This window comes from Eschscholzia californica, unplaced genomic scaffold (assembly GCF_041429995.1).
Source record: "Eschscholzia californica isolate CP2 unplaced genomic scaffold, dmEscCali1.0.p SCAF_4, whole genome shotgun sequence".
NCBI lineage: Eukaryota > Viridiplantae > Streptophyta > Magnoliopsida > Ranunculales > Papaveraceae > Eschscholzia > Eschscholzia californica.
In genome coordinates, this window is record NW_028238461.1 from 32,715,468 (window position 1) to 32,787,556 (window position 72,089).

General features: G+C 40.5%; 2 protein-coding genes across 2 annotated transcripts; both read right to left on the minus strand.

Moving 5' to 3' along the window:
* Nucleotides 1-7,028: 7,028 nt before the first annotated feature.
* LOC147544180 (uncharacterized) lies at nucleotides 7,029-11,663 on the minus strand. The gene is made up of 2 exons (XM_086634609.1): nucleotides 10,999-11,663; nucleotides 7,029-10,923 (listed from the first exon to the last, which is right to left on the minus strand). Exon 2 carries the CDS (start codon nucleotides 10,039-10,041, stop codon nucleotides 8,086-8,088), a length of 1,956 nt encoding a protein of 651 aa, XP_086490735.1. The 5' UTR covers nucleotides 10,042-10,923; nucleotides 10,999-11,663; the 3' UTR covers nucleotides 7,029-8,085.
* A 1,828-nt stretch (nucleotides 11,664-13,491) lies between these two features.
* Nucleotides 13,492-18,126, minus strand: LOC147544181 (uncharacterized). The gene is made up of 2 exons (XM_086634607.1): nucleotides 17,462-18,126; nucleotides 13,492-17,386 (listed from the first exon to the last, which is right to left on the minus strand). The coding sequence occupies exon 2, from the start codon at nucleotides 16,502-16,504 to the stop codon at nucleotides 14,549-14,551; it is 1,956 nt and encodes a 651-aa protein (XP_086490733.1). The 5' UTR covers nucleotides 16,505-17,386; nucleotides 17,462-18,126; the 3' UTR covers nucleotides 13,492-14,548.
* Between the last annotated feature and the right edge of the window lie 53,963 nt (nucleotides 18,127-72,089).

Consider the following 72,089-nt stretch of genomic DNA (forward strand, 5'->3'; position numbering starts at 1 on the left):
CCAGGGCTAGTATCCATTCTTCGGCGGATAAGGGTAAAGCTCCAGCTGCTATGGGTTTATCTGCTAAACTGGCTACTTGGCCCAAAGGTCTTCCTCGTCCTGTGATATCTTTGATCGATGATTTTTACCACTATTTCCAAAGCGAGGTATTTCGGCCTGCATTCTCCATTTTTTGGTTTTCTTCTTTCTTCCTTTCGCTGATGTGTTCTTCTTTTTCAGTACTCTCAATTTAATCCTGACGTTACGTCTTATGTGTCCACGATCGAAAAACTAAAGGCCTAGCTTTAGAAGGCTGAGCGAGAGGCTTTATCTTATAGAGCCGAGGCTGAGATTTTGACCAACGAATTGAAGGTAGCCTTTGCTGAGCAGGACTCCTGGAAGTTGGAAGCGGAGCAGTCTCGAGCCAGCGGTGCTCTTCAGTCTTCTCAATTTGATGCTCGTTTTTCTGCCTTGGAAAAGCAGTTTGAGGCTCTCAAGGAAAAAAGGTTGTTTTGGTTCTTCAGAGGGAGAAGGATAAATCTGCCCCTAAACTCTCGCGTCAAAATATTCTCGAGCTGGCTGAGGCGAATCGGAAAAAGGTGATATCTTCTTTCAGATGTGGAGATGAATTCTCGGCTCTCCAGAGGAAGCAACGCAAGTTGGGTTTTCAAGTGGGAAGCGGCTCGTCGCTACTATTCTCCCAAGGATTCCTCTCCTCTGCGCCACATTGATAAGGATCGGGTGGCCATGTTTGTTAATGCTGTATAGGTCGATCGAGGTTCCAAGGAGGATTTCCCTTTCAGTGACGACGAGTGGGATGTTGAGGCGGCCACCTCCATAGTTCCGGGGGATGATGATTCTGATGAAGGCTCTACTTTTTCGGTCCCTCAACCTAATTCCAGCGGCCAGCCTGATTCCTTTTCTCCTGAAGCTCAGCCATGACTCTTCTTGGTTTCTGTTCTGTGTATTTCGTCTTCCTTGTTATTTTTCTCTGCTATCTCGAACAATATCCCAACTTTGCTTTGATTTTTGTAATAGGATGGTTTTATGCTTTTGCTTCTATCTTGACTTACATTCAGCAGCTGCATGATCTTACAAACAAGACATTTGTTATAGGTAATTCACCCTTATCTTACTAATGCATTCCTACACTTACTACGCATGCTCCGAATGATCACTGCTGCAAAACTAAAGAAAGTTAGTCTTAATCTATCATGGCTAAAAGGGAGGCCCGGGAGTGCCCACAAAGGGGCCGGCCATGTGATGGCCGACCTTAGAAAGGGGTCGGCCAGCACATGGCCGGCTAAACCCTTAAGTGGGCCGGCCACAAATCTCATAATGGGTTATAGTGGCCGGCCACACCATAAGCCCTAATTTGGTTTTATGTGGGACTTCTAAGGATATGTCTTAAGTGAGATATTTTAGGAATCCTAGTTTGGGACAAACTCCTACACTATGTTCCCTATAAATAGACCTCATTAGACATAATTATGTATGCAATCAAGAGCAAAGTTAAGAGAGCTTTTCAAGAGAGAAAAAGCAAGAAAGAGAAAAAGGAGTTTTCTCGGTTATCTAGTCAAGAAGAAAGTGTTCTTCATCTCAACCTTCAAGAAGGTCCTAGCTGACTCGAAGGAGGGAGTTCAAGTCATACACTCGGTGTCTCAAGTAGAGGAACTACAGTTGGAGTTCTTGATCTTCCGAGTCTAGTCGGAATTTTGTTCGTGAGAAAGAGATTAAGGTAATCTTCTTTCCATTCTAGTTAATTGATTAGTCATGTAAATATCGATCCTGGATGTCTAGTGTTAACATATAGATGTTTGAGATTTCGCAATAAACACTAGATAGTGTGTTAGACACATACGTAAGCCTACACGGTCACCTTTGCCAGGGTTGTAGGTTAACTAGGATTTCTCCCTACGACCCTCAGTGTGGATCGCGTTTCTCTCGAGTAAAGTCTTCTGTTTAACTAGGATTGCTCCTTGTAAGGTTCTCTGGTCGTTGCCTTAGCTACCAGAGCTACCTAGTTTTGCCGGCTTGAGCACGGTAAGTTTAACTAGGACTCCTCCTTCGGACCTTGGTGAAGGGTCCGTTTTACTCGAGTGAAGTTCAGTTTAACTAGGAACTGCTCCTTAACGTTTCCGGTCGCCGCCTTAGCTACCAGGACTACCTGTTTTTGCCAGAGTAAGGCGAGTTTGACTAGGACTCCTCCTTAATAGTGCCGCCTTCTTTGCTAAAATATTTTGTTTATTAGTAAAATATGTAGCTTGTAGCGTTACTTCTCTCGCCTAACGGCTTTATTCGTAAAATAATTTTTGGGATAAGAAGCTAAAAGGGAGATGAGATGGTAACCTGAGCGATTTTATTCTTGCATGTCTGTCGCATGTTTGCGATCGGCGACGTCTTTTCCGTCGGTGGGGGCCGAAATTGCCGCCCTTCTCCTGCAATGTCGGGCCGAGACTGCGTAGCATTCTCAAGTCGTTGTCTGGTCTCCTTTCACCGTGCCTACGTGGTTTGTTCCCGGTATTGGGAATTTTATCATGAGATGATTCATCGATATTATAGCTCCCGACATCCTCAAGAAATTTCTACCCAAGATGACGTTGTATGCGTACAGCTCGTCGATGATCACGAAGTCCAGCATTACTGCTCTGTTTGTTGTTCCTTCCCCGATAAGTACGGGCAAGGTGATAACCCCGCCAGCCTTTACTCGGTCCTGTCCAAAATCCGTTAGGTAGTGTTCATAGATCACAATGTAGTGTGGCCTTACCTGAAGTTTCTGGAGACACGTTCTTATGACTTCGGTGGAGCTGCCGGTGTCGATTAAGATGCGCCCTATTCTCCAGTTTGCCACTAGTGTTGTTATCACTAGGGGATCTGCGTGCAGGGTGATTACCTCTCTTAGGTCTTCTTCAGTAAAAATCACGGGGGAAGTTTTTTCTTCGCGCATTGTCATGACTTTGGAATTTTTCTGGCGCTTTTTATTACCTCTGTTTATTTCGCGGGTTGGTCCTCCAGCTATGACATTGATGTCTCTCTCGCTCTCGGGCTCCCACTCTGCTTTCCTACATGTGACCTCCTTAACCAGAGCTTTAGTTACACTATTAAACTCTTGTGCCAATTTGCCAGGCGCCTGATCGTTGCTGTGGTGAGCGTCGCTTCTTGTTGGTTGAGGTGAAGAGTTCGATCGTCAGCCCGACTTTCACTGTTTAGGAAGACAGTCTGCTTTCTGTTTGGTTCCTAATGATGTCAAACATTGGCTCCCGGTTAAATCAGCATGAAAAAAGGAGTTGATGCATGACAACCTCCGTTATGATGGTATATTCTGTTTGGAGAGGAGAGATTCCTCTGTTCAGCTCTGCTTATCTGTTCTGCTCTGCTTCTTTGCTCTTCATCTCTGCTCTGCTTCTTTGCTCCAGTTCCTCGCTCCTTGTTCCTTGCTCCTGTTCGTCTGTTCCCGAGGGGGGAAAACCTGCAAAGGGTTCGAAAACCACTCTGACGCTCAAGACAGTCAGGGTGCTCTTTGCAGTAAAAGAATGAATATTGATCGATCCTTTTGGGGGGCGAGTTGTGAGAACTCTGAGTATTGGGTGATCTTTTCGGGGTAAATAGATCGTGTCCTGTGAAGGACAAAGTGGGGGGCCTTTTATAGGCGAAGTTAAACCGACTGTGATTAGTGGCGGTGGTGAGGCGGCAGTCGTCAAACCGTAAGCGAAGTTACCTCTTTTGCGTATCTAGGGTTTTTTTTCAAGTCTATCCCGGATCTTTGATAAGTGAAAGTTCCTAAGTTCAAGGATACTTTGTATATATCTTATCGGAGTGATAGACTTTAAGGGAGAAGTTTCCTCTTCTAGATACGTGGAGTCCAATCGGGCTTAAACACTTTCAGATGTGAGGCCGACTGAGATCTTTCTAGAAAGTCCGAGATTAAGTCATTAGGTCGCGCAGCGCTGATATCTCCCTAGTTCTGGGCGTAAGATATGGGCCGAATGATGCACCCGAAAAGGTTGCACACCCAAGCGGAGGTATCAAGTAGTAATCCGGCCAAAGCCGGGATCGATCCAAGGATAGGAAGGTAGTTTGGATATCGAAGGGTCTTATCCCTCGGTCTAGATATTAAAGGCTTACTTAAACAAAAGCGGAAATAAAAGAAAGTAATGTGAGGTTTATAATCGAATAAGCAACAAAGAAGAAAGCAAGTAAAACAAACTAAAATATCAATGTAAGAGGGCGAGAGAGATTTGAGAGAAGAGTTCGGAGAAACAAGAGTCGGGAAGCAACAAAAGTCGAAAGACAAATAAGTGAGCGAGGTGTCGAAGTCCGGGAATCCATGATAATAAACCTATAACTATGTACGGTCCAATCGAATGGATTGATGTAAATCTAGTCTCGATTCCTAAGGTGGACGTTCATAAGCACTACGTATGTCCGGAGATAATACTTAGTCAAACAAACTTCCTAAACGATTAAAACCGAATCATCGAATGTGTCGTCTAGTCGCCTAACTATGTGAAGTGCATGACAAGACACATGAAATTTGAATCTAGACTACGATCGATATCGATCACTTTGCCTAATCGATTAACTATGTGAAGTACTTGATAAGACACATGAAAAACGATTGAAACAAGTAATCAAAAGAAGAGAACATCAATTTATTATCAAAACATTAAATCATATCAAACATAATCACAAATTCATCGCATTTCATCCATATAATCGACACACTTGATTTAGCTAAACATGGTGATAAGTAATAAATGAAAAGAAGATGATGAGAAATCCCCCTTTTTCGATGTAGTTCGAGGCTAGGTTCGTCGGAAAATATGAGTAGTTAAGGTTCAGCCGATCTCCCCTTAGCAAATTTCTGGATTTCCCCTTAACAGTGCATAATGGGCCTCCCCGAGCAAAAATCAGATCTCCCCTTAGCAACCAGACTCATCTTCTTCATTTAAAACCCACCACCATTAAAGCTTCACCAAGCTTTCTCTCTCTAATCACTTTTAATCAAAAACCAAATCAAACAACATGGGTAGCTAGCCAATGGTGTGGGAAACAAAAGCCCTAAGTTTTCCAGCCCAAATGATAGCCGGAAAACTTAGAAAAGTCCGGCCAAAAGCATGAGGATTCCGGCTAACCCTAAGAACCATGGAATCCGACCAAGATGAAGGTTCGGCCAGCTCCAAGCAGCCGTCCCGTGCATGTCCTTAAGCGTCCCGTGCATCTCGTGCTGCTGTCCCGTGCGATCCGAGCTTGTTTCCTAGTGATCCGAGCTTCCCGGGCTGCTGTCCGAGCATAGAAGATGAGCAACACAGCAGCCCGAGCTGCTGCCTTTGTGTTCCCGTGCAGATCCGGCCGGTACAGCTGCTGTTCCGAGCTCTAATGGCTGCTAGTTCCGAGTTGTTGCTGCCGCGATTTTGCCCCAACCGAGCTGCTCCAATGTCGGCCAAAGCTTGGCCGGCCTTAGTGTTGGCCGGCCAAGCTTTGGCCGGATCTCCCCTCTCTAGCTTCTCTAACCCAAACCCTAGCTTTTGATGATAAAGAACCCCCAAAACCCTAGCCTCCTTCTCTCCCTTCCTTGGTTGTTCAATTCATGAAGAAGATGAATAGTGTCTTGACCCTCTCTTTTTACTCAAACCCTAGACTTAGTCAAGACTTGACTTTGACTCAAACTTGAGTCCATAAAGAGGGTGCCTCCAAAATCTCTTCCTTCTTTCATCTTCTTTGGACTTGGGTTTTGTTCCTTCATATCTAGGCTCTTGGGTTTTAGACTTGGGCTTTGATCTTCACTTGGAAATCAAGGGGGGTGCCTTCATAGAATCTTTGTTTTAAGACCGAACCTCGACTTCTTTCTTCCACAACTTCCTCGTCCGAACTCCGAATCAACTTCCGTTTTCACCGTCGGACTCGTCATTGACTTCACTTGTTGTTTGACTTCTGATTTTGACCAAAATGACCCTGGTGCTCTTTTCTTCTCTTTTGCCGGATAAGATGAAAATGTGAGAATTCGCTCTCTTTATTCCGAATTACACGCCAAACCACAAATAAACTACCTAGCAATAAAAACACATAAATAATTAGAAATAAGACTCGAAAAGAACTAACTCATCAAAGTTAAGTGACCTAAATGTGGCATTTTCACGCCACATCAACATCCCTAAACTTAGAATTTGCTAGTCCTCGAGCAAACAAACAAAACAAGACAATAAAGTAAACCTAGCTCACTTTCGGAGGACTCCCGGTTGCATTTAGCGTTTGCAACAAGCCTTTAAACCCTTAGGTTACCCCTAAAGGACGAGTTTTGTCTCGTAAGGGTTTCCAGTGAATACACCCACAAAGTTCTAGATTTCCCAGAGACATAAGGGTTCAACTATCGATGCAAATAAAGTGATGATCAACAAGTGAGAGACTTAAGTATGTCAAACATATGAACCAAACTAATAAACACAAAAGCATGCTAAGAGTCTCCTCACTAATAGTTTTATACTCACATGTAAGTATCCCATCATCATGAGTATCATCCAAGGCTAAAGTAACAAAACCTTGTTTCCTATCATAGCACATTTCGCCTCGACTTTAGCCTCACAGTCATACGCTCTTAAACATGAAATCACTCAAAATCGAATCGTAATGGTTCACTTTCAGGTGTGAGCATGGAATAAACTAAACTCAACACAACAAAATTAAATGAGGATAACAAGTTATAAAACGAAATGATCTCTTAAGAATGGAAATAACCACTAACGGAATGGGGAAGCTCACTCACTCTTCTCACCCACTCTACCCTCTAATAATGTCTCCTAAAGGTCAACGGATACAAGTGATGGAATGGAAGATGATGAAATCCCGAGAATGTCGACGCCTTCAACGATAAAAGAACACTCAAACAACCTTTAAACTTAACTTCTTGCATTGAATACTTTATTTTCATAACACTTACACAACAAAATAACACATAACCAAACTTTCTTTTTTTTCTTTCTTTTTTCTTCTTTTCACTTTTCTCTTTTTCTTTTTTTCGTTTTTTTCCTTTTTCACTTTCTTTCCCTTCCTTTTCTTTTTTACACACATACCCAAACACCAAAACAAAAGTACAACTAGTATTCTCAACAAATCACCTTTACTTTCACATTTTGCTTTCACATCCTTTTTTCTTTACTTTTCATGCCTTCATTCCCGAGAGTAGTAAGATGAATGGATGGTGGAGTATCCGTTTTCCTAAAGTTGACACCATTATCGGGTTTCATGGACTACAAGAGTAAGGTTTATTCGTTATCCTGATGTCACTCCTAGTGGCTAAGGAAGTTGAGCTCATGAGATTGTCTAAGCTCTATTGAAAGTTGCGAAGTTGAGTAGCTCTTCATTCTACTCGGAGTTAGCGCGGAAGAGTACACTCAAAGGCAATAAAAAGGCTCAGATATCTCACATGGGTTTAAGTCTCCACTAATGACTATTTTAGGTCACTTAGAAGTGTTCCTTCTTCCTTAAGATGATACTCACATGATAGCACACGAACACTAAAGGACTCAACATTCATGAAAAGACTAAGAGCATTCATAAGATTTATTGAGAAAGAGCCATATGCATCAACATACTTAAGAATACCACTAGAATCATACCAAATCTACCCAAAAAAATTTCAAATTTGGTCAATTTGTTGAACCCTCTTGTCTTTTGAAATCTAAGGTCATGATGTCATGCGACTAAATGGTCGTATCCCCATCCCCAAACTTAAAACTAACATTGTCCTCAATGTACTAAGCATATACTCACCAAAAGATAAGAGGTACAATAAGTTAAAGAGAAGAGTGGAAGGATATTACCATAGCCGACGGAGATGAAAATTGATACTACCAAGACTTATGTATTCGAGTTCCAAGTTGATGATAAGCCCATCGCCATCCCCAAACTTGGAACGAACCACGTCCCAAAAGTATACAAAGTGAGAAACACTCCTAACACATCAATATATAACATAAGAATGAAGCATAAGCATGACAACATAAAAATGACCACTCACGCAGGATCACTCGATTGCATCGAACCATGCAATTAGTCATTGATTCTCTTGCTTTCACAAGAGCACGAGTTAGGTCTCGTGGAGGGTTTTCAGAGATGATACCCACAAACATCAAACCCATCTAAATAGACCAACCAATCATATAACAAAAGACGAAATATTTGGGGGTCTACCCATACGAAAGTTTTAACTGGTAAAAATCGTCTCACAACAATGTAATGGTATGGGTTTATACGTGAGATGGCAAAAAGTAAAAGGTAATCCCCAAAATTGGATGACGACAAGGCCACAAAGTTTGACATAATAACAGAGAGGACATGCATTTCACTAAAGGGATCTACGTATGTATGAGATATTGGTTTAGATGTCGAACTACAACTTAAGGATTTGCCCATAAGGCTCGGGACTAAGTCAGAAGTTTCCTTAAGTGAAGGTTTAACCAATCGTTTAAATATTAATCTCGTCTCGATATCATACGTGTCCTTAGAGAAATCTATAGCTCCGCTTAAGAAGGCATCCACATCTAGTCCATCTTTACTAGCTACAAAGATCTCAGGTAACAAACTAGTCATGTCGTTATGGTTCTCCTGAGCACTAGTAGTATTGTCCCTCTTAACTATCAATGCAAGCATATTCATATCACGAGTAGGGAACAGTTGTTTATGAAAAGCTGAATGAGGTTCATCAACTAGTTCAGACTCAGATTTCGACTTTAAAACCTCGTTATGTCCATCTCCTCTCTCAGAATTTGTAAGATCCTCGGGTATGTCTACCTTCATAGGAGTATCCAAGCTAATCATTTCATCACTTCCAAGAATGAAGTTGGACTTAACATTAGCACTAGGTGTATTACCCTCACCTGTACCCTTGAGATTTGTTGGAGTTTGGGGTTGTGAGACCCTTTTCTCGATGTCTTTCAATTCTTCCTCCATCTCTTTAAGGGCGTGTAAGGTGTTTTGGCTAATCTGAGTTTCTGCCTCATAAAATGATTTCGAAACATCTTCAAGAGTCCTCTCATGATGAGACGCATAAGAACCAACTAAGGGCTCTTGAAGATTCTCATAATCATTGGTAAAGACATCACTCCTCGAACCTACGGGCTTCATATGAGTGTTTACGACATTTGTGCATCCTAGTGAGACATCTTGACAAGGAGAAATAGTAGGGCATTCACCCGATAGGTGTTCTCGACTTGCACAACTGCTACAGACACTATTAATCACCAAATCACCATCATGTATACCTATAAATTCTTTCCGAGCCATGTAGGCAATTTTATCTTCTACTTCTCCGTTCTCCTTTAAAAGGCATATGCCTCCTTTTGAGTAATGGTTTCCTTCGGCTATATCTCCGTCACTCTTAACGGGTGTGTCCCAATCTTGGACTTTCTCCGCTAAGAGGTCGAGATACTCCCAAGCCTCATTAGGATTTTTACTCATAAACTCTCTGTTGCACATCACTTCCACGAAGTGTTTCATTTTAGAGGTCAGGCCATCGTAAAAGAAACCGATGACCCTCCATATTTCATAGTTATGATGTGGACATGCGAGAAGGAGGTCTTTAAATCTCTCCCAACACCCAAATAAGGTCTCCTCTTTGTGTTGCTCAAAGTTCATAATTTCTCTTCTTAAGGTGTTGGTTCGATGAGTAGGGAAGAACTTTTTCAAAAACACCCTAGTCATCTCATCCCAACTTCTTATAGTCCTAGGCCTTAAAGAATGAAACCATATCTTCGACTTTTCTTTTAATGAAAACGGAAATAATTTGAGCTTAGCGATTCCCTCAAGTTCTCCATTGATTGGGAGTATCGAGCAAATCTCATCGAACTCTCTCAAATGAAAATATGGATCTTCATTCTCTAGACCTCGAAATATAGGAAGTAATGGAATAATCTCAGGGTCTATGTCTAAATTACACTCATTACTCGGAAATATGATGCATGAAGGTATGCTAGCCATATTAGGTTCAAGGTAGTCTCTAAGACTTTTAAGTGGTCGATGAACCTTATACCCATCATTCAAACTATCATTCCCATAAGCATCCATTGAAGCACAATTAAAGCAAAATGCAAGCAATCACAAGTGTTCAATTCAACTACTACTATCAATAATAGACAAGATACAAATGCACTTAAGCCGCTCAAATAGGTAAAGGTTAGGGAACGATACTAGAGGTGGTGTTCGTTACCACACTTTGATCCTCTTCCCTTTTCTTGTCTCTCCCTTTATATCCCAAACTTGTTAGCTTTCGTCCTTTAGAGCTCTTTGGATGAGTACCTTCGAGAAAACCACAAAAAAATGAAAAGGAACTGCGAAAAATAAACAAAGAAAACGTCTAAGTAAATAAGTAACACTAAACTAATGAACAAAACGACAAACGATCTCCAAACTACTAGACCTATCCCCGGCAGCGGCGCCAAAAACTTGATGCACCCGAAAAGGTTGCACACCCAAGCGGAGGTATCAAGTAGTAATCCGGCCAAAGCCGGGATCGATCCAAGGATAGGAAGGTAATTTGGATATCGAAGGGTCTTATCCCTCGGTCTAGATATTAAAGGCTTACTTAAACAAAAGCGGAAATAAAAGAAAGTAATGTGAGGTTTATAATCGAATAAGCAACAAAGAAGAAAGCAAGTAAAACAAACTAAAATATCAATGTAAGAGGGCGAGAGAGATTTGAGAGAAGAGTTCGGAGAAACAAGAGTCGGGAAGCAACAAAAGTCGAAAGACAAATAAGTGAGCGAGGTGTGGAAGTCCGGGAATCCATGATAATAAACCTATAACTATGTACGGTCCAATCGAATGGATTGATGTAAATCTAGTCTCGATTCCTAAGGTGGACGTTCATAAGCACTACGTATGTCCGGAGATAATACTTAGTCAAACAAACTTCCTAAACGATTAAAACCGAATCATCGAATGTGTCGTCTAGTCGCCTAACTATGTGAAGTGAATGACAAGACACATGAAATTTGAATCTAGACTACGATCGATATCGATCACTTTGCCTAATCGATTAACTATGTGAAGTACTTGATAAGACACATGAAAAACGATTGAAACAAGTAATCAAAAGAAGAGAACATCAATTTATTATCAAAACATTAAATCATATCAAACATAATCACAAATTCATCGCATTTCATCCATATAATCGACACACTTGATTTAGCTAAACATGGTGATAAGTAATAAATGAAAAGAAGATGATGAGAAATCCCCCTTTTTCGATGTAGTTCGAGGCTAGGTTCGTCGGAAAATATGAGTAGTTAAGGTTCAGCCGATCTCCCCTTAGCAAATTTCTGGATTTCCCCTTAACAGTGCATAATGGGCCTCCCCGAGCAAAAATCAGATCTCCCCTTAGCAACCAGACTCATCTTCTTCATTTAAAACCCACCACCATTAAAGCTTCACCAAGCTTTCTCTCTCTAATCACTTTTAATCAAAAACCAAATCAAACAACATGGGTAGCTAGCCAATGGTGTGGGAAACAAAAGCCCTAAGTTTTCCGGCCCAAATGATGGCCGGAAAACTTAGAAAAGTCCGGCCAAAAGCATGAGGATTCCGGCTAACCCTAAGAACCATGGAATCCGACCAAGATGAAGGTTCGGCCAGCTCCAAGCAGCCGTCCCGTGCACGTCCTTAAGCGTCCCGTGCATCTCGTGCTGCTGTCCCGTGCGATCCGAGCTTGTTTCCTAGCGATCCGAGCTTCCCGGGCTGCTGTCCGAGCATAGAAGATGAGCAACACAGCAGCCCGAGCTGCTGCCTTTGTGTTCCCGTGCAGATCCGGCCGGTACAGCTGCTGTTCCGAGCTCTAATGGCTGCTAGTTCCGAGTTGTTGCTGCCGCGATTTTGCCCCAACCGAGCTGCTCCAATGTCGGCCAAAGCTTGGCCGGCCTTAGTGTTGGCCGGCCAAGCTTTGGCCGGATCTCCCCTCTCTAGCTTCTCTAACCCAAACCCTAGCTTTTGATGATGAAGAACCCCCAAAACCCTAGCCTCATTCTCTCCCTTCCTTGGTTGTTCAATTCATGAAGAAGATGAATAGTGTCTTGACCCTCTCTTTTTACTCAAACCCTAGACTTAGTCAAGACTTGACTTTGACTCAAACTTGAGTCCATAAAGAGGGTGCCTCCAAAATCTCTTCCTTCTTTCATCTTCTTTGGACTTGGGTTTTGTTCCTTCATATCTAGGCTCTTGGGTTTTAGACTTGGGCTTTGATCTTCACTTGGAAATCAAGGGGGGTGCCTTCATAGAATCTTTGTTTTAAGACCGAACCTCGACTTCTTTCTTCCACAACTTCCCCGTCCGAACTCCGAATCAACTTCCGTTTTCACCGTCGGACTCGTCATTGACTTAACTTGTTGTTTGACTTCTGATTTTGACCAAAATGACCAAAATACCCCTGGTGCTCTTTTCTTCCCTTTTGCCGGATAAGATGAAAATGTGAGAATTCGCTCTCTTTATTCCGAATTACACGCCAAACCACAAATAAACTACCTAGCAATAAAAACACATAAATAATTAGAAATAAGACTCGAAAAGAACTAACTCATCAAAGTTAAGTGACCTAAATGTGGCATTTTCACGCCACATCAACATCCCCAAACTTAGAATTTGCTAGTCCTCGAGCAAACAAACAAAACAAGACAATAAAGTAAACCTAGCTCACTTTCGGAGGACTCCCGGTTGCATTTAGCGTTTGCAACAAGCCTTTAAACCCTTAGGTTACCCCTAAAGGACGAGTTTTGTCTCGTAAGGGTTTCCAGTGAATACACCCACAAAGTTCTAGATTTCCCAGAGACATAAGGGTTCAACTATCGATGCAAATAAAGTGATGATCAACAAGTGAGAGACTTAAGTATGTCAAACATATGAACCAAACTAATAAACACAAAAGCATGCTAAGAGTCTCCTCACTAATAGTTTTATACTCACATGTAAGTATCCCATCATCATGAGTATCATCCAAGGCTAAAGTAACAAAACCTTGTTTCCTATCATAGCACATTTCGCCTCGACTTTAGCCTCACAGTCATACGCTCTTAAACATGAAATCACTCAAAATCGAATCGTAATGGTTCACTTTCAAGTGTGAGCATGGAATAAACTAAACTCAACACAACAAAATTAAATGAGGATAACAAGTTATAAAACGAAATGATCTCTTAAGAATGGAAATAACCACTAACGGAATGGGGAAGCTCACTCACTCTTCTCACCCACTCTACCCTCTAATAATGTCTCCTAAAGGTCAACGGATACAAGTGATGGAATGGAAGATGATGAAATCCCGAGAATGTCGACGCCTTCAACGATAAAAGAACACTCAAACAACCTTTAAACTTAACTTCTTGCATTGAATACTTTATTTTCATAACACTTACACAACAAAATAACACATAACCAAACTTTCTTTTTTTTCTTTCTTTTTTCTTCTTTTCACTTTTCTCTTTTTCTTTTTTTCGTTTTTTTCCTTTTTCACTTTCTTTCCCTTCCTTTTCTTTTTTACACACATACCCAAACACCAAAACAAAAGTACAACTAGTATTCTCAACAAATCACCTTTACTTTCACATTTTGCTTTCACATCCTTTTTTCTTTACTTTTCATGCCTTCATTCCCGAGAGTAGTAAGATGAATGGATGGTGGAGTATCCGTTTTCCTAAAGTTGACACCATTATCGGGTTTCATGGACTACAAGAGTAAGGTTTATTCGTTATCCTGATGTCACTCCTAGTGGCTAAGGAAGTTGAGCTCATGAGATTGTCTAAGCTCTATTGAAAGTTGCGAAGTTGAGTAGCTCTTCATTCTACTCGGAGTTAGCGCGGAAGAGTACACTCAAAGGCAATAAAAAGGCTCAGATATCTCACATGGGTTTAAGTCTCCACTAATGACTATTTTAGGTCACTTAGAAGTGTTCCTTCTTCCTTAAGATGATACTCACATGATAGCACACGAACACTAAAGGACTCAACATTCATGAAAAGACTAAGAGCATTCATAAGATTTATTGAGAAAGAGCCATATGCATCAACATACTTAAGAATACCACTAGAATCATACCAAATCTACCCAAAAAAATTTCAAATTTGGTCAATTTGTTGAACCCTCTTGTCTTTTGAAATCTAAGGTCATGATGTCATGCGACTAAATGGTCGTATCCCCATCCCCAAACTTAAAACTAACATTGTCCTCAATGTACTAAGCATATACTCACCAAAAGATAAGAGGTACAATAAGTTAAAGAGAAGAGTGGAAGGATATTACCATAGCCGACGGAGATGAAAATTGATACTACCAAGACTTATGTATTCGAGTTCCAAGTTGATGATAAGCCCATCGCCATCCCCAAACTTGGAACGAACCACGTCCCAAAAGTATACAAAGTGAGAAACACTCCTAACACATCAATATATAACATAAGAATGAAGCATAAGCATGACAACATAAAAATGACCACTCACGCAGGATCACTCGATTGCATCGAACCATGCAATTAGTCATTGATTCTCTTGCTTTCACAAGAGCACGAGTTAGGTCTCGTGGAGGGTTTTCAGAGATGATACCCACAAACATCAAACCCATCTAAATAGACCAACCAATCATATAACAAAAGACGAAATATTTGGGGGTCTACCCATACGAAAGTTTTAACTGGTAAAAATCGTCTCACAACAATGTAATGGTATGGGTTTATACGTGAGATGGCAAAAAGTAAAAGGTAATCCCCAAAATTGGATGACGACAAGGCCACAAAGTTTGACATAATAACAGAGAGGACATGCATTTCACTAAAGGGATCTACGTATGTATGAGATATTGGTTTAGATGTCGAACTACAACTTAAGGATTTGCCCATAAGGCTCGGGACTAAGTCAGAAGTTTCCTTAAGTGAAGGTTTAACCAATCGTTTAAATATTAATCTCGTCTCGATATCATACGTGTCCTTAGAGAAATCTATAGCTCCGCTTAAGAAGGCATCCACATCTAGTCCATCTTTACTAGCTACAAAGATCTCAGGTAACAAACTAGTCATGTCGTTATGGTTCTCCTGAGCACTAGTAGTATTGTCCCTCTTAACTATCAATGCAAGCATATTCATATCACGAGTAGGGAACAGTTGTTTATGAAAAGCTGAATGAGGTTCATCAACTAGTTCAGACTCAGATTTCGACTTTAAAACCTCGTTATGTCCATCTCCTCTCTCAGAATTTGTAAGATCCTCGGGTATGTCTACCTTCATAGGAGTATCCAAGCTAATCATTTCATCACTTCCAAGAATGAAGTTGGACTTAACATTAGCACTAGGTGTATTACCCTCACCTGTACCCTTGAGATTTGTTGGAGTTTGGGGTTGTGAGACCCTTTTCTCGATGTCTTTCAATTCTTCCTCCATCTCTTTAAGGGCGTGTAAGGTGTTTTGGCTAATCTGAGTTTCTGCCTCATAAAATGATTTCGAAACATCTTCAAGAGTCCTCTCATGATGAGACGCATAAGAACCAACTAAGGGCTCTTGAAGATTCTCATAATCATTGGTAAAGACATCACTCCTCGAACCTACGGGCTTCATATGAGTGTTTACGACATTTGTGCATCCTAGTGAGACATCTTGACAAGGAGAAATAGTAGGGCATTCACCCGATAGGTGTTCTCGACTTGCACAACTGCTACAGACACTATTAATCACCAAATCACCATCATGTATACCTATAAATTCTTTCCGAGCCATGTAGGCAATTTTATCTTCTACTTCTCCGTTCTCCTTTAAAAGGCATATGCCTCCTTTTGAGTAATGGTTTCCTTCGGCTATATCTCCGTCACTCTTAACGGGTGTGTCCCAATCTTGGACTTTCTCCGCTAAGAGGTCGAGATACTCCCAAGCCTCATTAGGATTTTTACTCATAAACTCTCTGTTGCACATCACTTCCACGAAGTGTTTCATTTTAGAGGTCAGGCCATCGTAAAAGAAACCGATGACCCTCCATATTTCATAGTTATGATGTGGACATGCGAGAAGGAGGTCTTTAAATCTCTCCCAACACCCAAATAAGGTCTCCTCTTTGTGTTGCTCAAAGTTCATAATTTCTCTTCTTAAGGTGTTGGTTCGATGAGTAGGGAAGAACTTTTTCAAAAACACCCTAGTCATCTCATCCCAACTTCTTATAGTCCTAGGCCTTAAAGAATGAAACCATATCTTCGACTTTTCTTTTAATGAAAACGGAAATAATTTGAGCTTAGCGATTCCCTCAAGTTCTCCATTGATTGGGAGTATCGAGCAAATCTCATCGAACTCTCTCAAATGAAAATATGGATCTTCATTCTCTAGACCTCGAAATATAGGAAGTAATGGAATAATCTCAGGGTCTATGTCTAAATTACACTCATTACTCGGAAATATGATGCATGAAGGTATGCTAGCCATATTAGGTTCAAGGTAGTCTCTAAGACTTTTAAGTGGTCGATGAACCTTATACCCATCATTCAAACTATCATTCCCATAAGCATCCATTGAAGCACAATTAAAGCAAAATGCAAGCAATCACAAGTGTTCAATTCAACTACTACTATCAATAATAGACAAGATACAAATGCACTTAAGCCGCTCAAATAGGTAAAGGTTAGGGAACGATACTAGAGGTGGTGTTCGTTACCACACTTTGATCCTCTTCCCTTTTCTTGTCTCTCCCTTTATATCCCAAACTTGTTAGCTTTCGTCCTTTAGAGCTCTTTGGATGAGTACCTTCGAGAAAACCACAAAAAAATGAAAAGGAACTGCGAAAAATAAACAAAGAAAACGTCTAAGTAAATAAGTAACACTAAACTAATGAACAAAACGACAAACGATCTCCAAACTACTAGACCTATCCCCGGCAGCGGCGCCAAAAACTTGATGCACCCGAAAAGGTTGCACACCCAAGCGGAGGTATCAAGTAGTAATCCGGCCAAAGCCGGGATCGATCCAAGGATAGGAAGGTAATTTGGATATCGAAGGGTCTTATCCCTCGGTCTAGATATTAAAGGCTTACTTAAACAAAAGCGGAAATAAAAGAAAGTAATGTGAGGTTTATAATCGAATAAGCAACAAAGAAGAAAGCAAGTAAAACAAACTAAAATATCAATGTAAGAGGGCGAGAGAGATTTGAGAGAAGAGTTCGGAGAAACAAGAGTCGGGAAGCAACAAAAGTCGAAAGACAAATAAGTGAGCGAGGTGTGGAAGTCCGGGAATCCATGATAATAAACCTATAACTATGTACGGTCCAATCGAATGGATTGATGTAAATCTAGTCTCGATTCCTAAGGTGGACGTTCATAAGCACTACGTATGTCCGGAGATAATACTTAGTCAAACAAACTTCCTAAACGATTAAAACCGAATCATCGAATGTGTCGTCTAGTCGCCTAACTATGTGAAGTGAATGACAAGACACATGAAATTTGAATCTAGACTACGATCGATATCGATCACTTTGCCTAATCGATTAACTATGTGAAGTACTTGATAAGACACATGAAAAACGATTGAAACAAGTAATCAAAAGAAGAGAACATCAATTTATTATCAAAACATTAAATCATATCAAACATAATCACAAATTCATCGCATTTCATCCATATAATCGACACACTTGATTTAGCTAAACATGGTGATAAGTAATAAATGAAAAGAAGATGATGAGAAATCCCCCTTTTTCGATGTAGTTCGAGGCTAGGTTCGTCGGAAAATATGAGTAGTTAAGGTTCAGCCGATCTCCCCTTAGCAAATTTCTGGATTTCCCCTTAACAGTGCATAATGGGCCTCCCCGAGCAAAAATCAGATCTCCCCTTAGCAACCAGACTCATCTTCTTCATTTAAAACCCACCACCATTAAAGCTTCACCAAGCTTTCTCTCTCTAATCACTTTTAATCAAAAACCAAATCAAACAACATGGGTAGCTAGCCAATGGTGTGGGAAACAAAAGCCCTAAGTTTTCCGGCCCAAATGATGGCCGGAAAACTTAGAAAAGTCCGGCCAAAAGCATGAGGATTCCGGCTAACCCTAAGAACCATGGAATCCGACCAAGATGAAGGTTCGGCCAGCTCCAAGCAGCCGTCCCGTGCACGTCCTTAAGCGTCCCGTGCATCTCGTGCTGCTGTCCCGTGCGATCCGAGCTTGTTTCCTAGCGATCCGAGCTTCCCGGGCTGCTGTCCGAGCATAGAAGATGAGCAACACAGCAGCCCGAGCTGCTGCCTTTGTGTTCCCGTGCAGATCCGGCCGGTACAGCTGCTGTTCCGAGCTCTAATGGCTGCTAGTTCCGAGTTGTTGCTGCCGCGATTTTGCCCCAACCGAGCTGCTCCAATGTCGGCCAAAGCTTGGCCGGCCTTAGTGTTGGCCGGCCAAGCTTTGGCCGGATCTCCCCTCTCTAGCTTCTCTAACCCAAACCCTAGCTTTTGATGATGAAGAACCCCCAAAACCCTAGCCTCATTCTCTCCCTTCCTTGGTTGTTCAATTCATGAAGAAGATGAATAGTGTCTTGACCCTCTCTTTTTACTCAAACCCTAGACTTAGTCAAGACTTGACTTTGACTCAAACTTGAGTCCATAAAGAGGGTGCCTCCAAAATCTCTTCCTTCTTTCATCTTCTTTGGACTTGGGTTTTGTTCCTTCATATCTAGGCTCTTGGGTTTTAGACTTGGGCTTTGATCTTCACTTGGAAATCAAGGGGGGTGCCTTCATAGAATCTTTGTTTTAAGACCGAACCTCGACTTCTTTCTTCCACAACTTCCCCGTCCGAACTCCGAATCAACTTCCGTTTTCACCGTCGGACTCGTCATTGACTTAACTTGTTGTTTGACTTCTGATTTTGACCAAAATGACCAAAATACCCCTGGTGCTCTTTTCTTCCCTTTTGCCGGATAAGATGAAAATGTGAGAATTCGCTCTCTTTATTCCGAATTACACGCCAAACCACAAATAAACTACCTAGCAATAAAAACACATAAATAATTAGAAATAAGACTCGAAAAGAACTAACTCATCAAAGTTAAGTGACCTAAATGTGGCATTTTCACGCCACATCAACATCCCCAAACTTAGAATTTGCTAGTCCTCGAGCAAACAAACAAAACAAGACAATAAAGTAAACCTAGCTCACTTTCGGAGGACTCCCGGTTGCATTTAGCGTATGCAACAAGCCTTTAAACCCTTAGGTTACCCCTAAAGGACGAGTTTTGTCTCGTGAGGGTTTCCAGTGAATACACCCACAAAGTTCTAGATTTCCCAGAGACATTAGGGTTCAACTATCGATGCAAATAAAGTGATGATCAACAAGTGAGAGACTTAAGTATGTCAAACATATGAACCAAACTAATAAACACAAAAGCATGCTAAGAGTCTCCTCACTAATAGTTTTATACTCACATGTAAGTATCCCATCATCATGAGTATCATCCAAGGCTAAAGTAACAAAACCTTGTTTCCTATCATAGCACATTTCGCCTCGACTTTAGCCTCACAGTCATACGCTCTTAAACATGAAATCACTCAAAATCGAATCGTAATGGTTCACTTGCATAAGTCACACCAGGCATTGCACACCATGTCAGGTATATGCTAACGATTATCGTTTACATCCCACAGAGCTAACACCTATCGTTAGTCCCTGCCCCTTTGCACAATGGGGTATGGACTTGGTAGGGCCATTCCCGGCTGACACAGGAGGAAAGAAGATGTTGCTGGTCATGGTAGATTATTTCACCAAGTGGGCGGAAGCTGTAGCACTGACCCGAACCCGCACTAAGGAGATCGTCAGTATATTATGGACGAACATAATATCCCGATTCAGAGTCCCGAGGATCTTGGTCATGGACAACGGGCCACAGTTCGACAATGATGCTATGAAGGAGTTCCTCACAGAGTATGGGATCAAGCCGGCTTACGTGAGGCCAGCACACCCCGCCGGAAACGGACAAGTAGAGGTAACCAACAAAACTCTGGTTAAGTATATTAAAACTAAGTGCTATAGAAACAAAAACTGGGTGGACGAACTCCCCAACGTGCTGTGGACCTACCGCATCACACCGAGTCTAAGAGTAAGACACTTCGATCCTGAAACCAACAAACAACTAATGTTAGAACACTTAGACTTAGTCGACGAAGTTCGAGACCGGTCGGAGCTGCGAAATTTCGCTTTCAAAGACACTATGACTAAACAGCATAGATCTCACATGAAGATACGAAAGTTCGACGTCGGAGACATGGTATGGAGGAACTCTAAATTCACCCAGAAACCATTAGCGGCCAAACTGTTTCCCACATGGGAAGGGCCTTATAAGATAGTAGAAGTTGTTAGACCTGGAACCTATAGGTTAGAGAATACGTCAGGTCACATCCTTACACACCCCTGGAACGCGGAGCATCTCAGATTCGCATTCAAGAAGAAAGACACCGATACGTCCTAGAACACCGAATGATGAATCAGACTCAAGAAGATGAAGCATAGATCTACTTGTATGATAATGAGTCAAGAAAGAGAATTATAGAGGATTTTGGACATGTTTAGCGAACTTAGAAGCCTTTGCTAGTATAACACTGCCCATCATAGAACCTAAAGGAGGAGTCCTAATTAAACTCATCTCGCCCTGAATCGAGCGGGTAGCCCTCACAGCGAAAGCCACGACCAAGGAACCTAAAGGCAGCCTTGGTAGGTGAAAACAGCGACCAAGGGCCCTAATTTAAACAGGCCTGCTAAGCGAAAGCCACGATCAGGGACAGGATATATAGCCTCCATAGCTACGGCGACAACCGAGGGCCCTAAGGAGCAATCCTAGTTAAACTGAACTTTGCTCGAGTAAAAACCCCTCACCAAGGTCCCAAGGAGAAGTCCTAGTTACACTGATCGGCTCAAGCCGGCAAAGGAGGTCGCTACTCACAAGGAGGAGCCCTAACTAAACTCAACCCTTTACTCGAGCGAAACGTGGTCCCTGTGGATCCCCAAGGAGAAGCCCTAGTTAAACTACCGCCCCGATGAAGGTGAGCGGGGGTATAAGGAGAAGTCCTTGCGAAACTATTCATGCTTAAAATGAGTAAGACGGCCCTGGTAGCCCAAGCAACGACCAGGGGCACGGGAGGAGTCCCGGCAAAAACTAGTCGTGTTCACACCGACGTAACCAACTCTGGTAGCCCAAGCTACGACAAGAGATCTAAGGAGAAGTCTTAGTTAAACTAGTTGAGCTCAAGCCGAAGAAACCAGCTCTGGTAGCGAAAGCCACGACCAGAGGTCTAAGGAGAAGTCCTAGTTAAACTAGCCAAGCTCAAGCTGGCGAAACCAGCTCTGGTAGCGAAAGCCACGACCAGAGGTTTAAGGAGCAGTCCTAGTTAAACTAGCCAAGCTCAAGCTGGCGAAACCAGCTCTGGTAGCGAAAGCCACGACACGAGGTTTGAGGAGCAGTCCTAGTTAAACTAGCGAAACTCAAGCTGGCGAAACCAGCTCTGGTAGCGAAAGCCACAACTAGAGGCCTAAGGAGAAGTCCTAGTCAAACTAGCCAAACTCAAGCTGGCGAAACCAGCTCTGGTAGCGAAAGCCACAACCAGAGGTCTAAGGAGAAGTCTAGTCAAGCTAGCCAAGCTTAAGCTGGCGAAACCAGCTCTGGTAGCGAAAGCCACGACCAGAGGTCTAAGGAGAAGCCCCAGTTAAACCAGCCGAGCTCAAACCGGCGATATAAACTCTAGTAGCGAAAGCCACGACCGAAGGTCTAAGGAGGAGTCCTGGCGAAACTAGTTATGCAAAGACAACTCTGGAATAGACAACCAGAGGCAGAGCTAAAGAACTCTAACACTATTCAAAACTTTTTACAGGGCTAATTCGGGTTCTATTTTGCAAAAGGAAATAGTAAGCTTAAGGCATGCTAGATTAGGTCTGAAATTATTTCTCTTGCCGGTGCGATCATTCGGAGCATGCGTAGTAAGCCTAGGAAAATGCACTAGTGAGTTAGGATTTGTACTAACATCGATTTTGCAGAATCGGTACGCGATATCAGTGTCAGACTTCAACAAAGTGATCTAGAACAGGAAAAGAGGGTTTTTTATTCAAGACTATTACAGAAGAAATTACAATCAAACAACATGAAGAAATCAGCAGAGATTCGGTAATAATTGAGGCAGGGAAACCACTTGCCGAAGCTTGGACGGAGATCAACGCCTTGTTTCTTCTCCCGACTGATCGACATAGTGGCCACCCGAGGAAGAAAATCATGGGCAAGAGCTATCTTCTAAAGAATCGGAGCTTACAATTCCAAAAGAACTTCGGCCAAAGAGAAGAAGTATGGCAGACCGGGAGTGTACCGCCTCGAAAACAACCTCTCTTGGGAAAGACTCAAACCGACAACTGGGTAACCATCCCCATTGTCGGAAAAGTTTTCCCTAACAATCCCCATTGACGGAAAAAGATTCTTTCAGGCAGGCAATAGATACGAACTCAAACAGAGGCTTCATCTCAAATCCTCAGCGTGAAAAGGAAGAAACCACTAGGATCGTTTTCTCCAACCTCTGATGAAGGAGCAGGCTGAAGAATCAAAGCGGACATTTATAGCAGAAAAAAGTGGTCAAAGAAATGGATAAAAAGCGTTGAAAACAAAGACCGAACGCATCTTGGGAGCATGCGAGAAAATTAAAGTGCTGAGAAACACGCCTTATTTCCAATAACAGAGCTCTGCGTGTCCTTGCGTGACCAAGTGAGTTGTCGTGTGCAATAACCCAAAAGATCAGCGCCGAAAGCACATGATCAGAGAATCAAATCTATGACGTCATGAAATCACGCATAGAAAAGAATTAATTACTTGCGTAGAAGGAAAAACGTGTCTTGGAATAATAAACCACGCGTCAGAACACAGCCGGATCAGCCCTGGCAAAGATAACACTTGGTCAAAGAAAATCTCCAAATTCGCAAACATCAATCATCTCCGGAGTGCCAACAGTAAGACAGAACTCCACCCAACAGCTACAGTCCAGGTAAGGCCCGAAGAGCTTTACAATACAGCTCTGGGACAGGTAATACTTTCGACTTCTGGCCTTCAAAGTAAAACACACAAGTTACTTCTACTCCTTAGTCTCTCTACTTTCGACTAAGGAGTGGCGGGACTCATGATGATGCATAAAATGTCCACACATACCAACGTCTGAAGAGTCAAAGATCTGACCAGAAGTCTCTCGGAACAGCTCGGCTTAAGGCAGCAGGACAGCTAAAACCCCTGATGATCCACCACACATTCCCATAATCGGGAGGTCGGCCAGAAGAAACCAGCTCCACACAAAATGCCCTTGGCATGGATAGGTCAGCCCTGTGATCTCTAAAGGAACAAGGGGGGTCTCCATAAGTTCAGTCCATATCTTACGCCCAGAAATGGGAAGATATCAGCGCTGCGCAACCTAATGACTTAATCCCGGACTTTCCAGAAAGATCTCAGTCGGTTATACATCTTGAAGTGTTTAAGCCCGGTTGGACTCCACGTATCTAAGGGAGGAAATTTCTCCTTTAGAGTCTATCACTCTAGCAAGATATCAACGAAGTATCCTTGAACTTAGGAACTTTCACTTATCAAAGATCCGGGATAGACTCGAAGAGAACCCCTAGATACGCAAAAGAGGTAACTTCTATTTACGGTTTGACGGCCACCGCCTCACCACCGCCACTAAGGACAGTCGGCCTACCTTCGCCTATAAAAGGCCCCCCACATCGTCCTTCAAAGGACTCGATCTCTGGAGAACAAACACACCATCTCTCCTAAACATAAGATCTCTCCATACCAGAAGGATCACCCCCAAAATAGAGTTCTCATAACTCGCCCCCCAAAAGGATCAATTAACATTCATTCTTTTACTACAAAGAGCACCCTGATTGTCTTGAGCGTCGGAGCAGTTTTCGAACCCTTTGCAGGTTTTCCCCCCTCGGGAAGAGACGAACAGGAGCAAGGAATCAAGAGCTGGAGCAAGGAATCAAGAGCTGGAGCAAGGAATCAGGAGCTGAAGCAAGGAGCAGAGAAGCAGAGCGAAGGAGCGGAGCAGAGAAGCAGAGCTGAACAGAGGAATCTCACCCCTCCAAACAGAATATTTTTTCAAAACGGAGGTTGTCATGCATCAACTCCCTTTTTCATGCTGATTTAACCGGGAGCCATTTTCGACATCAGCAGTCTGGAATGTCTTTTCTTTCTCAGGGATGATCAGTACCGCCTCTGCTCCTTTCGTGGCTTCGCTTGAAGCTCCGTCTACAAAAAGAGTCCATATCTGTTCTGGCCCAAGACTGGTTGCCGCGATGGAACACTCTATCACAAAGTCTGCTAACGTTTAGCCCTTTATCGCGGTTCGAGGCTCGTACCTGATGTCAAATTCACTCAGTTCTACCGCCCACTTCGTTAATCGCCCTGAGAGATCCATTTTCTGTAATATGTTCCAGAGTGGTTGATCTGTCTGGACAGCCATGGTATGAGCCTGGAAATACGGACGCAGCTTTCTTGCAGCCAAAACAAGTGCGTAAACCAACTTTTCTACGGTCGGGTAATTCAGTTCTGCCCCGCTTAACACTTTGCTCACGAAGTATACAGGGTGCATTACTCCTTCTATTTTTTTGATCACTACTGTCGAGACTGCTTCTCCGGAGGTTGCGAGATAAAGGATGAGTTCGTCTCCCGGGCTTGGGCTGACCAGTAGTGGCAGCTTCATAAGATGTGCCTTCAGCTCCTGAAACGCCTTCTCTACTTCGTCTGTCCAGGCGAAATCGGGTACTTTTCGGAGAGTTTTGAAGAAAGGTAGGGCCTTGTCCCCCATCTTGCTGAAGAACCTGGAGAGTGATGCCAACCTTCCGGTTAGCCTCTGAACGTCTTTTCGACTTTGCGGACTAGGCATGTCTTTTAGGGTCGTGATCTTGGCGGGATTGGCTTCTATTCCTCTGTGGATTACCATGAACCCTAGGAACTTTCCCGACGTTACGCCGAACGCGTACTTTTCGGGGTTCTGTTTCATGTTGTAAGCTTGGAGTTTGTCAAAGGCGATCTTGAGACTGGATATCAAGTCTCTGCGAACTTTGCTCTTAACGATCATGTCATCTACATAGCACTCGACCATTTTCCCGAGCTGATCCCCAAATATCCCGTTGACTAAACGCTGGTATGTAGCTCCGGCGTTCTTGAGACCGAAAGGCATTTGTTGATAGTAGTACAACCCTCGATCTATTAGGAACGCAGTGTTCTCCTGGTCTGCCCAGTGCATGGCGATCTGATGGTATCCTGTAAAGGCGTCCATGAAGCTTAGCAGTTCATGTCCAGATGTGGAGTCCACCAATTGATCTATGGACGGCAGCGGGAAGCTATCTTTTAGGCAAGCCTTGTTCAGGTCGGTGAAGTCTATGCACATTCTCCACGTTTCATTCTTCTTTTTTACCAGAACCACGTTAGCCAGCCATTTCGGGTATCGAGCTTCCCTTATTACTCTTGATTCTAGGAGTTTTTTGACTAGTTCGGCTATCTCAGCCTGCTTGTTTGCTGAGAAATTCCTTTTCTTTTGTTTTACTGGCTTGCTACCTTCTCTGATGTTTAGTTTGTGGGTGATGATCCCGGGGTCTATCCTGGGCACTTCATCAGTTCTAAAGGCAAATATGTGGCGATGTGCCCTAAGGAAGGTGGTCAGCTCTGCTCTCTCGCTTTCGTTTAGGGTGCTTCCGACGTAGGTTACTTCGTTGGCCTTCTCTCCGATCTACACGGGCGCTGTGAGGTCTGCTGTTCTCTTTTCCTCCTTTTTGATTTGTTCTTCCACCGCTACTTCCCCCCTAGTTGTCTGTTTTTCCGGAAGAAGCTCCCCCGGTGTTGGGTCAGTGATCAATTCAGGTTCCGAGATCGTGCTTTCCTGTGTGATATGGTTAGTTCTAAAAAGGTAATGAGTAGGGTTCGGGTTACCGAATCTGATGATTTGCTGGAGAGACCCCCTCCTTCTAGCGCCAAATGCTGATGTCGAAAATTGGCTCCCGGTTAAATCAGCATGAAAAAGGGAGTTGATGCATGACAGCCTCCGTTATGATGGTATATTCTGTTTGGAGAGTAGAGATTCCTCTGTTCAGCTCTACTTCTCTGCTCTGCTCTGCTTCTTTGCTTTGCTTCTCTACTCTGCTTCTTTGCTCCAGCTCCTCGCTCCTTGCTCCTTGCTCCTGTTCGTCTGTTCCCGAGGGGGGAACCTGCAAAGGGTTCGAAAACAGCTCTGACGCTCAAGAAAGTCAGGGTGCTCTTTGCAGTAAAAGAATGAATATTGATCGATCCTTTTGGGAGGCGAGTTGTGAGAACTCTGAGTATTGGGTGATCTTTTCTGGGTGAAGAGATCGTATCCTGTGAAGGACGAAGTGGGGGGCCTTTTATAGCTGAAGTTAAACCGACTGTGATTAGTGGCAGTGGTGAGGCGGTGGCCATCAAACCGTAAGGAAGTTACCTCTTTTGCGTATCTAGGGTTTCTCTTCGAGTCTATCCCGGATCTTTGATAAGTGAAAGTTCTTAAGTTCAAGGATACTTTGTATATATCTTGTCGGAGTGATAGAATTTAAGGGAGAAGTTTCCTCTTCTAGATACGTGGAGTCCAATCGGACTTAAACACTTCAAGATGTGAGGCTGACTGAGATCTTTCTAGAAAGTCCGGGATTAAGTCATTAGGTCGCGCAGCGCTGATATCTCTCCAGTTCTGGGCGTAAGATATGGGCCGAACCCGTGGAGACCCCCCTTATTCCTTTTAAGATCCTGGGGTTGATCTATCCATGCCAAGGGCGTTTAGTGCAGAGCTCATTTCTTCTGGCCGACCTCCCAGTTAGGGGAACGTATGGTGGACCATCAGGTGTGTAGATGTCCTGCTGCCTTAAGCCGAGTCGTTCCAAGAGGCTTCAGGTCTGATCTTGACTCTTTAGTCGTCAGTCAACGGATGAACATTTTATGCATCATCAGTTCCCTTTCAAAAGCCTTAAGAAAAGTTTGAGCAAGTTCTCCGAAAGTCCTGGTAGGTTCTGGCGTCATTGTCCGGTACCAATCTCGAGCAAGTCCTTGTAGTAAGGCAATGAAATTCGGACGCAGATCATCTGTACTGGTCATGCCCATCATCGCTACATATTTTCCAAGGAATTCCCGTGGGTCTCCCAACCGGGAGTATGGTTCCAGATTCCCTGGGCTATCGGTTTCTGTGGGACTTTCCCAGAATAAGGATTCTAGTTTTTCTAATGCTGATGCTTCTAGCATGATTTCTGCTGCGCTGAGCTCCTTTCGCAATTGCATAATTATCTCTTCCTGTTGCCTTCTTTCGGCTTTCAGTCGTTTTAGGGCCACCGTGAATATCATGCGGTTGATAGATGTTTCTCGAACTTCGTCCTGTGTGTGGTCTTCTGTCGGCATTTCGTCTGAGGGACTCAGAGTAATAGTTAGTCTGAAAAGTTTTAGATAGGTTTCGGGTTACCGAAGTGATGATTTTGCTGGAGTCGCCCCTCCTTCTAACGCCAAATGTTGATGTCGAAAAATGGTTTTCCGTTCAATCAACATGAAATATGGAGTTGATGCATAACAACCTCCGTTATGTTTGATTATTCTGTGTAGTTGAACGTTGTTCAGCTAAAAGTTCCTGCTCCCTGCTCTGCTTCCTACTCTGCCTCCTGCTCTGCTCCTTTTTCCTGCTCCTTGCTCCTCGCTCCTTGCTCCTGTTCCTGTTCGTCTGCCCCCAAAGGGTTCGAAAACCGCTCCGACGCTCGAGCCAGTCAGGGTGCTCTTTGCAATAAAAGAATGAATATTGATTGATCCTTTTGGGGGCGAGTTATGGGAACTCTAAGTTTTGGGTGATCTTTTTGGGTAAAGAGATCGTGTCCTTTGAAGGACGAGGTGGGGGGTCTTTTATAGGCGATGTTAGGTCGACTATGACTAGTGGTCGTGGTGAGTCTATCTCGGATCTTTGATAAGTGGAAGTTCTTAAGTTTAAGGATCCTTCGTAGATATCTTGCCGATGTGATAGATCCTACAGGAGAAATTTCCTCCTTTAGTTACGTGGAGTCCAAGCGGGCTTCACACTTCGAGATGTGTGGCCGACTGAGATCCTTCAGGAAGATTCGGGATTAAGTCGGTAGATCGTCTGGCGCTGCTGCCTTCCCAGTTCTGGGTGTAAGACATTGGTCGGATCTATTTGGACCCCCCCTTACTCCTCTGAAGACCCCAGGGCTGATCTGTCCATGCCAAGGGTGTTTTGCAGGGCTAGTTTCTACTGGCCAACCTCCCAGTTAGGGGAATATTTGGTGGACCATCAGGGGCTCAGCGGTCCTGCTACCTTAAGTCGGGTTGACCCAGTAGACTTCAGGTTTGATCTTGACTCTTCAGACGTTAGTCAACGTCTGGACATTTTATGCATCTCATTCTTCATCACACACAAATTTGTAGAGAGAGAAAGTTGGGAAAACATTGTTGATCATGGCACCAGCAATATCTAAAAAAAATTGTTGTAGAAACTTCTTATCGAAATAGGATCCAAATTCAACTTATCTTCTCGTCGAAATATGTCGAACTCTGAAGGCTAAAAAAAAATAAAAATCGAAAAACAGAAGTCACAGGAGTACTTGGCACGAAATCTGGCATCGAGGCCAAATTGCCAGATTTCTTGGCAAAGTATAAGAAAACATCCAGAATTTTGTGGTAAAACCCCAAAAAAAGTATAAAATTTTCGTAGGTTTTCAACGAAAATAATTATCTCTTCACCTCGAATTTTGCTCATGAAATCGTTTTCGATTCTTCCAAACTACCAAAATGAAAATACAAAATAAAATAGTAAAAGTTATGATTTTATCTCATCAATATCACTAATTCCCATTATAGAAACGCCTGAAAAAACTTATTTGGGTTGAGACTGAAGAAGAAGAAGAAGAAGAAGAAGAAGAAGAAGAAGAAGAAGACGATGATGAATGTCAATTAGGTTTTCTATTTTTAACTATTGTATTTGTCAACAGTCCTTAGATTAATTAGTGTAAATATTCAAGTCGTTATAGAGTTGTCCCCTTATTAAATCAAAGTCAACTAAGTCAAAAATACTTGACTCGCATCGGGCCCGAGAATAGTTGTCCATATAAGAAAATTGGTTGTCCATGTATTGACCATCAACAAAAAGAGGTCACTATTATTATGTCCATAGTTTGAGCCCCACCAAGAATGGTTGTCACATAATTTCGGTCTTGCGTCATTTTTTGTCAAACGACCTAGCTTTTTGGTCAAACGAACACACGTGCTTTCTCGTCTCTTTTTTGGCCAAACAACCTAGCTTGTTGGCCAAACGAACACAAGTCCTTTCTCTAAAAAATTCACATTTTGATCTATGCTCACCTCTTGATCGTTCCGTTAAATTTGTTAACAAAATTTTTTTTTTTTGCCAAAATGTTATTTTGATCGAATATTTTTCACAAAGTATTTTCACCATGTTATTTTGTTACATTTGTTACGCATTCATTTTTATACTAAACTATATGATCATGTCATGGTCCTTCACCACTCATATACCACTAACGAACACACGTGCTTTCTCGTCTCTTTTTTGGCCAAACAACCTAGCTTGTTGGCCAAACGAACACAAGTCCTTTCTCTAAAAAATTCATATACCACTAACTTCCAGATTGGCCACCAATCTGCTATCGCCGGCCGGTAACTAAGAAAATCAAAGTTACTTCAGAATTTTTGCAGGAAGTGTCAGATCACTCTGAAACAGTTCTATCGCTCCTCGACTACTCTAGGAGACTCACAAAATGTGACACTTCTTGCTAGCACATCCCCACGGATCACGTACTGGGTTACAAACACTACATAACCAAACTCGGAATCAGTCTCTACGACTCTAAAAAATTACTTTCTAAGCCTCCGAACTTTGTCGACTTAGAGAGTTGGGGACAAATTGTATGGGTCAAAATCCGTCATCAAGAGCGCCCCTAGAAATCCACGATTAATGGGGCCACGGGAGGGTCAAGCCCATGAACCAAATGGGTCTGACCCATTCATCTTCAAGTGCCAGGAGCAGCGAGAAGATACACGTGCTTTAAACAAGAGAGTTAGCCCTAATTGAAGAAGTCAGCCTTGCACAAGAACGTTGGTCGTCATTTCCTAAGCGAACCTTCTTCCCATATATCTATTGGGTGCGTTACTTTTATTCAAGATAGCGGTTGACCAATGATATCACGAATATATCCGTTAGGTGGGAGTTACGATATCCTCATTCATGGTGACAGCTCCAGGCGTTACCACATTAAAGACACAGCTCACCGCCAGGCGACAGACGATGACAGACGCTATTTCGACCCCTCACACCCCCTATTTTCAATATTGTTTCGACTTATTTAGTTAAAATCTTTGTTACGTTAGAGCACAAAGAGACAAAATAACACATTTATTCATAAATATTCACTCAAACAAAATTCAAGTAACACCAACCAAGTGCAGTGCATGCAATTACATGTATTATAACAGAGATTACGGGTCTTACAAGCCCAATTATTATTTAACTGAATACACGAAAACAATCATCGACTAGACATAATCATCCTCAACAAAAGAAAAACGAAAATAACCACCACACACAACAATCATTTTAACAAGGGCACCAGAAGCCTGAGCGACCGGCCTTTTGTGCGAACACAAAATCTCCTGCACATCGTTCTACACAGTCCAGGTAAGAATCACATGGTATTGTCGAACAAACTTGTCCCTCCACAGCTATTCCCATCCCTACAATAATTAGATTTAGGCTATTAAGTTGATTAATCACAATTATACAAACATATCAGTATCTTTCAAAAACTTCATTACATCATTATATTAAAAGGATAGGACATTTACTCATTTAGTGTCAGACAACATTAATAACGGCGATGGTCGGTCTTTAAGTGCTATATTATTTAGCACCTACACATTATTACCTACAATAAATCTTAAACCAGATATCAAAATTTCAATTCAAATTCTTCTTGGTTGTGGTTTATAACAGGTTGGGTCGGCATCCAAACTCATGAATTGTTCTCAAATATAATATCGGACTAGTAAAACCGATGAAAAAAATCAATATTTAATTTATCTTAAGTTGGAATAAGAACTCAAGACAGATGTTGCCTCTATGTGATGAAATGAAAGAAAATATAAACTTCAAATACAAACGAGAAAAACCGTACTTACCTAAAACGAAAATGATGGCCAAAACAAAGAGAAAGCAAATAAGAGAAGCTTTTGCCATAATCTCAATTACTTAAAATTAATTAGCCTCTAATGATTGATTTGTGGAGATGCAATTGAATTATCCTCCATTTATAGCATGATTACTTCTTTTTTGTTGTTGAAATTATAGCATGATTACTTACCAGGAAACTATATTTTATCAAAAGAGTGGCATCCCATTTCCTCTTTACTAAGACGTGTATGTAGAATTGTATATGTGTATACCCACTTAATCTTTTTTTTTGGTGGATTGGTTGAGGCATCTTAAAAGATCTCCGAGTTAATGATATTTTATCATAGAGATCATACTCGGTATATTCTAAAATTCTTAACCCCTTTGTACTTTTGTCGCGACTAATAAATCAGAGCAAACAATTGATTAACATCATAGATCAACTTTCTTAATTGGATCATTTTGGTAAAAAAAATTCCCAAGATATATATATATATATATATATATATATATATATATATATATATACTAGGTATGACCTGTGCCTCCGGTACGGCTAAACTTGTTTGACACATTACTCGTTTGCAAGTACGAAAGTCTGGCACATTTATATGTTGCATTTGTTCTTTCAATAAACTCCACTTCTTATGAATGAAATCATTAATCATATTATGAAAAGAATAAAAGGACAGTTTGAATACTTTCATCAAAAAAATCCAATACAAACTCCTGTTGAAATATCTTTCTATATGATATAATAGATATTAGGAAATATCAAATATTAGAAACTAGATTGAAATTAGAAACTAGTAAATATATTAGTATAAACTATTAGAAACTACTAAAATATTAGGAACTAGCAAAATTAGAAACTAGTAGTATTTCTTTTGTAAACCATCAAGGAATAAAACAATTTCTTTGATCGATTTCAACTTGGTACCAGAGCCAGCAATCTTAAATTTGGGTTTGGGAATTTATATTGATTGAAAGAGAAAGAGCCTTCATCTTCATCTTGTTTTTCCGGTTTAGCTAAAGTAAAGGGCAACTGATGCTTCCGCAATAATGGCTAGCAATAAGGCAAATTCAAATTTTGCTAAAGTTGTTGGTCAATCTGACAAAACTATACTTATAAGTGTACTCACTGCAACAAAATTGGACATACCAAAAGTCATTGTTATGAATTATTAGGCTATCCAGAATGATGGGATCATAATCGAAAGAAAAACTTTAAAAAGACCCTTGTAGATCCAACTGTTAAGCAAGCTTCAACGACGTAGCCACTACAGGTACTGTAGGCAAGACTTTAAATATGTCTACACATGTTTCGAATAGTACTTGGATAATTGATTCTGGTGCTACAGATCATAAGACTTTTGAATGTAGACAGGTCTCAACCATTAACCAATCTTCACATAAATATGTCTCTACTGCCAATGGCACCTCAGCCCCTGTTGTAGGGAAGGACCTATAACTCTAACGAATACATCGAACTTAGACTCTGTTTTGGTTGTCCCATCTTTAGATCATAATTTATTATCAGTGTCTCAAATAACCACCACTCTATTTTGTGTTGTCATCTTTTGGCATGAATTTTGTGTATTTAAGGACATCCGGACAAGGCAAACAATTGGTTATGGTGTTAGGCGAGGAAAGTTGTATTACTTGGATTTAGTATCTGAAAGCTCTAATAAATTGCGTCAGGCATTAGTAGTGAACAATTCTGAAATACAAAATAAAGATGAAATATGGTTATGGCATCGTCGTCTGGGGAATGCCTCCTTCGGTTACCTTAAGAAATTATTTTCATCATTATTTATTAAATGCGATGTTTCAAGTTTTCAATGTGATGTTTGTGCACTTGCAAAAAGTCATCGTGCATCGTTTCCGTTAAATTTAAATAAAAGTCCAACTCCTTTTATGATCTTACAATCCGATGTCTGGGGTCCATCTAAAGTACCTACTTTGGGTGGGGCACGGTGGTTTGTTACCTTCATTGATGATTGTACTAGGATGACTTGGGTGTGTTTGATGAAATCTAAAAGTGAGGTAAAATTATTGTTTCAGAAGGTGCATAAATTGTTTAGTACTTAGTACAACGCAAATGTCCAAATACTTCGTAGTGACAACGGAGGTGAGTATATGGATCATGAACTTCAAACTTATTTGGTTTCTCATGGTATTGCTCATCAAACTACTTGTCCAAATACCCCTCAACAAAATGGGGTCGCTGAAAGAAAGAATCGTCACTTGTTAGAAGTTATCAGGGTTATGTTGATCGAGGCACATATGTCATTATCTTATTGGGGAGAAGCACTTCTTGCTGCAACCTATTTAATTAATAGAGTACCCTCTAGTACTATTGAGTTTAAGGCTTCGTTTCAAGCTCTATCGAATGTTACAACTTCTCCGACAGTTTCAAATTTACTTCCCCGTGTCTTTGGGTGTGTAGCATTTGTTCATCTTCATGAGTACCAACGTACAAAATTAACTACAAGGTCATTAAAATGTATTTGTAGGGTACGCTGCAAATCAGAAAGGGTACAGATGTTATCATCCTCTAACTAAACGAATGTTTGTTACATCGGATGTTATCTTTCATGAAGATTCTAAGTATTTTTCACCTAAGTCTGAACTTCAGGGGGAGAAAACTAAGCAGGAAGTTCTGACTCTTGATTATGAAGAAATGGATAATCATGTAGAAGAGAACAACACTGGATCTAATATTGAAGTAAATTTGATTCCTGAAGAAATAATTAGAGCTGAAATTGAAATTCCATAATTACCAACACCTGAATCAGTAATGGAAGAAAGTGTTAATGAAATCGTTGAACAAATTGTGGATTCACCTCCAATTGAAGTCGTTGAACCAAGGGTTAGTAATACACCAAACCAATCAGTTATCGAGGATGTTCCTGAAACACCTTCTGAACCACCTAGGAAAATATTACCGTCACGTCAAACCAGAGGTATTGCTAAACCGGCATATGAACCTGAGCTGTTTAGTAGAGTTAAATATCCTATGAATCAGTATGTGTCAGATCATCGGTTGTCAGAATCAAATAAGTCATTTGTAAATCAATTATCTACTGTATATATTCCTAACAATGTGCAGGAAGTCTTATCTGATTCAAAATGCAAAGCAGCTATGAATGAGGAGATGCAATCCTTACAAAAGACTGACACTTGGGAGCTAGTTGATCGTCCAGACGATAAAAATCTAGTGGGATGTCGGTGGATTTATTCAGTGAAGTATAAAGCAGATGGTACAATTGAACGTTACAAAGCGAGACTAGTGGCGAAAGGCTACACTCAAACTTATGGAGTCGATTACACAGACATTTGCTCTAGTTGCAAAATCAACATTGTTCGCGTCTTCTTATAGTTAGCAACAAATTAAGATTGGCCACTACAACAATTTGAGGTAAAGAATGCTTTTTTGCATGGGGAACTATTAGAAGACGTTTATATGGACCTTCCACCGGGATGCAAGATACCAGAAATACATAACCAGAAGGTATGTAGATTGAAAAAGTCATTGTATGGATTAAAACAATCACCAAGAGCGTGGTTTGGAAGGTTTACAAAGGCTATGAAGGAATTCGGTTATCGCCAAAGCAATTCTGACCATACCTTATTTATAAAAAGGCAGAAAGGAAAACTCATAGCACTTATTGTATATGTTGATGACATGGTGGTTACTGGGGATGATCCTGAAGAACGAAAGGCTTTACAGAATTACTTATCTAAAGAATTTGAGATGAAAGACCTTGGTCCGTTGAAATACTTTCTTGGAATTGAAGTACCTCGATCTAGTAATGAAATTTTCCTATCCCAAAGAAAGTATACTTTAGATTTGTTACATGAGGTGGTTATTGTAGGGTTACGTATGTGTCTAATACACTATCTAGTGTTTATTGCGGAATCTCAAACATCTATATGTTAACACTAGACATCCAGGATCGATATTTACATGACTAATCAATGAACTAGAATGGAAAGAAAATTACCTTAATCGCTTTCCACGAACACAATTCCGACTAGATTCGGAAGATCAAGAACTCCAACTGTAGTTTCTCTACTGGAGACACCGAGTGTATGACTTGAACTCCCTCCTTCGAGTCAGCTAGGACCTTCTTGAAGGTTGAGATGAAGAACACTTTCTTCTTGACTAGATAACCGAGAAAACTCATTTTTCTCTTTCTTGCTTTTTCTCTCTTGAAAAGCTCTCTTAACTGTAGTGGTCAAAAATCGTGTTGGGCCCACTTCGTCTAAAGGTCGCCTAGACCGAGCCTACTTCGAACAAATATCATTTGGGCCCGACCCACTTGCCTACTAGTTGGACACTCTCCAACGTGGAATTCGGCCAACTAAAGGTCCAAATGGCTCTAAGCCCTTGTGAACGTCCATCTAGACGAACAATAACCCATTAAAAGTTATAATGCTCCAAGCACCCCTTGGTCGCCCTCAACCGAGCCTGCCGGATACCGAGTCAACCTCAACTCCGGAGACCTCGCCACGTACTCATCTGACGAAGTCGCTCTAAAACCCCACGTCGCCTTAAGTACCGTTAGGCGATCTCCGACTACAAAGGGTTTAAAGTCGAGGCGGCGTAATCGTACGATCGAGTTACTCCAAGCGACAGATCGACGGTCAAGAACGAGTCTCCCTTAGGGTTTGGGGTCACCTTCGACCCCAATTATCTCGGATCTAACAGACTCCACGAGTCCATCAGTCGCCTATAAATAGAAGGAGACTCAGACTCCAAAGGCATCGAAGACCAGCTAGAAAACTACTGAAGACTCTTCTCTCTCTCCTTTATCATCTTCTGATCAGTACTCTAGACGACAATAACCAACCTTCGAATTCCAGAAGTCTTGAGGGATAATCTTCCAGGGGATCACTCTAGACGACGATATTACATCTTCAAGCTCCATCGCTCTGGAAGTCCTTCTAAAGTCTTTGTTACATCCTACTTCTCCAGTATCCAGAATCTCCGATCGAGACGACCTCTCGACCTGCTCCAGGAGATCAATCCGACCAACTATCTCGTAGAGTCGAAGCTCCGGCCACTCTACGAGTCTAGCCACCCTCCGACGATACAAAACGGTAACACCCTCAGCATTCAATCGATTAAGATTTATCTTTTATAGTTTGCTGACTTGACCGTCGGAGTGCCCTTGGCAAGACACCATCCCGGTGTCCCCAAGACTTCACGGTTTTACTCGTTTTTGTCTGTCTACAGGTCCAACCAGAACTTCATTCTTCTCGAGGTCTAGAGCCCAAGTTGTCGGTGGCCCACCAATCGACGATCTATTAATTGTGTGATATTCTACCGTCCACAGTTTGGCGCCCACCGTGGGGCCCCTTCAACTAACATCTCAAACGACCTCATCAATGGAAGAAGGAATGGTAGCCTCACCAAACGATGTCTCGACCCAGATCGCCGAACTCATTGCTCAGATGAAAGAAAATGCCCAAAAATTTAAGGCCTTGGAGGAGGAGAATGCTCTGGTTCGAGCAGAAAATCAACTACTTCAAGAAAAAGTTACTGAACTCGCCATGGTGTATCCAACAGGACCTAGGTTTCGAACTCCAGTCAACCCGATGCAATCCTTGGTGACCCCTGAAGCAGGAAACTCCTCTAGCCAACCAACCGTCCAGTCTGGCACCATTGGCGTCTCGATTTCGAATCCAGTGACTAATACTACGACTCCGACAACGACGTTATTACCATCTTTCCAAAGCTCAGCTCAAACCAATCAACAATCGCAGTCGATGACTGCCCCTCTTTTCTCATCCTCCCTTACTCCTCCTACTTTACTACCTACTAGTGTACCCTTTAGTCTGTTGACTGATGGTCTGAACTCTGGCTTTGCAGGAACCCCCTTGGAGCAGGCGATGGCTAAAAAATTGGCGGAGATGGAGGCTCTGACACTCGCATTCCAGGTGTCCCAACCCCCCTTAGAAAGAGTCTACCACAGAGTTATGCAGACTCCCCTTTCGTCGACGCCATCGCCTTAGTGGAGATGCCGAAGAAATTTTCATTCCCAAGTATGAGAATGTATGATGGCACCTCAGATCCAGACGACCATATTGCATCCTACAAGCAAAGGATGTTCACTGCAGCCATACCCAGGGACTTTAGAGAAGCTTGCATGTGCAAAAGCTTCGGGTCAAGCCTCATTGGTCCAGCTCTCAGTGGTACACCAACCTGCCGAACAACTCCATCGCCTCATTTGCCCAGCTGACAGACACGTTCGTTGAACAGTTCGCGAGTAGTAAGAAGTTAGAGAAGCTCTCTGGAGACCTTTACCGACTTAGCCAGAGGCGAGGTGAACCACTTAGAGATTATGTAGGGAGGTTCAACAGAGAGAAAGTCTCGATCCCCTATTGCAACCAAGAGACGGCAGTGGATGCGTTTCGAAAATGGTTACTTCCAGACAGTGAACTCTACAAAGAACTCACCAAGTTCAACTGCACCACCATGGAGGATGTCCTTGCTCGAGCTTGGGTAGAGATCCGTTGGGAAGAAGACGAGTACCATCGAAGCAGACACTACCTTAGCGATGAGCGATCCCGAGAACGTCGCTTGAGACGAACAGATCGTAGATCAGATGGTAGATACTCAGAGCCTTACACTACTTCAAGGAGACCTCAACCTCGAGACAACAGAAAACCACTTGACCCACCAGGTCGAACTGGCGAAAGGCCGCAAGGACCAATTCGCACCAGAATTCCAGAGTACAACTTGAACGTGGAACTAGCTGAAGTTGTAGCAATCTTGAAGGGCATGGGAAACAATGTTCGATGGCCAGGAAAGACAAAGACCCCAAGCGAGAAACGAGACAACTCTAAATGGTGTGAGTTCCATGGTGATCATGGACATACCACTGCTGAATGCATCGCCCTCAAACTCGAGGTGGCCGAGTTACTGAAGAGAGGTCATCTCACTGACTTGTTAACCGACAAGGGAAAGAACACATTAGCTCAAAGAGATGTGCTGCCTAGAGAACCAGAGGAACCTACACCCTCGAAAACATGCTTAGTTATAACAGGAGGATCAGAAGTGAGTGGAGTCAGTCACTCAGCCGCCAAAAGAAGTGCTCGAGCTGCAGTCAACCCAATCGTCAGCTCAACCACAGGGCCCTCCTATACTGAGCAAACTATTAGCTTCCTGGACAATGAAATTTCTACTCTCATTAACCCTCATCATGATGCCCTCGTTATTTCACTTACAATTGCTAACTGTTTAGTTAAACGTATACTTGTAGATAATGGGTCTTCGACTAACGTTTTGTTTCTACATGGCTTGAAAGGTATGGGTCTGGAGGAATCTAGCATCTGTCGTCGCTCAACCATCCTCATCGGCTTTAGTGGTGAACAGAAATACACACTTGGAGAGGTCACTTTACCAGTCTACGCAGGAGGAATCAATCTCAGCACGACATTTGTAGTGTTGGACCGCCCTTCAGCCTACAATTTGATTCTCGGAAGACCATGGATCCATGGCATGAGGGCTGTCCCTTCCACTTTCCACCAAGTAGTCAGATTTCCAACCCCTTGGGGAGTGCGAGATATCAGAGGGGAACAGAGCACCTCGAGGAATTGCTATAAAAACACTCTGAAGGCCCCGAAGTCTCCATTATAGCAATTACAGAACGAGAAGCCTCCTAACGACCCTGATCACCCGAGCATGGAAGCATTGGATGAAGTCCAGATACACCCTGACTTTCCAGACCACAAAGTGCAGATTGGGTCAAGGCTCAATCCTATATTGCGTAACAAACTCATAGAATTCTTATCTCTTAACCATAATTGTTTTGCTTGGTCGCATTCTGACATGACAGGTATCGATCCAGAGGTGATAGTTCATAAACTCCAAGTGGATCCTAACCACCCTCCAGTGAGACAGAAACGAAGAAAGTTCGCTCCAGAGCGCAATAGGGTGATTAATGAAGAAATCCAGAAGTTAATTGACATTGGGTCAGTTCGAGAAGTCAGTTATCCAGACTGGTTGGCCAACGTGGTAGTAGTAAGAAAGAAGAATGGGAAGTGGAGAGTCTGCATAGACTTTACTGACCTCAACAAAGCATGCCCTAAGGACTCGTTTCCATTACCTCACATCGACATGTTGGTTGATGCCACTGCTGGTCATGAGTTGTTGAGTTTTATGGACGCCTTCTCGGGATATAATCAGATATTGATGCACCCAGCCGACCAAGAGAAGACTGCATTTGTCACTGATAGAGGCATATTCTGCTACAAGGTTATGCCCTTCGGGCTCAAGAACGCTGGAGCGACCTACCAGAGGCTAGTCAACAAGATGTTCTCCAACATGTTAGGAGACACCATGGAGGTCTACATCGACGACATGTTGGTCAAGTCTTTGATCGCTGATCAACATCTCGAACACCTCCAGCAGGCTTTTGATGTCCTAAAAAGGTATAACATGAAACTCAACCCCACTAAATGTTCTTTCGGTGTGTCATCAGGAAAATTTCTAGGCTACATGGTTACCCAGAGAGGCATTGAAGCAAATCCTGACCAGATCCAGTCGGTCATCAATATCCCTTCTCCTTCCTGTGTCAAGGACGTCCAAAAACTGGCTGGCCGAGTGGCTGCTCTAAGTCGCTTTATCTCACGATCGTCAGAAAAGTGCCATCACTTCTTTTCCACCTTACGCAAGTCCAAAGAGTTCAACTGGACTCCAACTTGCGAAGAAGCACTTCAGGATTTGAAAAGGTATTTAACCACTCCACCTTTACTTTCGAAGCCTAAAGAAGGTGAAAATTTATATATATATCTAGCGGTCTCTGAGACTGCTGTAAGTGCTGTGCTAATCCGAGAAGAAGAAGGTAAGCAATTTCCTGTTTATTACGTTAGTAAAACTTTGCTCGACGCCGAGACTCGCTATAGTCAGCTTGAAAAGCTCGCATTGGCCTTAGTCATGGCAGCTAGGAAGTTGAGACCATACTTCCAGTGTCATTCAATAGTTGTAGTCACAACCTTTCCCTTGAAAAACATACTTCATAAACCAGAGTTGTCTGGGAGACTTACCAAATGGGCCGTAGAATTAAGCGAATATGATATAACCTATCGGCCTAGGACTGCCATCAAGTTCCAAGCATTAGCCGATTTTATCGTTGATTTTTCAGCTAACACTTTGCCACAGGCCGAGAAGGAACTTTTGTGTCTTACATATCGAAGCAAACAAAAGTGGATCTTGTCTGTAGACGGCTCAAGCAACATGAACGGGGTCGGTCTAGGCGTGGTCCTCCAATCTCCAGAAGGAGACCTGATCCAACGTGCCATTAGATGCAGCTTCAAAGCGACCAATAACGAAGCAGAGTACGAGGCCCTTATTGCTGGCCTAGCTCTTGCAAAAGACATGGGTATTCGACACCTTGAAATCAGGTCAGACTCCCAACTGGTGGTTAACCAGCTTCAAGGAACTTACCAAGCCCGAGACGCCAAAATGACAGCCTATCTGGCCCATGTAAAAGAAATGCAAGTCGAATTCGAAGAAATTTGTATAATCCAAGTCCCTCGACTTGACAATGAGCACGCCGATGCACTGGCCAACTTGGGATCCTCCATCCAGACTAAAGCAGTTCAGACTATCCCACTGGTCATCCTCGAGTGGCCAGCTGTATGGAAGTCTCCAACTTCCCAAGTGGCCAGTACAGATCTAGCTGATAATTGGACGACTCCAATACTCTGATACTTAACAAATGATGAGCTTCCAGAAGATAAAAATGAGGCAAGGAGACTTCGAGCCAAAGCTGCGCGGTTCACTATACTTGAAGGCCAGTTGCTAAAAAGATCATACTCTGGCCCATACCTCAAATGCGTCACTCCTAACGAAGCCAGGTACGTACTAGCAGAATTACATGAAGGTGAGTGTGGTAATCATGCAGGTGGTCGCAGTCTGGCTAACCGAGCCCTCACAACTGGTTATTACTGGCCAACCATGAGAACTGACGCTTCAAATTTCTCTAAATGGTGTGATAGTTGCCAACGATTTGCCCAATCCTCTCATTTGCCACCTGAACGCCTAAACTCCATTTTATCACCTTGGCCCTTCATGAAGTGGGGGATGGATATTGTAGGCAAACTTCCAACAGCCCCAGGGCAACGAGTATACATGCTAGTCGTTACTGACTATTTTACCAAATGGATCGAGGCCGAAGCCTATCACCAAGTTCGAGACCGAGAGGTAAAAACTTTTGTCTGGAAAAATATTATTTGCAGGTTCGGAGTCACGAAAGAGATTGTCACAGACAACGGGTCTCAGTTCATCAGTTTTGATTTTCAAGACTTCTGTCAAAATTGGGGGATCAAACTCAGCTTCTCTACCCCGAGGTACCCCCAATCGAATGGCCAAGCAGAAGCTTCGAACAAGACTATCATAAAAACTTTGAAGAAAAGGCTCAGAAAGGCTAAAGGAGCATGGGCAGACGAGCTACCTGGAGTCCTCTGGTCGTATCGAACCACTGCTCGAACTCCAACTGGTGAAACACCTTTCTCCCTTGCATATGGTTCAGAAGCTGTTCTGCCAGCCGAAGCAGGACTTCCATCAATTAGATCCCAGTGGACTAGTGAAGAAGGGAACTGGGAACAACTCAACCATAACTTAGACACTATCGACGAGTTACGAGACTTGGCAGTAATCAGAAATGCAGCCTACCAACAGAAGGCAGCTCGCCACTACAACAAAAATATCAGGGCTCGAACCTTCAAAGTGGGTGACTGGGTACTTCGAAAAGTATTCCAGAACACTAAAGAAATTGGGGCTGGAAAATTAGCACCAACTTGGGAAGGACCCTACCTAATAACTAGAATAGTAGGGCAAGGTGCATACAAACTACAAGCCAAAGATGGACTCAACATCAATAATAGCTGGAATGCAACACATCTTAAGTTGTATCATTTCTAAACTCTAAACTTTTTGTTTAAATTTTATCTCAGACACTTTACTGACTTAAGCATCGGAGAGTCGGTGGCTACGCCACCGACTAACCCTATAGCTCGACTTTTTGCAGGGTAGAGCATACAGCTGGAATGTAACACATCTTAAACTGATAGAGCATACGGCTGGAATGCGACACATCTTAAGTTAGAGCATCTTACCCACACAAACAGATGTCTCGCCAGAGGTGTATCTCTAACCTTCCGAAACTCCACCTCGAAAGTTTATATTTTAAAAAACTCTACTAAGTAACTTTTGTACTGGAGGGTCGATGGCGCCACCATCGACCTCCCACCCAATTGCAGAGCGACCACGAACGACAGGGGGACAAGCATGGGTGGAAAACCAAACCTCCATCATCCACCAGCTTCAGTCGACTCAAAAGATAACAGTCTGGAAAAGTTGATTCAACTTCTATACCAAAAGGCGTGAAACATTCCCCACCTTCAACCAGGGACACAAAAATTATCAATGATCCCTCGGAAGCACGAACGAACCAAACCATTCTCAAGTCTTGCACAATCCAAGACTCCATATAAGGTCAAACAGTGTTCATCTCAACTTCCATGAAGTACTGAATGTATTCACTACTTACTTCTATCCTTCCCTCTATTGATAGAATATTACTAACTTGAGCGTCGGAGGGTCGATGGCGCTGCCATCGACCATCGTTTTTGTGTGCGTACAGGTCGGCTCAGGGACAAGCAGGAGAAGCACAACCTTCACTCATCCACTGACGCTAACCGACCGGTAAACAACCTAAGTCCAGAAAAACTATTTTTCTACACTTAGGCTGGGGGGATAAACGGTGCCTCGGATTCCCTCAGAGCCAAAGCAAGACTAGAGCTTCGATCTTACACTTCAAACGAAAAACACAAGACTTCTACGGGAAATCAGTACTTCCTAGAAGCTTGTTGTCACTTCAACGAGGCAACAAGGTCCACGCTCGAACTCTAATAGGCCTAACAGGGACAACGTGACACCAAAATGCAAGCTCAACTTCCTACATAGCCGTGTTAGAGACCAGAGCAATCAACCTCAAACTTCTAGACGAAGAACATAAGACCTCGACGAAAGCACAATTATTTCTAGAGTCTTACTGACACTTCAACGAAGCGACGTGGTTCACACTCGATCTCCAGGTTGTCTAACAGGAAGTACTACTACATCATACACCTTCTTACAACCCCATTTCAGCCACACAATACACAAGACGCCACTTATCTCACTTCCTCTATTAATTGCTTTTATTTAACTCTCTTTACACATTGCAGTTCATGTGGGCCGAGACGTCTCCAAGACTCCACCCTGCCTAAGGAAGGTTCGAGATAAACACAACCCGAGGAATGTTAATGCCTCAGATGTTACCTAAAAACAACAAAAGAGCTCAGTCCATCGAAATCATCAAAGCAATAAAACGACTTGAAATGATACAATCTTCTTCCCGAAAGAACACGACCTCGAGCTCTACATGACAGAATTACGCCTCAAGGCTCGACTCCAACTACAAAGTCTCAGAATTCTACCATTCCAGAAGAGTGCATTCAAAGATGCTATCCCATGGACAGCCCTGTAGACAACAACGCAATCCCGAAGGTCAGGCTCAAAAAGAGCACCCTAAGAATTTTTTCTTGAAGGCTCGGGATTACAAACCTCAAGTCTAAATTACTTTGTAATACTTCTTACTCAACTCATTTTTGTTACATTTTCTTATGAGTACCTTTTTGTTTTTTGAGTGTTTGATTGAAGTGACTTGAGTCATAAAACTCATTGAAGAAATCATCACCCTTACAAATATTTGAATGTCAAGACTACAAATCTACTGATAAAAACCAAGTAAAGGAAAGTTAGAACAACAACAAGGTATCACAAAAAGCCCCATGGGCGTCTAAAGTTGCATATGCCTTGAGGGCGTTTAATACACGTCTGGAATACAAAAACAAAGCCCCATGGGCACCGAGACGACACGACTTGCCTCAAAGGCATCGAAAATACGTCTGAACAAAAAACTACCCAACATCAAAGACCTGATCAAGCATCTGGTCCATCTATAGTATCATCATGAGAGTCGTACCCGTTCTCCCTTCGCCATTCCCTCCAGTTCTCTAACTCGTCGTTTACGACCCAGGTTGTATGGAGACCGCTCTGGTACTCCTTCGCCATCTCGGCTCGAGCACGTAATGCCGCGGATTCTCCCATCTTGAGAATGTTTGTTGCACAGTCACTATGCTTCGCCTTGAATCCTTCGGAAGAAACTTTCAACTCCTCATGAGAAACCTTCAACCTCGACATTTCTTCCTCAAGCAAACTAATGCGAGCCTCAAGGGCACTCTCCTTGTCCTTCCCCTTCGAGCAGTCCTCCTTCAACTCAGCTACCTGCTTCACGTAAGAAGAAATGAGCCTCTGGGCATGAAAGATCCCAGACGCAGCCTGCAACAAACGTAAAAATACATCAACCACTCTATCACCCAAGGGGATAAGAGTTCGAAAGGCACAAAATATTACCTGCACGCCGCCGATGGCCACGCGCCTCATCGCCTCCTCAGCACCCAACTCGCCAAGGAAGTCGACATCACCATCCAAGTAGTATAGATCAGACAATCCTTGCACAAAGGAAGGGTCTTGAAACACTGATGCACCCTCGGGCACTTGAGTACGATAATTACCAACTCGAATCTGCATAAATGTCGTCTCGGGGCAAGCATGCTCAACTGAAGGGGCAGGCTCGACCGAGGTAGTCGAAGGACCGACTGGCTGAGATGGAGCAGAGCGAAGCTTCCTCTTCTTTGCGCCTTTAGCAGCAAGTTCCTTTGCCGAGGGCGGAAGAATGCTCCGCGGAGGCATATCGTCAGCTAAACAAGTCAAACAGAAAAAAGGTAAGTGAAACATAATGCAACTATAACTCGTTAGTTTAAGCAAACGATGTACCTATTGGAACGACAGAAAGAGGGCGAGTGATACGTTGGTGTCGAAGGTTTGTCGGACAAAGAAGGGTCGTCCAATCTCTCCTCTCGACCTCTAAGAAAGTGAAAGCCTCGAGTCTAGACTCGGCTTCCTCGAAAGTCAGACCGTGGCGGTTGCCCTTCTTCACACCTAAGCAGAAGATATTCAGGTGACAAAACTCTTTACTTAACAAAAATCAAACAAACAACGCATGCATAACTCACAAGGGCGACGCCAGCCAAGTGGAAAGTTCTGCTCAGTACTACAACCAAACATGCCGCGAACGAAGAAGTATCGGCATTGCCAATTCCTGTCATGTTTGGTCAAATTAAGGATGGGGTGGACCATACCGCTGCGAATCTTTAGCTGATACCGACCGCGGTCTAAGTGATTCTCTTTCAAGTAATAATACGCGCAAACGTCGACCTCGTCTACATCTTGCTCCTCCTTTTCCGCTAAGGCAGCTAGAGCCAACAACAATCTCCAAGTGTTCGGTATGAGCTGAGAAGGGGCTATTTTGTACCGAGATAGCACTCTGCAAACTAGGGAAGGCACGGGATACCTAAGGCCCGAACGAAAGCAATGCTCGTAGATAGCCGTCCAACCAGGGGCACTGCCCCAGCTGGCAAGCTCGTTAGGGCGAGCCGCCCTAATATCGACTTCGGGTGGAATATCATACTTATGTCGCAATCCACTAACATATTCGTCATCAAGTATCGAAAAACAACACCCCTCTGGCATATCCTCTACCTCGGCACTACGCGAGTCTGAGGCACCCTCGCCGTTTTCAGACAGTAAGGCACATGCTCGGGTCCTCCATCCTACAAGTCATCGACGGAAAAGGGTGAACAATTGCTTCCCACCTAATGCGTTGGCCTACAAACTTTTGTCTGGAGCAAATCCAACAAATATTTGCACGTATGACTCGCGAGCGAACCAATGCTTAGTCTAACCAGGCTATATTTTGTCTCTTTAGGACGACCAAAATCCCGCTAAATGGATTGAGCCAGCACTTAGTCCAGCTAGACTATATTTGGTCTCTCTAGGGCAACTAAAGTCCCGCTAAATGGATTGAGCCAACACTTAGTCCAGCTAGACTATATTTGGTCTCTCTAGGATAACCAAAGTCCTGCTAAACTTTAAATGGCTAGGCATCTGATACTACCATAACACCTAAGAGACGAGCCGACACTTAGCCATCTAGACTACTTCAAGCAAATTCAAGGCAAATATTCCATAAATAGCAAAACATGGACTTCAACAAATATATTATTTCATAAAGATTCAAGCATCAAAATCTAGCTAAAAGCGTGCAAAGGAAAAAATATAGTTGGCATGGGAAGAACATGTGAAGAACATGGGAAGAACAAGCAAAAAACATGAAGAACATGAAGAGCAAAGGTAAAAATCCAAAAACCTTACCTTAAATATCCAAAGCAAGCAAAATCCCTCCACAAGTTGTTCCAAGTCCTCACAACACAAGTGAGGGAGTGAGGGGTCCTCACTCCTTTATATAGGAGTTGGGCTACAAAAGGAGTGGATCACACCAATTCACATGGCACATCACCATGTAGTACTATTACACCCACAAAATTTACTTTGTCATAAATGTGTCATATAGTTGTTGAGACCCCCCACAAAAAACATGTGTTGTCTATTTAATTATATGACACTTGAACACATTTGTTCACACACATATATGTATACTACACATGATAGATGTACATATATATTATATATTATACATACGCATATAATTATATATACATATACCCACATATATATAAGTATTTATACACACATATTTATATTTGTATATATACATGCATCTTTATGTATATATATATATATATATATATATATATATATATATATATATACTATACTATACACTCACATGCATCAAAAAAAAAAAAAAAAAAAAAAAGAAAAAGAAAAAAATTCCCAGGCCGCCAAGAGGCAGTTTGGAAGAAAGTCCTCCAAACTGCCTATAGGCGGTCTGGAGGAAAAAATTCCTCCAACCCGCCCAAAGGCAGTTTGGAGGAATTACCTCCAAACTGCCCATGGGCGGTTTGGAGGGATAATTCCACCAAACCGCCCACAGGCAGTTTGGAGGAATCGCCTCCAAACTGCCCATGGGCGGTTTGGAGAATTTTCCCTCCAAACTGCCTATAGGCATTTTGGAGGGATTGCTCCAAAATGCCCATAGGCAGGTTGGAGGCCTTTGCTCTGACATCGCCCAATTCTCCAATTTTTCTTTAACAGCGGTGTCTTGGTCTGTCCGACATTTGTATAAAATCCTTCAATTCGTATATTAATGTTAGGCCCACAGACAATATTTTGACATTTTGTATATACAAATAATAGTCTCAAATTATCCGACGAATTACCAAGATCTTTAGGCCGACACAATAACGGTTGAAATTAACTGAACTATGACTCCAGTACGACACTAGATTTGGACGATCCCTCGACGCTACCAACCTACTCTCTAAGTGAGCAAATCACTAACTTAGAGAGTGGGGGACAAACTGTAGTGGTCAAAAATCGTGTTGGGCCCACTTCGTCTAAAGGTCGCCTAGACCGAGCCTACTTCGAACAAATATCATTTGGGTGGGCCCGACCCACTTGCCTACTAGTTGGACACTCTCCAACGTGGAATTCGGCCAACTAAAGGTCCAAATGGCTCTAAGCCCTTGTGAACGTCCATCTAGACGAACAATAACCCATTAAAAGTTATAATGCTCCAAGCACCCCTTGGTCGCCCTCAACCGAGCCTGCCGGATACCGAGTCAACCTCAACTCCGGAGACCTCGCCACGTACTCATCTGACGAAGTCGCTCTAAAACCCCACGTCGCCTTAAGTACCGTTAGGCGATCTCAGACTACAAAGGGTTTAAAGTCGAGGCGGCGTAATCGTACGATCGAGTTACTCCAAGCGACAGATCGACGGTCAAGAACGAGTCTCCCTTAGGATTTGGGGTCACCTTCGACCCCAATTATCTCGGATCTAACAGACTCCACAAGTCCATCAGTCGCCTATAAATAGAAGGAGACTCAGACTCCAAAGGCATCGAAGACCAGCTAGAAAACTACTGAAGACTCTTCTCTCTCTCCTTTATCATCTTCTGATCAGTACTCTAGACGACAATAACCAACCTTCGAATTCCAGAAGTCTTGAGGGATAATCTTCCAGGGGATCACTCTAGACGACGATATTACATCTTCAAGCTCCATCGCTCTGGAAGTCCTTCTAAAGTCTTTGTTACATCCTACTTCTCCAGTATCCAGAATCTCCGATCGAGACGACCTCTCGACCTGCTCTAGGAGATCAATCCGACCAACTATCTCGTAGAGTCGAAGCTCCGGCCACTCTACGAGTCTAGCCACCCTCCGACGATACAACACGGTAACACCCTCAGCATTCAATCGATTAAGATTTATCTTTTATAGTTTGCTGACTTGACCGTCGGAGTGCCCTTGGCAAGACACCATCCCGGTGTCCCCAAGACTTCACGGTTTTACTCGTTTTTGTCTGTCTACAGGTCCAACCAGAACTTCATTCTTCTCGAGGTCTAGAGCCCAAGTTGTCGGTGGCCCACCAATCGACGATCTATTAATTGTGTGATTTTCTACCGTCCACATTAACTTTGCTCTTGATTGCATAAATAATTATGTCTAATAAGGTCTATTTATAGGGAACATAGTGTAGGAGTTTGTCCCAAACTAGGATTCCTAAAATATCTCACTTAAGACATATCCTTAGAAGTCCCACATAAGACCAAATGAGGGCTTATGGTGTGGCCGACCACTATAGCCCATTATGGGCTTTGTGGCCGGCCCACTTAAGTGTCTAGCCGGCCATGTGCTGGCCTGCCCCTTTCTAAGGTCGGCCATCACATGGCCGGCCCCTTTATGGGCACTCTCGGGTCTCCCTTTTAGCCCGGGTTTATGTATACTTGTCCGGACTCTTTCGAACACTAAATAATGGATCCAATCCACTTATTTGCCACTTTATATCTAGTCAATCTCTCTCCGTTCAAACCATCACTCTTATGTGTAACCCTTGTAGGATCTGGTCTATGTTAGCCGCGGATTACCGAAGTCATCCGACGATCGTAGTTGGCTTCTAGCTAAGCATTACGACCCCTAATTCGACTGGACTAATGATCTTCCGTATAAGGTCATTATGATCCTATTCGCCAAATCGTACGCATTGCCATCTTGGTCAAAGGACATTCCCTTAGAAGGATACCATTCCTTCGGACCGAGGGAATATATCCTTCAGTCTCCCACTTGTACTTAGAACAAGTGCAATGCTCGATTCCTATGTCTTTTCATATCTCATTTGATATGTCATACTTATCAGACTTTCTTGATCCCGAGAACAAACTGTCAAATCAAATGATTAACTCTTAATCCATTTGAGCATGGCCATGCAATTTTCAGTTGTTTCTCATCAAGTGGCCCGGAGATATTTTATCCTGATTTTACTTAGGAAGACATATTTCATTCTTGTACTCCCACTCAATTATATGTCTATCCTGTCACCCCCAGTAATCCTCCTTTATAACCTCCTTTTACGGCGCGGCGTTTAACGATACCAAAGTTCGACATTCCTTACATAAACTGAGCGAGTACTCATGTTTTGAGGAACCTCTCCGATTTGCTAAATGAAAGTTATGACATCTTACGACTTCTTCTCCTGAAGTACTCTCACCAAGTGGGTTTCTAGTGTATCAGCTTATACACCCATGAAGTTGACTTTGAATACTGCTATTCCTATAGCCCAAGAAACAGCGTTATCTCGTCAATCACTCATGCTAGTCTTCTTAAGTCATTGTTGTCCAACCAATGACCTAGACTAGGGTTATTATAATGGTGTGCTTCCATGTTCACTTAGTAGGGTTTCTTTCATTAGATCACGCATCTAATAAACCTACCTAGAACACTCCATTATTTTGGACTGTCTTCTAAATTCTAAACCACAATTTAGATGACGAAATAAACTGAGTTTATTTCGGATAACAAGAGTTTATAAATATTGAGCACTGCGTAAACTCCTTTACGTTTCTCAACTTTACAAGTCTTTTTAGGATTTTCTACCTTGATCCTAATTCCTTAAATCCATTCATATTCCATGTTCGTTCTAAGGTGACAGTTTAGTTTTTGTTTTCACTTTGCTTATTATTATCTTGCTTATGAACGTCTTTATAAGCTATTACGATAATATCAGTTTCTCAAACTGAAATTAGTACTTCGTAAGTTCTAATTTTAATTTCTTATCTAGTAGAGTTAGCAACGACTCCCAGCATGAAAACTCCTTTTCATCTTTTCCCCTTCCTAAAAGATTCTTATCTTTATTTTTGGAAGATTGCTTTTATGACTTTCTTCAACCTTTGTGTTCAGAGATATGATCCCAGATGCTTCCAGCATTCTAGGTCTTTCTCTGATTTTTATGGGTGACGACATCTTTTGTACCCCAAGTACTTCTTTTAGATTTGCGGGTAAATCTCAATCATCTTCATGATCGATCTTATGTTGTCCAGACATAAGTATTTCTCTCATGATTTTGCTTTCGCTTGTCAGAGTTTTTCAAATTCCGAGTTTGTTGGCAGTTCTCATGTGAGATGGGTAGAATCTCTTTCAAAATTCTTTTTGAACGAGTTCTCATCACTTTATTCTATTGATATAGATTTTGATGCCCTAATTAGTATACCCTCGTCTTTGTCTTATTGAGTCAGTTCTCCAACTGTTTTTAACATTTCTGATGTTTTTTCTCAATCCGAGTATGTCTTTACATACAAGACTTTGAAACATTCTTGTTTCACTCCCACTTACCTTCTTGTCGAACAAGACTAATCATTCTACGAAATTGAACCCAGACAATTTCTTTACGAGTGTTTAGAAACTCACTCTTTAGATCTTATCTCTTTTGACTCTCAGTCTAAACTCGGAGTGGTTTTGTTATAGTTTCTGTGAATCTTCTTTTTAAGACTCACTCGGCGTTTTGAGCACATATCGAGATATTTCATTAACTTCTTTTAAGAGGTCTAGTGGTGAGTAACTCCTTACTCCTATTTGTTGCTCTTATTCGAACTTGTTTCGAATATTTATTTCCTCCCACTTGTCCATTTTAAAAGATGTCTTCTTTTAAATAGGACACCATCGAGAGCAACAAAAGTTGTTCCGATGATTTGTGAGAGAACCCCGTTATTCTTCGTTCGAAGAATCTATGTCTAACGGTCTTTTAGACTTTTAATAAAAGATCATTTTAGAACTCTTTCTAAAATCCATACTTGTATGGAATCTTTTATTTGCTATAGCTTTTTAGGTTTTTAGTGGGATGGCAGATGTGCATTTAGACTTTTACTTTCGGAAGATTCTATGACTTTTAGACTTATGATCTCATCATAATCTTTGGGCAGATTTGATCCTTACTTGATTTAGGTTTAGTCTCTAAGACTTTCCTTTAATCTAGTGTTTAGTCTATTCTAGTCATATTAGTCACTTTCTTATGTCTAACATAAGTTCTAGTGAGTAATTTGACCTTTGGGATCTCGTCAAATTTCTTTAGCTTGAACCATGATTAACTATCGTTGAGAGATACGAGATCAATCAATTTTAGCTTCATCCATGTTCTTTCAAATTTATTTGACTAGATTAGAATAACTAAATTAGATCGTTCGGTATAATTGTTAAAAGTTGAATAGGCATTTTTCTTGAGAACATTTATAAAATACTGATTATTTTATTTATCTCCATAATCTTATTACAGAGTCAATGTTCTTAAAAAGAAAAAGAAAACTAAAAACTAATTTAAAGTTATGCCTATGGAGCCCATAATCCTTCTCCAGCTTTATGTAGCAACTTTTGTTTCCTTCAGCTTTTGACAAGTTCGTCTCCTATTCAATAAATACTCAGCTTTCATTTGTTCCTGTCATTCATAATGAAGAGAACAATTTTAGGTATCCAATACCTTTTAGGAATTGTATTTAATTGAATCAACTTTTAATTCTTATTACCTTGAGCGGAAACTATATTTCCATTCTTTTTGTCTTCCAGGAATTTGGGACAGTTTCTCTTCCAATGGCCTGTGTCATTGCAATAGAAATAATTGGAATCAGATTGGGCACCTTTGACTTTGGCAACTTGTTTGCCTTTCCACTTGCCCATTTGCTTCCTCTTTAATTTGTGCCTTCCTTATTTCTTAAATCCCTTTTCCTTTTGAACCATCAGAACTTCTTTCTAAGGTTCCACCACTCCGATGTTCTCTTCGGTTGTTTGGAGTATAGCGTGTACTTCTTCCAGAGATTTATCCCATCCATTCATGTGGTAGTGCATTCTAAGATGACTGAACCCATCATGAAGTGAATGCAGGATAATATTAGTGGCAAAATCCCGGCCATGGTCGACTCCAAGCGAGCTAGTTTCTCAAAATGACTAATCATTTTGAAAACATGTGGCCCTACAGGCTTTCCTCTTTCAAGGCGTATATCCAATATTGCCTTTGAGGTTTCATACCTTTCCATTCTCGACTTCTTTTGGAACAGATTCCTAAGTTGTCGTATCATGGTGTAAGCATCCATGTGAATGAACTTATCCTGAAGAGTAGGTTCCATGGTTGCTAACATAAGGCATGCTACGGGTTCGGACTTCTTTCGAAGACTTCTTTCCGAATCCTTCTCTTGTTCAGTCGAATCTTCTGTGATTTTCGGAAGTGGTGTGTCTAGGATGCTTGCCTTATTTTCGGATCTGAGAACGAGTTCCAGATTCCTTTCCCATACAATGAAGTTGTTTCCATTCAGCTTTTCTTTCTCTAGTAGCCAACGGATGTTGAAGTTTTCTTTAGACGTCATAATTAAACTACATGTAAGAAACGCGAAAGTGATTTAAACTTGTTATCGTGGCATAATATTCGTGTATGCCTATATTATTCTTTATTTATTGTCCCCTAAGAATAATATAATTCCAGGATCCCATTTCTTCGGGATTAAGCGTACTAGGGCACTGCCCTTAATCCGTCGTCCTGGATGAGTAACATCTTACTGATCATACTCTTATGACTCCTTTTGCCTCGAAATCCAAAACCCTTTTGTTGACTCGTTGAGAATAACCATTTAGACATGTAGACCTCTGTTATAGATCTACCCGTATCGTCCCGAGGTAAAAGATGGCACTCTGCGAAGGCCGACCCACCATCGATGAACAAGGGATCAACAGGTGTCTCAATTTGGGTAGGCTTTACTCAAAATTCTTTTTGGGAATTTTTACGTAATTTATCAAGTTGCTTTACTGTGACATCTAGCATAACCAATTATTATTTATTACGTAAAAGTTTATGTGGGTTTGCGTAATGATTTATTCAAATCTTTAGTATATCCCTTAAAGATCTCATCTTTTAGGTTAATTTCTTGTTTGCCTATGGTTCGTATGGATTCTCATACAGATAGTTTGATTATTGAGAGTGATTCAATCACAGTGATACAAGCTTGTACATCAAATTTAGACCAAGTACCGTGGAAGATCAGAAATGTGATATCACATGTACAAGAAGAAGCAACAAATATTCAGAATATCAGATTCCAACATTGTCCAAGACAAGCCAATCAAGTGGCTCATAATCTTGCAGATTTTGCTTTCGATAATAGATTAAATAAGAGGTGGATAGGGAATTTTCCTGATTCTAGTAATGTAACTGATTTTGAGTTAGTTAAACTCAATCTTGTAACCTCTGAAATTAATTAATAAATTAGGCAAAAGCATATTCATAAAAAAAAAAGGTTAATTTCTTGTTTGCCTATGGTTCGTATGGATTCTCATCCTTGAACCTCCATTCATTACTCCCACTTGAACCATGATCTCATCGTTCGGTTCATCAATGGATTCCTAGACCCTATACTCTGAGTATTATTTCGAGCACAATCACTTTGTGTTTAGGAACAAGAAACGTTAGCCTATCTAAAGGTACTAAACTACGCAATCACATAAAATATACATACATTCAAAAATATGACAGTCATAGTAAAGTATGTATCCTAGATACGTTTCTAGGTTCGCTATGTCTCGTATAGCTAAATGTGGGAAATTGTGACATTCCTATGTCTAACGTGAGTTCTAAGTCTATTTTCATAAAATACGGACCAATAGAACGTCATGTTTCTTCCTTAATGATTTCCAAAATCGTTTTAAGGAAAAACTCTGTTTGGGCCCTTTGACGGCCCGGGTCAATTTCGGAAAAATAAGTTTGAATTCGGAAAAAAAGTCTGAAAAACTCCCACTCGGGTCAAGACCCAAAAGTCCTCGAGTCAAACTCAAAAAGACCCAAGTTGACCCTGGTCAAACCCTAGTCAAAGTTCTGGTCAAAATCCCTTGACTAGTCTCGGGTCAACCCTTGACTCTGACTAGTCATAGGACGGACCAAGGGACAGCACGTTCCATCGTGCCTTGTCCCTTGGCCAGACGCGTCCTGGCCTGGTCAGATGCGTCCTAGACGCATCTGGCCCTAGGACAGACCCTAGGATGCATCCTAGTGGAGTTTGGTGCATAAGACGCGTCCTAGACTAGACGCATCTCGGGTGGGACGGCATGGGCATCCATCTATGGATGCCCTTTGGACGCGTCCAGATGAGTCATAGACGCGTCCAGATGCGTCCTAGACGCGTCCAGATGCGTCCTAGACGCGTCCAGATGCGTCCTAGACGCGTCCAGATGCGTCCTAGACGCGTCCAGATGCGTCTGGTCGCTCCGGACGCGTCCCAGACGCATCCGGACCCACCAGTCGCATCCTAGATGCGTCTGGACATGGCGTCCAGGTCTCGGTCCTAGACCGAGGCCTATTCCTAGTCCGTCTCGGACTAGAAATCCCAGACGCCTAGACGCGCTGGGACGTCTGAGACGCGTACGTCTCCGACTCCTAGTCCGACTAGGACTGGGATATCCCATCCGCGTCCTAGACGCACAGGGATGTCTGAGATCCTAGGATCTCGGACTTCTAGTCCGGATAGGACTAGGAATCTCGGCCGACACGGACTCTTAGTTCGTGTCCCACCCGGTCTCGGACAATCTGTCCGAGACGTGCTGGACGGCCAGGACGCGTCCTGGCCGGTCCTGCCAGAAGATTTTCTAGGAAATCTCTCGGTCCAAACTCATCTTCTTCACTGGGTTTCATGTCCAGCTGCTGTAACTCACTGTTTTTGATGATTTTCATCATCAAAACAGTAGGTTTCGACCCTTTTTGGATAAATTTCAAAACCCTAAAACTAGTTTTCGAAAATCTTTTTCAAAAATCTAAAGTTTTAGTGTTTTAGGCTATTGAATCTACTTCAAAACCCTTATTTGATCTAATCAAGTTTGGGTTTAAATCTCCATTAAAACACTTTGTTATCTAATCTATCAAGTTCGAACCTAGTTCGTCTAGTCAAAGATAGTACATGTAATTGGCTTGTGATGCCAATGTAGGGTTACGTATGTGTCTAATACACTATCTAGTGTTTATTGCGAAATCTCAAACATCTATATGTTAACACTAGACATCCAGGATCGATATTTACATGACTAATCAATGAACTAGAATGGAAAGAAGATTACCTTAATCGCTTTCCCCCGAACAAAATTCCGACTAGATTCGGAAGATCAAGAACTCCAACTGTAGTTCCTATACTTGAGACACCGAGTGTATGACTTGAACTCCCTCATTCGAGTCAGCTTGGACCTTCTTGAAGGTTGAGATGAAGAACACTTTCTTATTGACTAGATAACCGAGAAAACTCTTTTTTCTCTTTCTTGCTTTTTCTCTCTTGAAAAGCTCTCTTAACTTTGCTCTTGATTGCATACATAATTATGTCTAATGAGGTATATTTATAGGGAACATAGTGTAGGAGTTTGTCCCAAACTAGGATTCCTAAAATATCTCACTTAAGACATATCCTTAGAAGTCCCACATAAGACCAAATTAGGGCTTATGGTGTGGCCGGCCACTATAGCCCATTATGGGCTTTGTGGCCGGCCCACTTAAGGGTCTAGCCGGCCATGTGTTGGCCGTCCCCTTTCTAAGGTCGGGCATCACATGACAGACCCCTTTATGGGCACTCCCGAGCCTTCCTTTTAGCCCGGGTTTATGTATACTTGTTCGGACTCTTCCGAACACTAAATAATGGATCCAATCCACTTATTTGCCACTTTATATCTAGTCAATCTCTCTCCGTTCAAACCATCACTCTTATGTGTAACCCTTGTAGGATCCAGTCTATGTTAGTCGCGAATTACCAAAGTCATCTGACGTTCGTAGTTGCCTTCTAGCTAAGCATAACGAAGCCTAATTCGACCGGACTAATTATCTTCCATATAAGGTCATTATGATCCTATTCGCCAAATCGTACGCATTGCCATCTTTGTCAAAGGGCATTCCCTTAGAAGGACACCATTCCTTCGGCCCGAGGGAATATATCGTTCAGGTATGTTAGCGTGTGAGCCGATTGATACACCTGTTGAAGAAGGTTTAAAGTTATCAGTGGAGCCTAATCACATACTGGTTGATAAAGGAAGATATCAATGACTGGTTGGAAGGTTGATGTACTTGGCGCACACGAGGTCAGATCTTGCATATGCGTTAAGTATTGTTAGTCAATTTATGCACAATCCCGGTGAAAAATACATGAATGTTGTTTTACGCATTTTGAGATATTTGAAGACGCCTCCTGGAAAAGGTATTTTGTTTGCTAAAAATTCGAGTTGTCGAACTATTGATGTATATGATGCAGATTGGGTTGGGGAAGTAAATTGTAGGCGATCAACTGCAGGTTATTTTACCTTTGTTGGTGGAAATCTTGTTACGTGGAGAAGTAAAAAACAAAACGTTGTTGCACGTTCAAGTGCGGAGTCTGAATTTAGAGGAATGGTTGCTGGCATATGTGAGGCGTTATGGTTAAGACTCTTGTTTGATGATTTAGGATATCTTTCTGAAAGATCAATTCAATTATATTGTGACAATAAAGCAGCATGTGATATTGCTCACAACCCAGTCCACCACGACCGCACAAAGCATGTTGAGGTGGATCGATGTTTTATTAAAGAAAAGTTGGAAGACAAGATTGTAGAGTTACCAAAGATCCGATCTGAAGATCAACTGGCTGATGTTCTTACCAAAGCAGTTTCAAGTGGAATATTTTCGAAAATGGTAGACAAGTTGGGCATGTGCGATATCTATGCACCAACTTGAGGGGGAGTGTCGACATATCTTTCTATATGATAAAATAGATATTAGGAAATATCAAATATTAGAAACTAGATTGAAATTAGGAACTAGTAAATATATTAGTATAAACTATTAGAAACTGGTAAAATATTAGGATCTAGTAACATTAGAAACCAGTAGTATTGTAACTTTATAAATAGAGTCTGATATTTCTTTTGTAAACCATCAAGGAATAAAAAAATTTCTTTGATCAATTTCAACTACTCCTTAGTAATTTACAATTGAGAAAATATAAACGTTAACATAATACAAATAGAACAACGAATTCCTTTAACTCCTTTGGACTGGCCTTGAAGCTTGAGTACGATGGTTGTCCAGTTGAACAAAGAGTAATCCTTGAGATAAATCCGGTACCTGTGAAAAACGAGAGAAAAGAAGAAGATAAGTTACTAAAGGAAAAGAACAGAAAAAGATGACAACAAATAACTCTACTTCAATCAACTGGTCAAGTCAAGTTCTAATTTCTATTGAATTTCAACTATTCAGTACAATACGACAGGCCAATTGAGACCATCATCTTACAGGAGGCTCTTCTGCTGTTTATCTTACAGGAGGCTCTTCTGCTGTTTATCTCTTCCTCTATTCAATCTTTTACTTCTTTACCAAGCTAGAAATAACAAAACTAATATCGGGTATCCTTTATTTCGGTTATATGTTGATCATATCCTATGCATTCTTCGTGTTGAGTGAAACAATCGGCTTCTACTCATGCTTCTGGTTCGTGAGAAAGATCTACTCTTCCGTCAAGATCGACTGAAGTTGCAGAAAGGAAAACGAGAGGAGTAAGAAATTTTGGTTAACGATAAAGAAAATGGAAGGACTAAACGAAGTTTAAGAGTGCAGATGGGGATGATGATACTTGTAACTGGTTTTTTCGGCAGGATAAGGTGTCTTTGTCCATGTATTTCTCTTCGGATATGTTCATCTACAGATGAGTAGTTTATTTAGAAGATTGGCTTGTACCCTTGAGGATTCTGAGATTTATATTTTTAATCATTGGCTTTTGCTTTTTCTACATAGTTAGTTGCCTATGGGTGGTTTAATAGCAATGCTAGGAGATCATTTAGCTTTTTCCTATAATATTTGTTGGTTGGCGGGAAAATGTCGATAATCCCATTTATGCTAAACTCTTGTTATCGGGTCTTATGAAGGAAGCTACTAAGAAAATCTGGAAGTAGACATCTTGAATCAGGATATCTTCTCTTGTTTTTTTCGCTTTTGCCATAAAAAGAAACAAGTCATACGACAAACACAATAAGCTTCATATAACATTGAATTCTATTCATCTTACAGAGACAAAATAGTAATGAATAGCCTCTCCAATGGAGAAGTTAAATAAACATAACAAGACAGTCATGCAAACTAACAACTTGAGAAAACAAAAAACACTTTCTCTCTTAATAATCAAAACCTTCACGAGGAGACACAAAAACCTTAGGTTAGCACGTGTTCCACTAAAAGATTTCTGCGATATAAAGGTATAGATATAGTGGCATAACAACTTATATATTATTTACATTTCACTTCTTTTACACCTTATAAAATGGGTTTCGATCGCAGCTTCATACTTCATTTCTGTGCCCAAGCCAAAGCGAAAAGAATTGCTTGATTAATTTTGTCCTACTCACTCTCCAGGAGTATTTATTTTATCTCAGTCAGCTTCATTAATTTTGTCCCAGTCAACAACCCAAGTTGTGTTTTGTTATATAGATATAGATTATCATGTAAAGGATCATGTCCTACCCAACACGAAGTAAATTCGTCTGGTAGAAAATTACTATTACTTGAAGCTTACTGGTGCCAAATTATTTCTCGAGAATGAATGCTTATATCAGAATGAGGGAATGCTAAAGTTTTGAGAAATCAAAAATCCTACAATCTCACATCAATCTACCTAGTAATTACAGTGTTGGAAACCTGACCTTCTAATTTAGAATGAAGTTCGTAAACGACACAGATGATTCTAATGTTTGCCCAAAAAAAAAGAATCGTCATCCTAACTTCGTAAAATAACAAGCTCTTTCCTATTGATTTCATATTTAGTTTCATTAGTGCAACACTAAACCTCAAAATATCAATATACAAGTAACAATGGACATACAATCAATAAAAGAATAGTGAACATTTCATTCAAATATCAGCGAAAGTTGAACGAGTAGCGCATACAATTAACATCTCATCTTCTTCTCCATAAGTAACCCCACCAATAGGCATCGTAGCTCTCATATTGCACTGTCGCGAAAGAGGTTGTTAACATAAATTAAATTGTAAGAACTTAACCATCATAAGTTAGGATGCTTCCATATTTTATAAATGTCATACCAAATATATCAATGGATCAAGTTGAGATAAAATGAGTAATCTATCTTTGGATTTTCTTACCAAGAAAGGCGAAATCTTGTCTGCCAATTCTATAAACCCAAACTATCTTGGATTTGCGCAACACATATGAGTAATTGATTTTCCGACGCCATTGGTTGACTCCAAAATCAATCAGAATTACACAGTAAAGCAACCTAAGAATTCTCATAAGATTAATAGAGAGCTTCCAGTAATTCTTCCATGCATGATGGTAAACTCTATACATAAATGAGCATTAGATGCTAAAACCATGACAAAGGTGAAATGTCAACGGTAGCTAAAACCAATAAAAACATCAAAAATACAAAAAAAAATGTAAGGTAAGCATAAGTTAAATTCAAACATATTGATGAATATTTAAAGAGAAGACAAAAGTAATAATAACTACATTGAAGTTGAGATAAAGAAGCCCTTTTTGTATCATTTATCTGTGACTATCTCTAAATTTGTTAAGAATTAATGGAAATTTAGAAATCCATGAAATAGAAGAAGATGAAACGATACAAAAGAAATGAGGAGTTCACTTAACTAATTGTCAAAAAATCATTGGTAATAGCTCACTTAACTAATTAACGATAAAAGTGCACGAATATATTAGAATTTGCAAAAGTCATAGAGAAATTTTAAGCAAAAACATATGGTCAAATCGTAGATGCAATTTGAGAGATCTAATATTAGTTCAAAGAAAGATGCCAAATACAACAATTTAGAAATAATAGAAGTAAATTATGACGATATTAAGTTGCCATTAGTAAAACTAAGTAATTTTCACAATAATATGAATTTTTGATTCCTTACACTAAAATGTGCCCCCTTAACAAAAAGATTTCTGACTTCGCTACTGGTCAGCACCAACCATTCTGTTTGTTATATAGATGTATAGTTGCATTATTTACAGAATTATTCTGACTGAATTTCTTTCCATATATCAATATGAATAAAAAAACTAATAAATATTTGAATTATGTAATGAAAGAAATCCAAAAACTATAATGACACAAAAAATATAATGTATAATAAAGATAGTTGTACTGTGCATTATTAAAAAGGGAAATTTGGTCAAAACTCCCTAAAAAATTGAGACTTTAGTTAAAAAATATCTATCAACTTTTTGTAGGCTTCAGCTCCCTGGGGCATTTTTGTAAATTATTTAATATAGGGAATATACTAAACTAACCTTATTGAGAAAATTAGAAACTCCCTCTTTTCCTATCCCGTCTTTCTCTCTCTCTAACCAGAAAACTAGAAACTCCTTCTAACTTACAACTAATCTAGGGTTTTCTATATGAAATTTTTTTGTACTCTAGGGTTTTGTTCTGGTTTTCTTCTTCTACAGAAACCAATCTTCTCAACTTCAAAACAAGGCAGAACAAAAACCTAATTCCATGTCAAGGTAATCAAAATTTTATCGTATGATTATTTTCTGTTCATTTCCTATTATGGGGATCCCTTAATTCTTCATATTCTTAAGTTTGTACTAGTTATCAAATCAGAATCTGGTCATTCTTGTGACTTCTGCATCTCAAATTAATGGAAAGATTGAGTTTTTTTGTGGATATCTTTTATTTTTGCAGTAAATTGAGTTGTGAGTAATTTGCTCATCACATTTTTGTTTAATTGTCTTGAATTCTTTGACTGAAAACAATCTATATTCAATTAAATATATTGAAGATTTTGTTATTTATTGTGATTTAAACACTTGTTATCATTTGAATTGGGGAATTTCAGTTAAGAGGAATTTGATGAGTAATATTATTAGGTTCACAAATATAGGGATCTGACCTCATTTGTATTTGATCAAATTGGTCATTTGTTGTTGTGTACCGTACTAGGTTAGCCAATTATAAAACAGTGGTTTAAGTAGAAATTAGGGTTTTTAAGATGCAGATTTCTACTAACTTTTTTCTCAGCTGTTATAGATAAATTTGATTAATGAGTTTGTGTGATTTGCTAAACTTTGTTTCACATTAAAATGAAAGATATTCATAACAATGATGTAAGTTTGAGCAACTACGAAGGAAAGGTTCTTCTTATTGTCAATGTTGCTTCGAAATGGTATTTGAATACTTGATTTGATTTAAGTTTTGAGTTTAACTACCATTTATACCTCTTTTAATTTATTTTTTATCTTGTTTTTCTTTTTCTTTTTCTTCGAGTACTCATGAAAACAGTAATGTATGTTTCTCTACTCTATATGAGATTTTTTTCGTTAATGACCTTAACGATTAAGCAATACTTATCTCTATACTTAGCATAGAAATTTCGGGAAACCAACTTTCTTTGGTTTATTTCTGTTTCAGCAATTATATTTTTTATTTATTTATTAACTAAACTACTTGTCTTTTTCTTTACAGAGTTCATTGTGGTTTATACGTATGTCATTTCATTTCGAATGCTACAAAAGGCCACGATTTTGAAGAAATAGAGGTTGAACCTAATGAGATTACGGAACTTAGAGGAAAGATAGTCGCTGAAATTGTTTCAGATGAAAAATATTGTTGGATTCAATCAAAAAAGGCGTTTGAATAGAGTATTTGGTCTGAATATTTTGATGAATGTGTTTATGAATATTTTGATGAATCTTTAATAGACTTTTAATCTTATTATGTTGAGTATATAGTTGATTACTTATTTGGTCTTCTGAATTTAAGTTGCATTGGTTTGCAAACTGATTTGCATTGGTTTGTAAACTGATTTGCAATAATCATATGAATTTAAGTTGCAGTGGTCTTATGAATTTAAGTTGCATTGGTTCGAAAACTGATTTGCATTGGTTTGCAAACTGATGTGCATTGGTTTGCAAATTTATTTGCATTGGTCCTATGAATTTAAGTTGCATTTGTTTGCAAACTTATTTGCATTAGTTTGCAAACTAATTTGCATTGGGTTGCAAATAGATTTGCATTGGTTTGCAAATTGATTTTCATTGGTTTGAAAATTGATTTGCAGTGGTTTGCAAATTGATTTGCAGTGGTTTGCATGTCTTCGCAAATCAGTTTCAATTTTTCTTTACAGAGTTGATTGTGGTTTATACATATGTCAGATCATTTTGAATGCTACAGAAGGCCAGGATTTCGGAGAAATAGAGGTTGAACCCCATGATATTACGAAACTTAAAAGAAAGATAGTCGCTGAAATTGTTTCAGATGAAAAATATTGTTGGATTCAATAAAAAAAAAAAGGCGTTTGAATAGAGTATTTGTACTGAATATTTTGATGAATGTGTTTGTGAATATTTTGATGAATCTTTAATAGTTTTGTAATCTTATTATGTTGAGTATATATTTGCTTACTTATTTTGACGAATATTTTGATGAGTGCGTTTTTTACTTATTTGGTCTTATGAATTTAAGTTGTAGTAGTTTGCAAACTGATTTGCAGTGGTTTGCAAACTGATTTCCGTTAGTTTGCTAACTGATATGCATTGGTTTGCAACTGATTTGCATTGATTTGCATTAGTTTGCAAATTTATTTGCAGTGTTTTGCATGTCTTCGCATATCAGTTTCAATTTTTCTTTTTCTTTTTTAAATATTCACAACATGTTTCGTTAAGTCTTTTTCAATAGATGAACGAAAGATTAAAATCAAAAGATTGAATCCTGTACGAAAGATTAATTCTTTACATGTTTTATTCAAGTAATTGTTTTAAAATTTCTACAAAAAAGAGCGGGGGCTATGCCCCCGAACCGCCGTAAAGTAACACGTAATACAAATAGTTTGAATTGAACGATGTGCAAGTATTACATCTAAGTTGCAAAAGGACTCTAAATTTATTTGGTGACTTTGCTTACTTATTTTGATGAATATTTTGATGAGTGCGTTTTTTACTTATTTGGTCCTATGAATTTAAGTTGCAGTAGTTTGCAAACTGATTTGCAAACTGATTTCCGTTGGTTTGCTTATTGATTTGCATTGGTTTGCAACTGATTTGCATTGATTTGCATTAGTTTGCAAATTTATTTGCAGTGGTTTGCATGTCTTCGCATATCAGTTTCAATTTTTCTTTTTCTTTTTTAAATATTCACAACATGTTTCGTTAAGTCTTTTTCAATAGATGAACGAAAGATTAAAATCAAAAGATTAAATCCTGATCGAAAGATTAATTCTTTACATTTTTTATTCAACTAATTGTTTTAAAATTTCTACAAAAAAGAACGGGGGCTAGGCCCCCGAACTCCCGTAAAGTAACACGCAATACAAATAGTTTGAATTGAACGATGTGCAAGTATTAACATCTAAGTTGCAAAAGGACTCTAAATTTATTTGGTGACTTTGCAATCTGGTATGCAGTGGTTTGCAATCTGGTTTGCATACTGATTTGCAGTGGTTTGCAAACTGATTTGTAGTAGTTTGCATTCTGATATGCAGTGGTTTGCATTGTTGTTTGCAAACAAGTCAGTTCAATTTACTTTTTTCAAAATATTAACAACATACTTACATGTTTCTTTAAATATTTTAAATAGATACAGGATGAACGAAAGATTAAGTCATTTTCGAAAGATTAATTCTTCATTTTCTTTATTCTATTAATTGTTTTTAAAATTTCTACAAAAAAAGGGGGCTACGCCCCCGAACCCCCGTAAAATATTACGCAATACAAATAGGTTATAATTCATCAAAATTTAACATACATTGTGTACATAAACTGAGTTCCTTGAAAAAAAATAGCCAGTTATCAGCCCAGGATGTCTAACAGTAAGAAATGTGTAAGTTCTTTCGGGAATAATCTTATAAAGAGTCTCCAAAAACCACAACCAAGTGTCTACGAGGGCAAATGCAAGTGGATAAAAACCTGCAAAAACAATAAAAGGAACAACACTATAATCAACATGTGTACAATGCCATTTGTAAAAGTCTTGCAAATCAGTTTGCAAGTCATGTAAACTAGTTTGCAAAGTCTTGCAAATCAGTTTGCAAACCATATTGCAAAGTCTTGCTATTAAAAGCAAAATAAAAAACACAAGGAATTAAAAAATAAATAAAAATAGCAAATTTAGAGAGAGTTTGAGAGCAACGGTATTAACTACATTTAAAAAATCCAATTGAATGTGAAAAAAAACGTGAAATTCCTAGAGAAAATCCAGAAATTTAGAAGAAAAAAATTAATTTCACGAGAGAAATAGAAGAATTAGAAACCTTACTTTCTAAGCAAAATTGAGAGTAATGGAGTCCAAAACAGTGAGATTTTGTTTCAGTTAACAGCGGTCTTCTCTTTTCCTTAACATATATCTTCAAAACTGATTTAACCAAATCATCAACCGTCGTCTCCGACGAACTCACTACATGAATCGGTCCTGAACTCCGTTGAATCGTCAAATTAAGTAAGAGTTTCGTTAGTTTTCGGTTCGACGACGTCAAATCTGATGAAAAAATATTAGTGGCATGGATTTCTGACCGTTGGATATCTGTGAACCGGTGAGAAGTCGTCGCGTGATTCTTATTAGTGTCAGATTCTCGGCCAATTTTGAGACGAGGGGTCATTGGTAAGTAGTAGTAAGAGAAATTAGGGTTTGATGAAAGGGAAGTAGATATACCAGTTATCAGCCCAAGATGTCCTAGCAGTAAGAAATGTGTAAGTTCTTTCAGGAATAATCTTATAAAGAATCTCCAAAAACAACAACCAGTTAGCTTGATTTTCAGTGTCTACGAGGGCAAATGCAAGTGGATAAAAACCTGCAAAAACAATAAAAGGAACAACACTATAATCAACATGTGTACAATGCATTTATAAAAGTCTTGCAAATCAGTTTGCGAAGTCTTGCAAATCCGTTTGCAAAGTCTTACAAATCAGTTTACAAGTCTTGTAAACCAGTTTGCAAAGTCTTGCAAATCAGTTTGCAAATCACTGCAAATCAGTTTGCAGACCACTGCAAATTAGTTTGCAAATCAATGTAAACTTGTCGTGAAGTCTTGCAATGATTTGAACAAAATAAATACATGAACAAAGCTAAAAAGAACATGTTTTACCTCCTTCGGCATTCTTGCCCGTTGCAGCTAATAAACATCCACTAAACTTTCCTTTGAAAAAAGTTTCATCTAAATAAAGAATCATGCGGCAATATTCGAATCCATGAATACAAGCCCCAAATGTAACAAATAAACGCTGAAATTCTTTTGAAATAAGGTCAATCTCAAGTTTCACCAAACTATTTGGATTACTTCTTTGTAGAGCATCAGCATAAGAAACTAAATGATGATAAGACGATGATGCATCCCCGTGAATATCCTTCACAGCTAGTGTCTTGCCCGCATAAGAGTAATAGTAACTAACATCAAACCCATATGTATTCAATATATAATCACTAATTTGCTTAGGCTTAATAGATGGATCACTTTGAACACCATGCATCACCAATGTTTTTATCAAAGCACTTGTGAAACGACATTTCTTAGTGTCTTTCAGTCCAGCACCACAAGTATGACAATTATTCATTGTTTAAATAACAAAGATATCAATCTCTTTGGAGAATTTCGTGGAATGAATTCTCCATTTACACCCAATATCTTTTCTAGCACATTCCACTGTAACCCTAGAAGGATCGTTTTAAACAAAACGAAATCCATAGCCCGACTCAAGAGAGTCTTTTATTAACTCCATACGAAATTCATCTACACCGCCTAGAAATTTCCGACCTATATGTTTAAAAATGAATGCCGAAGTACTAGAAAGTAAAGGAACAACACTTGGACTTGTGACTTGATTTGAAGATGATGCACTAGTAACGATAGATGAAGAACACCTTGCATGACTTGTAACATTAACTTGTACTTTAATAAGGTGAATATGTTTCACCAAACAATAGTAAAATACGGATTGTAAATGAAAATCAGAATCTACCTTCATAAATTGGTCGTTTATTTCGCAACTCAATTCAAAAAGTGATGGAGTCAAATCACACCATTGTTTGCATAAGAATTCTTTCAATTGAAGTATAGTACTAACACTTCCAATCTTCGAACAAGCAAAATTACCCACATGTTGAAATACTCTGACAACTGTCGGAACTATCAAACTGTAACAAATTAAGAAACAACTCAATATAATAAATAACAACCGACTATTTGCAAATCACTACAAAGCAATGCAAATTATTTGCAATATCTTGTAAACCTCTTCTTAACTCTTGCAAACATAATTAATCTTATACAACAAAATTAAATATAATTAGAATCAATTGTAAATTATTTTCGAATAAACAATCATTCATAACTCATAATTATCATTCATAACTCATAATCTTTTGTTCAATGAAAATAAAGCAATTAACAAGTTAGGTTATACCTTGAAATACTTTGAGATGCTCCTTCCATTGAAAGTACATAAACCTTTTAACCCTAGCAAATTATGAAAGGGAATTACAACTTTCTCTCACTAGAATTCTTAAGAAAAAACTAACTCAAAACCCTAAACAACTAAAGAGATTCAATCACAAAACCCTAAAATAGATTGATGATCATAAAACCAGAAAATCAAATTCAAATAAGCTCGGTGAAAATCGCCCTAATCCCTCGTTATTTCTGGTAGTCGTTTGTTGTTTTTGAGAAAAAGGCAACTAATTCCTGGTTTTGATTTCAAATTGATTTATTGGGTATTATTTGATTAGACAAAGGGCATTTCTGACCTTGAAATGTGGGTGTTTTCAAACTTGGCCTTCAAGACCATTTGCAAAGTTATTTGAGCTCTAGCTTTGAAAAAACATACAATGTCTTTTAAACAAAAAAAAAATCCTGTATCAAAAAATAATTATATTTTGCATGATTCAAAAATAAATAGTATATTTCTCATAAACCATTGATGAATATACTTGAGAGTGACGGAAAGAAAGTGAAATAGAAAATAGAAGAGAAAAAAAGGCAAGAAAATAACCAAAAGAAGATTGGAGTAAGATTGACCTATAAAATTATGAGAAGTGGAACTTAAAATTTAGATATTATGCACCTAGAGGCCCCAAAACAACTTTGATTGATTAATAGAGAAAATGTGCAACTTGTGGGATTAGACGTACGGACTTCCCACGCGCAGACTAACAAGAGAACCATGTGATCTACTATTTGTTTCAATGATTGAAATAAAAAACTCTTTCTTTAAGGGACTTTTCAATTTGTACCAAAGAGGGTCCCTTAAGAGTGGGGGTGGGGGGTAGTTCGGTGGCACCGTTGCCACCCCCTATTTCCCACTCCTGTGGAGAGGGAAAGAAGATACGAGGTGAAAAAGAAGAAGAAGGAAAAAAGAGAGAAAAAAAATAAGAAGAAAATAAATTTGGTTGAAGGTACAGACAACCTTTTGCAGGAGAAGGAGATGGAGGGTTGGTCAAGTCAAATTTGAGTTGATCTGTCAACGTTAAATGTATTGTTAGTAGGGGTAGGAAACGGACCAGACGGGTAGTCCACGGTCACTTACTCTTACGATCCGGATGGAACAGACAAATTCTCAATTTGTCCATTCGGACATCAAGACGAATCGGGCGGGCACTTGAAAAAGTTTGGTTGTTTGTTGCCCGTCCGTGCCCGCTTAAATTGTTGGGCGATCCGGGTACCAGACCGGTTGGACTCGGACACAATGTTTACTTCTTTTTTTTGCTTTAGTGTCCATAAAAGATACTCATTTAAATTTCACCCAAGCAAAGCCCATAAACGTAGCCCGACCAAGAGTGGTTTATCCCTCAACAATTTTATAAGAAATTTCAATCACTTTTTTTTCTATCATTACTGATGTGGGATTAAAATGTGGAGACCAAAACTTGTTATATAACGATAACATAGTCCCACATTGTAAATTCTTTGAGATAAAAGATATACAGAGCTTTATAAATAAAAAACATAGTCTTTTATACACATACGTGGAAGTATGTAGTCTAATGCTAACTATGTTAATTGATTATAAAAAGTTATATACGATTAAAATGTCTAGGTAAGTCGAAAATATTAATTTGTCGGGCGAACTCAGACGGAAGGCCGGTTAAAGTCTTTTGTCTGTGTCCGTCCAACTAAACTTGGTGGTCCGGACGGGTAGCGTCCGTCTCGGACACCAGACGTCCATGGACACATCGGGCTCGGACGGTTCGTGGACGGATTCAGACTCGCATGCCTTTTTCCCACAGCTAGTTGTTATGTCAAACTCAAATGGACTCGCATGTCTTTCTTACCCAGTAAATTACTTACCCAGTAAATTAAAGCTCATTAGCAAAAACACAAAGTTTTTTGCTTATTAGGACAAACTGAAAGACAAATCCAGTCGTTCGTTGCGTTTTCTCTCAAATCTTGGCCTTTAGATCCATTACTTACCCAAGAAATTAAAATATTGTTCACCTACCCAATGCAAGAAAGTAAACAAAGTGATGAATCTGGACCCTCTGATTACCCTCTCATTAAATCTATCATCCAAAATTTACCTCTTCCCATTAAATCTATCATCCAAAATTTACCTCCTCTTATTAATTTTTTTATCTAAAATATACCTCCGCTCATCAAATTTATATCATCATAAATGGCCATCTAAATGGGCTGCATTTCAATCTACGTCCACAATTACATTTTTCCCTCTTCCACCCATTAACCTTCTTCCGTTTGTTGTAACAAAAAAAACACCTTCTTCAGCTTAATCTAACTTTCCATCTTCCTCTCCTTCTATTGTTGCCCTCACAATGCTCATTAACATTCACCAATTAATTGTCCATATGTTCAGGAAAAAAAATTTAATTGTCGACATTTATGATGATATAACACCCTCTTTATTGTCTCTCTTACCGTCTCTTTCACTAAAGCATGAATTCATTAGCCAATAATAATGAAAATTATTAGTATGACTTAAACGAAAACTCATCAAAAATCATCCCACCATTTTCTTAATTTATTTTGGTGCACGTAGGGTTTCATATTTGGCTTTTCATATTTCTTCTTCTCTTCAACATATATTATTGTTAAATTGTGAGTTTGATTTTAAGAAATAGCACGATTTCCAATTAATTTTTAACGACTGGTATATAGTTTCCCAGGTTTCTTCTTCTCTTCTACATAAATTGTTTAATTGTGAATAATTCGATTAACAACACAAAGCAGTTGATTACTTCTTGATGGTTGCTTAACAAACACATTGCTTGTCAAATTGGTCGGATGAGGTATTTGAGGTAAAAATACTAATCTTTATTTTAGTTTCTTCGTAGTCCAATCATTTTGAGGTCAAACTACTAATATTTGTTTTAGTTTCTTCATATTCTTTATGCGTTACTTTCTTCAAATTCTCTTGTTCTTTTAGCCATTTGAATTTATGTAGAATGTTGTCTTCCGTTAAAAGACAATATCTCGCTGTTACGGTGGAAGCGAGGTTGGATTAGTTTCAATTTCTTCTTGAATTCTGGAAGGTACTATTGGCTCATTGATGCACCCGAAAAGGTTGCACACCCAAGCGGAGGTATCAAGTAGTAATCCGGCAAAGCCGGGTTCGATCCAAGGATAGGAAGGTAGCTTGGATGTCGAAGGGTCTTATCCCCCGGTCTATGTATCAAATGCTAACTTAGGTTAAATAGGAAAAGAAACAAAGATAAATGGGGATTTTGATATGATGAATAAGTAATAAGAGAAGAAAACGAGTAAAACTAAACTAAGCAATCAATGTAAACGGGCGAGAGAGGTTTGAGAGAAGAGTCGAAGGAACAAGAGTCGGGAGACGGTAAGACTCGATTCGGGCAACAAATAAGTGAGAAAGGTGTCGAAGTCCGGGAATCCATAATGATAAACCTACGACTATGTGTAGTCCGATTTAATGTGTCAAAGTAAAATCGATATTCGACTCCTAAAGTAGATGTCTCTAAGTACTACGTATATCCGGAGATCATACTTAGTCAAACAAACGTCTAAATCGAGTTAATCCCGAGTCATCGAAAGTGTCGTCTAGTCGCCTAACTATGTGAAGTGCATGACAAGACACATGAAATTATGACTTAGACTACGATCGATATCGAATACTTCGTTTCGTCTATTAACTATGCGAAGTGCTTGACAAGACACATGAAAATACGATCAAAACGATAATCGAAATAAATGAACATCAATTTCAAATCAAAACATCAAATCATATTAAACGTAATCACGAATTCATCACATTTCATCTCATATAATCGACATACTAAAGTTAGCTAAACATGGTGATTGAATAAGAAATGGAAAAGAAATGATGAGAGAATCCCCCTTTTTCGATGCTGTTCGAGGCTAAGATCGTCGGAAAATATGAGTCTTTAAGGTTCAGCCGATCTCCCCTTAGCAAATTTTGGGTTCCCCATAGCGACCATCATCATCTTCTCCATTTAGAACTCAACCTCCATTAAAGCTAAACCCTAGCTCTCTCTCTCTAGCAATCTTTAACCAAAATCAAATCAAACCACATGGGAAGCTAGATCAAGACATGGGGAGTAAAAGCCCTAAGGTTTCTGATCAAAAAGGTTGTCGGAAAACTCATATAAATCCGGCCAAAGAAGTGAAGATTCCGGCCAAAAATCATATAGATCCGGCCATGTATGCTGCTGCCCGAGCCGGATGTCCCTTGGTCGCGTCCCAAGCGTTGCTCCCGTGCCGGCCAAGATACCCGCAGCCGCGTCCCGAGCTCGGAAGCTGCTGTCCCGTGCTCCGTGAAGCTGCTGTGGAAGCTTCCTCATGCTCCGGTAGCTGCAGGTCGCGCCTGCAGCAGCGTCCCGAGCTTGAGGGTTGCTCCTGCCGTGCTTGCAGTCCCGTGCCGGCTGCCATGCTTTCCCGAGCAGCTCGAGCTGCTGCCGTGCAGCCCGAGCTGCTGCCGGCCTTGCCTTGGCCGGCACTCCTCCTTCTCCTTCTTCTCTTTTTCTCTCTCTTTAGCTCTACTTGGTGATGGAGAACCCTAGCCCCTTGCCTCCTTTTCTTGGTTGTTGATTGATAGAATCAAGAAGAAGATAATGAATAGTAACCCTTTGACCCCTTACTCTAACTTGAGTCAAAACCCTAGACTTAGTCAAACTTGACTAAGTCTTTAGACCACAAATGGGTGCCTATAAAATATCTACCCAATTCTTCTTCTCTTAATATTTCTTGGGCTTGGACTTGGTTTTGGGCTTTGATTTAGAAACCAAGAGAGTGCCTCCATCCTTGTCTCTACATCTTCAAATTCTTACAAAGGACTAGAATACCCTCGGACTTCTTTCTTCCACATCTTCCCCATCCGAACTCCGAATTGAATACCGTTTTCACCGTCGGACTCGTCATTGACTATACTTGTCATTTGATTTGCTTGAGGTCTTTTTCTCTCATTTTCGGCACATGAAATGATAGTGATAATTCGCTCCTTTTATTCCGAATCACATGCTTAACTCTAAAATAAGTATCTAACATGAAAAACACATAAAATATTATTGATAACACTCAAAAAG

Coding starts and splice junctions, on each gene's coding strand:
- LOC147544180 (XM_086634609.1), bottom strand. CDS start 10,041: ATGGATGCTTATGGGAATGATAGTTTGAATGATGGGTATAAGGTTCAT.
- LOC147544181 (XM_086634607.1), bottom strand. CDS start 16,504: ATGGATGCTTATGGGAATGATAGTTTGAATGATGGGTATAAGGTTCAT.